Source organism: Sturnira hondurensis, unplaced genomic scaffold (assembly GCF_014824575.4).
Source record: "Sturnira hondurensis isolate 20B ecotype Veracruz unplaced genomic scaffold, ASM1482457v3 Scaffold0025370, whole genome shotgun sequence".
In the NCBI taxonomy this organism is placed as follows: domain Eukaryota; kingdom Metazoa; phylum Chordata; class Mammalia; order Chiroptera; family Phyllostomidae; genus Sturnira; species Sturnira hondurensis.
In genome coordinates this window covers 584,206-656,294 of record NW_028098001.1, presented here as the reverse complement: position 1 = coordinate 656,294, position 72,089 = coordinate 584,206, and the positions used below count along the sequence as shown (strand labels likewise).

At 36.8% G+C, this 72,089-nt stretch overlaps 1 protein-coding gene across 2 annotated transcripts; it reads left to right on the top strand.

Annotated features, from left to right (window-relative positions):
* The first annotated feature begins 19,992 nt into the window (after nt 1-19,992).
* On the top strand, nt 19,993-63,340 carry MANEA (mannosidase endo-alpha). 2 transcript variants are annotated; one of them, XM_037039291.1, is made up of 5 exons: nt 19,993-20,132; nt 28,893-29,474; nt 44,868-44,977; nt 57,745-57,821; nt 58,541-63,340. In XM_037039291.1, exons 2-5 carry the CDS (start codon nt 28,931-28,933, stop codon nt 59,196-59,198), a joined length of 1,389 nt encoding a protein of 462 aa, XP_036895186.1. In that variant the 5' UTR covers nt 19,993-20,132; nt 28,893-28,930; the 3' UTR covers nt 59,199-63,340. The 2 variants fall into 2 exon arrangements, with proteins under 2 accessions (XP_036895186.1, XP_036895184.1); XM_037039289.1 differs by lacking the exon at nt 19,993-20,132 and adding an exon at nt 20,312-20,695.
* The last annotated feature ends 8,749 nt before the right edge of the window (nt 63,341-72,089 follow it).

Sequence of the window (72,089 nt, the reverse complement as noted above, 5' to 3'; positions counted from 1 at the left end):
AATAAGTGGTAGTCCTTTTAGTTCAATTCTGACTAATGTCCATGGGTAGATTTCACCCAGTTTTTAAAATTCTGGTATGTTTTTTAATTAATTTGTTAGAACTTTTCATATAGCCCCATAGTCAAATTACTGAAACAGTATGAATTTTTCTTATATATATAATATATACTTTCTTACATATTTGACCTTAAGCAAAAAATATTATAACCTTTTAATAATATTTTTACCTAAGGTCAGATCTTGACTGCATTTTCTTCTTACTAAGCTGGTTATTCAATTGACCTAATATCATTGATCTTATAATGTATATTTTCCTCAGTGATTAAAAATGTCCTATTTTTCATGTGACCAGAGGAATTTAGGAGTCAGTTTCTTGGGTCTCTATTTATTTCATTGATCTGATTGATCTTTCTCCAAAACACACTATTTTAATTACTATAGCTCTACATTTCTACTTATTCTTTCTCTTAGTTTTTCTAGTTATTTTTTACTGGTTAATTTTCTAACCTGTATTTTTAAATTATTTTATCGAATTGTGAAATGGAACCCTTGGGACTTTGGTTGCAAAAAACATTGAATATGTTTATCTAGCTAGAGAAATCCAGTGCTTTTAAACATTAACTTTTCACATGTAAAAACAGGTATTTATCTATATTTATCTAAGTTTTTATTCATATGTCTCAAATGAATATAGCTTCTTCATATAAGTCCTGAACATTCTTACATTTATTCTGTTTTCAGATTTGATCTTTTCAAATGGGAATAAAAAGAAAGCTCACCATGCTGTTTGCTTCTCCAGATCTGTTTTCACCCTTTTCCACTTTGTGCTGTGCCACAGGACAAGGTTCACTGTGGACAAAATGAGTCAGGTTCCCTTGTATTCTGGCTTTGGGGTGAGGATGGGACATCATCTACTATTTTATAAGCCCAGAGACAATGTCACATGCAAGTTGCAGATAACTAATTTATGTGCTACAATATTTTGGTTCCATTTTCTTCAATCATTTTATTTCCTGGGTCTCATTTGATCATTCTCCTAGAACCTAAGTCTAAGGGTTGTCAGTGTATAAGGTTTTATTACCTATTCAATTGTTTAGCTATCTGTAAAGATGAGAGTGAAGGTTACAATCTCAAACCACAAAAATCAAGCAATTTTATTTAAAAAATTACTTCATCAGGTACCATATTCACCACCTATTACAAGAATGTGTAAAATGAATTGTTCTTTGGTTTTGTTGTGAGATAGCCACATTGGTAAGAATTTTGAAGAGATTAAACACACACACACACACACACACACACACACATTCTGTTGACCTTCTCTTTGCTGCATGCATGCGTATTTTCTCTGCATTTGTACTTTTTCACTTGTAGGCCTTCATTTATAGAATCTGGCCTAAGAGATTTGAATGTACCCTTGCATCCAGGTTTACATATCCCTTCCTCTAATGCAACTCCTTGCTTTTAGTCAACTGGCAGATCTGAGAAGCATGAAAAACAGGGTCCCTCTGGGTACTTTCCTGTCCAGCTACACTTAAATTTCTGAGCTCAGTATTCTCTGGACTTCCTCAGAAGTGAGGCCAACACCACACATCTTTAGCCCAAATCACATGAAAAACTAAGAAACATTAAAGAGAGCATTACATTTTTTTTTTTACTGAGGGAACTTTATTTTTAAGAACATTTAGAGAGCTGTGTTCTACTCCTTTTATTAGACAAACCGTTTCTTTTGACTTTTTTTCTTCATCTCATTTTTTTTATTCTTTACAGTGGAGAGGTAATTTATGGCCCGATATTTGCCCAAACAGCAAATATGATGTTTTCTGTTGCCCAACAGAAAACTATGATGTTTTCACTCTATACCTGAATATATTTTCAGGATTTTTCTAATGTTTTAAACTAGAAAGATAGTTAGCATAAATGTATTAACCCAGTATTCCAAGAAAAATTGGAAGGAGGCTAAGGCAAGGATATGCCTAGTGGGATAAATGATCTGTGCATCATTCCCTGTCTATAATTTACCAGGCTGCTATTTCAGGGACTGGCTTTCTGTGTCTCATCTTCCAATTAGCCCAGTCTTCAGTGTGCGGATACCATGTATCTTACTGACTCTTCTGTATTATTAGCAAACCATGGGGAAGAATCATAGGGCACCAGAGAGAAAAACCACCTACCACCTGTTGGTTTCTTCCTTACACAGGTTACATTCTCAAAGCCTCTCAGTGCGGATAGTTTGGAGTGCTGTGCCATTGCCTTTAACACTTTCTGCTGCAAATTGTGAAGTGCCAGGATCTTCTAGATTTATTTTTCCCTAATGTCACACCATACAATCAGAGATAAATTAATTCGGTTTCAAGTATACTGATTAGTCACGGTGTTAGAGAACAGCCACATGGGGTTCTGCTGCCTGCCACCCATAAATTCCAGAGGCAGGGGTTTGGTGAAAAAGAAAAGGAGTCTTTTATTTAAAAGCTACACAATTTTGGAAGAATAGCTGGCTTTTCCCTCAAAGCCCATTTCCTTTATAACCTTTCCACTCTTTACCAGATGATTCAAAGACGCGCCTGGAATTCTCCTCATATTTAAAATTACCAGCATTTGGGATATGCAGGTGGCTGTGGCATGATTATCCCGGTGGTTTAGCTGGTTCCCCGTCACAGTTTGACTTCAGGCATCTCTCGTGAGCCTGTGTGCGCCAGCTTCCTACCTGCATCCAGGATCCAATCCACAGCGCCCTGACTTTTCCTCTGGCCACTGCTCATTGGCCCAGTGCCTGTGCCCTCCCTCTAAGCGGTGGCTTGCCAATGCATTTGAGTGCCTGGCCAAGCAGGGCTTTTGCAGTGCAGGGACAGTCAACTGCACTGCTGTCACTTCTTGTGTGGGGACCAGGTGGTAGGGCAGGGTGACTAGGGTGCGGGGCCTATTGCCTAGCCAGTAGGTCGCCAGGGCCTTCTAAACCAGGGACTCTCAGGCCTTAACCACAGAGTGTGCTAGCAAGGGGAAAGAAAGAGAGCAAGTCTCCACATGTCCTCCATTTTAAATCGTCCACCCCCTAATCCTGCTTTTTGCAGAAGCAAGTAGGAGGGGCTTCTCCTCTGTCAAAACATTTCAGTAGTCCCGTGCATATTCTGTTCTAATTTCCTTCTGCTGAGTCACACCATGATGCTCTGAGGCGGGGAAAGCAAAAAGCAAGCTGGGCTGGTTCACTGCCAAACTAGCTTGTTTTCTGTTGCCTCAGGCAGTCTCCTCTTACTGCCCAGCCTTTCTTCTCCCAGGAAGGAAGGCTCTTTTGGGTTGCCTTGGGGATACTCCCTGCCCCTCTGTGGTCTAGCCAGATGTCCCTGTTACAATTACCTAACATTATGCATGCTTTTCACCAATGTTAAGTCCCTTTAGATATTTTGCCCATTAATTACTAGGTAATTGGGAATGTTAGGTTGCCAAAGGGACTAGGTAAGTCATTTACTTATTGAGAAGTCATCACTAAGAGCTTATTATTCACAAACATACCCTCATCAACTTTAGTTTGTCTGCAGTTCACAATGGGATTTTACTCATTGATTCAAGTGTTCTCTGCTTTCACCTAAGAATAGGTAAAGGTATACCCAAATGTTTTATCCTTAGTTCTCTCTTTTTCTCTGTATTTTCCATATCCAATTTCATCCAGCCTTGTGGCTTCAATTATTTCTACTTTGTAAATCCCAGGTCTTACTGCCTGATTTTACATTTCTCATAGGCCCTGGCTCAACCATTCAGGTGACTGTCTGCTCCTGCCTTGGATATTATGTTGATGATGCCTTTAAGTCAAAGCTACACGTCCAAAAAATGAGCTCATCACCTTCAACCTTTCCAAATTTGTTTTCTGACTTGTTCATTTATACATTTATTCATTTCTATATTTACTGAATACTTTCTTTTTATCAGGTCCTTTTGCCAGTGTGTGTTCATGAAAATGGTAGACAAGTTCACTCCACTAAGGAAGTTTGCACAGAATTAAGGGGCATGGGTGCACACAAGTCAGCAGGCAAATAGACGGCACAATAACTTTGGGACAGAATGAAGGGATAAAGGGGAATGCCTAATCCAGACTTGGGTATGAGGAAAAGCTTCTTAGAGGAAGGGACATCTGAGCTGAGTGCTAAAAGCTTAAGTGGTAATTTAGCCACAGAAAGATGAGGAGAGAGTGTTCTGGGTAGAAAGATCAGTAAGTATGGAAGTGAGGATGATCCTGGTACATAAGCCAGTCTAGGGAAGATGCCTTGGCCAGTGTGGCTCAGTTGGGTGGGCATTATCCCATAAAGCAAAAGGTTGCTGGTTTGATTCCTGGTCAGGCGCATGTCTAGCTTTGGGATTCAGTTCCCTTTTGGGGCGTGTGCAAGAGGCAACCAACCAATGTTTCTCTCTCACATCAATCTTCCTCTCACTTTCTCCCTCCCTTCTTCTCTCTAAAATTTTTAAAAAGGAAATTAAAAATTTTAAAGTAGTTTATTATAGCTAGAGCACAAAAGGTATAAAATAGTTCTAGACTGAAAAGGTAATCAACAGTCAAATCCTTAAGGTAATGTTGTATTAAAAAGTTAGTACTTTATCCTGAGGCAGAGAGAAGGTACTGGTATGTTATTAGGAAGGGAGTTACATTATCAAATGTAAATTTTAGAAAGTTCATTGGAGGTCAACCTACAGTGTGGAGGTTGCGTTGAAAGGCCAAAGGCGAGGGAAAGATCAGTTAGAATCAAATGACAGGTGATGAAGTCTTTGATCAAAGTAGTGACATCAGAAATAGAAAAAAGCTAAGATTCTTATATTTTGAAAGACTTGGTGATTTCTTTGATTGGGGCCTTAGGAGGGAAAAAAAGATAAACTTTCTGGCTTGAGCACAGGGTTGTGTAAGGATATCTTTTGGGCAAGTCTGACTTAGGTCTTCTGAATATTATCAGTCCCCAAAGTAAAGATATTATTATCCCCTCTGCCTAGTTAATATTACAACATGGGTTTCAGAATTTTTTTAAAAAGAGCATTTAAAAATGCTTTGAAAATTGTAGACTGTAAACAACTAAAATATAAAAATCTATTATATATACGTATTGTTATAACTAATGGCAGGAGTAGTTATGCTATAGCAGGCAGTGAGACAGAAATAAGCAGAGCAAGAATGATAGGCCATACAAAGAAAGACTCCAGGGCAGAAAGCCTTGAGGATCTAGCAATGGTAAAAATGGGAAAACAAGTATTGCAGGATGGGACCTCACCCCAAGGTGACCTTTATTCTGCTAGCATAGCACTGGTCATGCAGTTTAGAGCCTCTGACCTTTCATATTGCTGGTCATGCAGTATGGTCCCTCCCCTGATTTTGTGTACCCTGCTGTGTCATTAGTTATGTGGTAGACCCCCTTGGAGGAGGAACAAGGGGGTCAGAGTAGCCTCATACGACTCCCATTCAAGCCCTTGCATAACCACTCCCCGAAGCATTAAGCCCTCAGGATTATGAGGTTCTCATTCTCATCAAATAATCTTAGGAACAAAGCCTCGGGTTCATTGACCACATAGACAAGTTTTGGTCAAACTAGGGATAATAACATCTGGGCCTCAGTTGTGTTTTATCTCCAAGCCCAGAAAAGTACCAAAACCAAATGAAGCAATAGCATGCCTGACATCAGGACCGGCTGCAGTGACTAATGACCCCCTGCCCTAGAGCTGACCAATCAGTAGAGACCACCACCCTGAAAGGAACACCTAGAAAGCTGATAATTAGTTTATTGAGATCCTCCCCTGAAACTTCCCCTGAAGTCCCCACCTTTAGAGAACAGATAAAACCCCTTAAAAAGAAGAACACAGCTCTCTCTCTCTAGAGCACACTTGTGCCTTCTCTCCTCAGGCAGCTGTCTCTCTTCATAGCACATCTGTGTCTTTTCTCCCCCTTCTTTCCTTCAAGGCAGGTGGACTTGCCCTCCTCCTAAGCTCCAAGGGCCCTTCTTTTGCCTCCGAGGCTTGTTTCCTGAGTCCCTACTGCCCAGCTGGCTCACCACTTCTATGGCTCACTTCTTCTACTTCTATGACCTTCTAAATAAACTTTCACTTAATAGCTGAGTTCTTGGCTCTGAATTCATTCTTAACAAAACTCAGGATCAAGGTCTAACCTCACTGATAACATTTGCTGCCATTCACTGTTATAGATAGCAATGAGTGAGTAGAGCAATGAATCTGCATCAAATTTTGGATTAAGCTTGAACATTCCTCCACAGAAACTATTTGGATGATTAAGAAGGCCGCAGTTATGGGCAACTGGTGACTGGCAGCTTCATCATGACAATGCACCTGCTCATGTATTACATCTTCTACAGAGTTTTTTTAGAAACATCAAATCACCCAGGGGACTCAGGCCCCCTATAGCCCAGATTTGGTGCCCTGCAACTTCTAGCTTTTCCCAAAACAGAAATCACATTTGAAAGGGAAGGGAATTCAGACTGTCAATGAGATTCAGGAAAATACCAAGGGGCAGCCAATGATGACTGGGAAAACTGTGAGATCCCAAGGAGCCTACTTTGAAGGGGACTGAAGTGTCATTGTCCTATGTACAATGTTTCTTGTATCTTGTATCTGCTTCAATAAATGTCTATTTTTCATAGTACATGGTAGGATACTTTCTAAACAAACCTCATATGTAAAAACCAAAACCCCAGTTCCAAAAAATAACCACTATTAAAAGTGTTTGGTATGCTTATTTTTAGAAATTTGTTCTGTGGGCACACATATTTATTTTTGTTGTTACTAATGCTTTCTATGCCTGTCTCTTTTCTTACCTCTGTATTTGTATGTTTGCACATATGCATGCATGTAGCTACATGTACATGTGGATATTGTGGTAGGCAGAATAATAGGCCCCCAAAGATGTCCACACCTTACTCTCCAGAACTTCTGAATATGGTACTTTATGCAACAAAAGGCAATTTGCAGATTCAATTAAGGTTAAGGATTCTGAGGTGGAGCTATTTTCATGAATTATGCACCTGGGCCCAATATAACTTCATGAGTTCTCAAAAGTAAAGGAGGAAGCAGGCGAGTGGGCCAGAGGAATGTGACCTGAGAACATGACCTGCTTCTGCTGGGTCTGGTAAGGATGGAAGCCATAAGCCAAATGATGCCATGGCCTCTAAAAACTGCAAACTGGCCTCTGTTTACTGCCAGCACGAAAACGCAGACCTCGCCCTGGCCTCAGCTGGTTGGTCATTGTCCCAGAAAGCAAAATGTGGCTGGTTCAATTCCCAGTCAGATCAGATGCCTGGGTTGCAGGCCCATCTTTCTGTGGGGACTCACACAAGAGGCAACTAATGGATGTTTCTCTCACATGGCGTTTCTCTCCATCTCTTTCTTTCTCCCTTCCCTTCTCTCTAAAAATAAATAAAATCCTTAAAATACCTTAAAAATACAGACCTCAATCGCGTAACTCTAAGACAATGAATTCTGCTAGCAAACTGAATGAGCGACAAACAGAATCTCCTCTGCAGCCTCTAGAAATGAAGGCAGCCTCCTGGCACCTTGATTTTAGCCAAAGGATACACAAGTCTGACTTCGAAACTACTGAACAGTGAGACAAGCTATTTGTGTTGCTTAAGCCACTAATATTGTGATAATTCCATAGAACAGTAATAGAAAACGAATATAGACATGAATATAGTTCTATAGTTATGCACATAATTTTACTTTATTAAAAATATATGCATGTGTATACCTGAAATGTTATTAATCAATGCTATTCCAATAAATTTAATAGGAAAATACACATGAATGCCTCTTTATGTCATTACAAAGAAAACTCACTTCTGTGCACAGCTTTGTGCATTATAAGTATAATTTTGTAGGAGAAATTGTTAAAGCTAAAATAGCTCACATGAAGAGTAGATGCATTTTATCATATGCAGACAATTACCCTTTAAAAGGTTCTATCAATTAATGTTTCCACTAATAACATATGAGAGTGTCTTTATTCTACATCCTTACCAAAACTGGATATTGCCAGTCATTTTAATGTCATGGCCTTTGCCTTTTCCGGGAATCAAAGTTGCTTTTACAACTATTTAGTACCATTATTTATTCTTTGTCTGAATCTCACATGAATTCTAATGAGACACATCAGAGACCCAGGGATGACTGTAAGAATGCCTTCTTGACCTAGTAGATTTTCTTCGTGTCTGTGATGAATTGGCAGTATAAAATTAATTATTAACTCAGAAAACATTGAAAGGCAGTTTTAAATAAAAAGTCCATACCCCTGAGTCCCAAAGCTTTGTGCTTGGACTCAGCTGATGCTGATGGGGCAGCTAACTGTCTACATTCAATTGGATACTTACCTGTGACAGTTGGTGACTCAACGCCTACACCTGCCCTGATTCCTCTGCCTCTCTCCAGTCTCTCCCTACTGTCAACGTCAGAAACCAAACCTGTAGAGGATTTTCATGACTTTATTTGAGCCAAACTGACAACAGTTGCCAGGAAGCAAGATCTCAATGGGCTCAGAAAATGCTCCAGAGAATGACACTTTTGCAGCTCATTTCATACATTAGGATTAAAAGAAAAGATGTATAGAGGGTTACATGGAGTCTTTTGGTGGTAGATTAGTAGCATGGGAGAAAACAAAGGGGAGAAAGTCTAGTATTAGAAAAAGCAAAATGGAGAGAGACATACTTCTTTCACATTGATGGGCTATGGGATAGTTAATAATTAACATTACAGCACATAGAGATGGTTTGCGAGCAATGAGGGGTGCTGTGGTCTTATGCTCTGGTGCTGGTGCTTGTGACTTCAAGGGGTTGGGAAATAAAATGCCCCTTGATATTGCAAAGGTGTGTTAACCTAGAGGCATAAGAGCAATGGATACAACTCACTCAAGGTAAAGCTCTACCTTTGCTAAAGAAGCTAATAGGCCTGGGATGTGACTACCCACTCTACCTACCCAGTTAGGAACTTGTGATCAGACCATCCTGTGTAGTTACTTTTGGTCACTGAGCTGGTCAGACCTGCCATGTGGACCCCTGCACTTGTCAGGTTTATTGAATAGTCTCTTTTTAGTTCACACTGCAGTTACAACACCTTCCCACCGCAAGTTCAGAAAGTATTAGTTCTTAATAATGTAAAGAAAAACATATGGGGTGCCCTGGGATGTTTTATGAACACATAGCAGCTAATATGCAGTGAGTTATGCTAAAAGTCTCCAATCATGTCTTTCATGAGGAATTTATTTAAAATTATACTTGCTTACCAAATGTGCTCAAATTTCCCCTAGATTATCCTTAGTTTTTTATTATAAAGTATTTTGAATACCCTTTTAAAAATAAGAAATACATGGTACCTATAATCCATTTAAATTTAGTCATATTTGCCTGAGACTTGGGTTTTTTTCCCATTTCCTTGAGTTATTTTTAGTACCTCTTCTAAAACTGTCTATGCCTAAAGGATCCTTGTGGTTTTGTTTGTATTATTGCTTTTGTTGTTTGGCTTTAGTTCTCTATTTTTGACACAGCCTCTCGCTCTCTCTCGCTCTTGCTCTCTCAGCTCTGCTACATATTGAAACCAAACAGTTTGCAATTACACTTTATCTAGCATTTCTATGTGTGGATGAATGGAGCTATCTATGCATGCTGGTTAGTTCACCCAGTTGTATTCACCAGGAGTTTTATTTTGAAACTTAAAGGTTGACATGAAGAACTAGTACTTCTGCTTCGCTCCTGGTCCTGGCATCTCAAGCTGCACTGACAGAAGAATACTTGTCAAAATCGAGTGTATTCTGCACTGAAAACTCAGTCCTTTATTCTGGCTGTGAAGTCACATGGAGAATTTTTTAAAAAGGTAAAAGAAAATCTGAAAAGTAGAAAATCTGAAATAAAAGTATTCATTTATTTGTAGGGCTTTCTTCTAGCAAAGGGGTTATAGTCTTTTCTGTGCTCTGCACAGAGAGCTAGACCAATGTATGGAAAAGCAGGAGACACTCATTTTAGCTTAGTTTGATGAAAATTTGCAGCAATTTGTCCTGACTTTGTGAGTGTCAGTTGCCAGTTTTTGGCTGTTTCAGAGCAAAGTATTGCAAGCATCTGTTTGGAGTGTTGAAGAAATTGTGCTATTAAGAGAATCTGTGTCCACCTAAACTTTACTATCCTTTTACACTGTAAAAGCCTACAAGTTGCTGTAACTCTAACCAAGCCGCAGTTGGTGCAATCAAAGGGGGAGAAAATGAGCCTAAACCAGGTATTTGCAGTCAGTAAGAGTTTTCAGACCAACAGGTTAGTATTGATGAAGGGTTTCATTAAATTCCCCATAGTAGGAGCTTGAGGGAAAAGAAGTCTCATGTCTGAAGGCAAAGATGCCACAGCAAGAGCGAGGAAGACAAGAATTGTCTGTGGAGTTTGAACGTATTTAGGATGGAATCAAAATTGAAAGAGAAATTTTGGAGAAGCCAAACTATTCTATTCCTTGGTGAATACAATCTAAAATTTCCTCACCTTATCTTTTGAATGGAAAAAGATCCTTGATACTCACTTGAAAAATAGCTTGTAAGTCAATATTTTCTTTTGATAGTCCTTTGTATACTTTTACTGAACAAGATGTAAAAAACATAACAATGCTGCAGAATAAAGATATTTCATATCTCACAACAAATTCTAAACCTACAAAAGAAGTTAAAATGTATAAATAAAACTCTATTAATAAGTTTTGGGGAGCATATTATATTTTTGTGTTGAGTCATAAAATAGTATTGAGAGGTAATAGTTAACAGAATATATATATTTTTCTACTGTGAAATCATCAATGATAATTTGAGTTCAGTTTTTATTCTTGCATTTTTTATTTTAAAATATGATTAAACGCCATACTCAATTTATTCTGAAGGAAGCAGGGACAGAAAAATGTCACCACCAGGCCCTGGCTGGCATAGCTCAGTGGATTGAGCACGGGCCTGTGAACCAGACGATCACAGTTTGATTCCCAGTCAGGGCACATGCCTGGGTTGCAGGCTGGTTCNTATTAATAAGTTTTGGGGAGCATATTATATTTTTGTGTTGAGTCATAAAATAGTATTGAGAGGTAATAGTTAACAGAATATATATATTTTTCTACTGTGAAATCATCAATGATAATTTGAGTTCAGTTTTTATTCTTGCATTTTTTATTTTAAAATATGATTAAACGCCATACTCAATTTATTCTGAAGGAAGCAGGGACAGAAAAATGTCACCACCAGGCCCTGGCTGGCATAGCTCAGTGGATTGAGCACGGGCCTGTGAACCAGACGATCACAGTTTGATTCCCAGTCAGGGCACATGCCTGGGTTGCAGGCTGGTTCCTTGCAGGCTAACTACCAGCAGGGGATGCACAAAAGGCAACCATACATTGATGTTTCTCTCCCTCTCTCCTTCCCCTCTAAAGATAAACAAATAAATAAATAAATAAATAAATAAATAAATAGAAAAATGTCACCACCAAGTTATCACCCCAGCCCCCGCCCCCCCCCACCACACACACAAATACACACACACACACAGTGCTTTCTCCCTTATTGAAAAATAAAGAATGAATTTGTGGCCACTAGATACATTCAAACATACTTAAAGATTTGCTTCATGAAAGGCATAGAGCTAGATGGTATAAAAATACAGAGGTGAAAAAGTCTGCCTAAGGGAACACAAATTCTTGTGAAAATACAGACTATACATCTATAAGTGAAGTCACCTAAGTGCTGGTAAGCGGATAACTGATATAAACCACACAGTATATATCTGTATCTGTCTTAGGAGATGGCAAATGTCTAGAAGGCAGATTTCTTATGGATTGATGTATTTGGACAGTAGTTACCACCTAAATATTGTGAATAAATGAATAATCAAATAAAACAAATCATCATAAAACTAACATATTGAGCAATATTAACAAACCAAAGCCAAACAAAAACAATCAAAATGAAATTTGGTAAATGAAAGCCCAGTTTAACTCACTGTATTTAGTGTTAACTCTGTAGACATATTTGAAGGACGATGGTTCTCTCACATCCAAAGAATCTTTTAAGATTTAAAATGTATACATATCATACATAATATATATACATTATACATACATTGTGTGTGTGTATACACACACACATATATATATATACACAGTACATCCATTGTCTTTCTTCTCATACACTATTTTTAAACCAACTTGAGCATCTCATAATAATGTAATTAATGCAATATTTCCTCAATCTCTACTCTTCATTGCTTCATTTATTCGACAGATATTGAACACTATATTGGATCCCCATGGCTACTGTAACCAATGACCATAAACTTGGTAGCTTAAAAAAAAAACACATTCTTTGAAGTTTTGGAGATCAGAAGTGTGAACTCAGTTCGCTGGGCTGAAGTCCAGTTGTTGGCACCATCACTCACCTGTAGAAGGGTTAGGGGAGAATCTGCTTTCTTGACTTTTCCAGCTTCTAAACATGTATTGCTTGCATTCCTTCACTTGTGGTCCGTTCCCCAGTCTTCCCAGGCATCAGTACAGTATTTTGCTTCAGTGGTCACATTACCTTCTAATCTGTCAAATCTCCCTCTGTCTGCCTCTTACAAATAAGGATTCTTGGGATGATAGTTACGGCTCATCCAGAGAATCCTCATCTCAAAATTCTTAATCACATCTGGAAAGTCACTTTTGCCATATAAAGTAGTGTTACAGGTTCAGGGAACTAGAACCTTGATATCTCTAGGAGCCATTATGTAACAGGGGCAGCCAAGAGATTTGTCATGGACTCCAGAACTTGGTGTTCAGGAAATATTAGAAAAATACATATATGTAGGATGTCCTCACCCCCACAAGTCTGAGCTGGGGGATGGGACACACGGAGCAGGGTCATTGAGAGTTGTTTTGCATAGCAACAGTTTTGCCGATAACCTCTAGAATGGTCATTTAACATATCTATAACCTTTAACTGGTTTCATATAAATATGTTAAACAGCTGTGGCCATGCTTTGAGCCAGGGGGATGGGAGTGACTTCAACCCATGATGTAACTGGGAAGCAACTCCCCCTGGTTAAGGTGCCTCCATAAGAGCTTGGAGATGATTGGTTCCACACCACAAGGCCACGCCTGCCCAGACTTACTATGGCAGCCCAGTAAAGCTGCAAACATACAGGAATTCTGGCAGCTGTGGACAATTGTGGAAGGAATTGGGAATGGTGCAGCAGAGGAAGATTGGCGCTGAGATTTAAACCCAGGCACGGCAACCATTCAGGGTCTTTTGGGACTATGCAGCTTGGACAAAGAAGAACCGGGGACCTTTTGAGACCAGGAGCTTGGGCAGAACCCAAGAACCAGAACCATGGATTTATTTTTCTTTTTTGGAGATACGGTACCCCAGACTGGGTAGAAGGGGAAGAAGGAAGAACTGTGCATTTGTGGGTATTGTTAAGGACTTTGGGATTTCAATAAAGACATTAAGTCATTAACCTTAAATTTGTGTAACTCTTTAAATAAATAATCCCTTTACTTTTCACCAATCTCTGACATTGAGAGACGTCTTTTCCTAGCAGCAGGCAAGGTGAACCTAGTATGGGGTAGGAGGACCCCCAGAGCACAGGGGTGGGGCCATTCAGTAATAGTATATTGTCTCCCCCTGACCTGGGTCTATTCTGTAACAATTATTCATCCTACTACAAACACTACTATAGTACATCCTACTATGTGCTAGATGTAGGAAGCAGGAAATCAGACATTCTGTACCTATACTTACAGAGCCTGACATTATAGGGAGTAGAAAAGATGTACAAGGTATAGACCTGCTTTTAATTGGATTCCCTAACAAAGAAATGCTTTAGTAGACAATAAAGCATTGTTTTCTTTCTTTTTTCTTTTAACAAGAAAAGTTGCCAGCTACTTCTTAGAATAAGCAGGCACAGAAAATCACCTTGCAGCAGATACTGTTAAGAAAAATTAACTCTTGTCTTTCTTGTATGAATACAGAATGTGTGGGTTCATCTATCTTGGGAAAAAAAGCCTTTCTTTTTTCTTTTAGTAACTTTGAAAGCTGTTCTTTTCTTTTATAGAAAAGTGGGTGGTATTATGACGGAAGAAAGGTTAGGGCAATTTGGTGAAGGAATCTAAGGTATCCTGCAAAGGAAGAAACCCAAACTGTAATGCTTCAGGAAATGACCTGGTAACATCTGGACTGCAGGTGCTTTAATTGGGGATTGGCTGGTTAGGTTATGAAACTAGTGCTCGATCACAACACACACAACTTCCTTCCTCCAAAACACCAAGAGGCTCTGTGTCACCTGTGTAGAAGTTTCCCCACTCCGGAGGTAAATCTCCCTGCTTGCAGAGCCTTCAACTAAAGCTGTGCCTCTGGCTCACCTGCCCCCACATCTATGAGTGGGGCAGTTTCCCTCTGGAGAAAATGCCCATGCCCAGCTAGTGATGCGCTCGTGTCTAGCAGCACCAGTCTGTGAGAGGAGAACAGTCTGCCACCTGTCTATGGAAAGGAAATGACACTGGAACTCTCCCCACTTCCATCACCCAGCAGTGCCTTGAATCAGAGAATGAAAGGAATTTTTGTGAAAAAAAAAAAGGCCTGTTTAGTTGGTGTCTCAGTCCATTCATGGCTGCTATAACAAAGTACCATAGATCACATGGCTCATAAATTATAAACCTTTAGTTCTCACAGTTCTGGTTAAGGGTGCCAACATGGTCAAGTGAGGGCCTTCTCTGGGTCTTCAATTTCTCATATGAAAGAAAGGAGTGGAGGATCTCTCTGGAGCCTCTTTTATAAGGGCACTAATCCCATTCATGACATTCTCACCTCCCAAATCCTTTCACTTCAGGGGTTTGGTTTCAATATACAGACTTTGGAGGGACACAAACAGTGGACCTTAACAGTTGGGAATCAGCTACACTGAATTTATTCCTGGGTGCGTGTCAATCTTGAAAGAGCCTCTGTCCATGGGTAAAGAAGATACCCTAGCCCCTGTGGCCACTACGAAACCAGGGAATTTGCACAGTTCTGAGTTTGAGGCATTATCTGCCATGGCCAGCTTCTTCTTTGAACTGACTCACACTTCATGAATTTATTTAGGATGAAATTAGATTGGATTCTTCACTGTCAAGATGCAAATAGATACTCAGGAACTCTAGATTCATATAGTAGAATGATTAGAGTATTAAGGGGATGGGTAAGAGTTTAGATCTCTGAATTGTCTGCTGCTGCTAGAAACTTTGGTGTCCTAATGAGGGGACTTCTTGGAATTACAGTCTTTGCATCCCAAACTGTGTCAAGAGATAGCCTAGATACACCTTCATACAGTAATATATAAGAATGGAATGACAAATTTTAAAAATATTTTTTTTATTTATTTTTAGATAGGGGAAGGAAGGGAGAAAGAGAGAGACATATCAGTGTGTGGTTGTCTCTTGAGTGTCCTCTACTGGGGACCTGGCCACAACCCAGGCATGTGCCCTAACTGGGAATGGAACCAGCGACCATTTGGTTTGCAGTCTGGCCCTCAATCCACTGAGCCACACCAGCCAGAGTTTGAATGAAATTAAAGAAGAAATGCTTCCTGCATTTTAGAGTTCTGCCTATGACTATAATTGGGCTTAAAGGAATGGAATCATCAGTATGTAACGCAATAGCCATGGAGAAGGCATACCTGACGTGGACATGGAAGCATGTACTGGATGATTGAACTTTGTGGGGAGGTCTTTCATTTGTTCTCTAACTATTTATCATTCAAAAATTCTTCTTTTAAAGTAATACCATGTATTAGTGGTCCCCACTTTCCAATAAGGAGGCAAAAGAGGCTAACTTCCAATTCAAGAAAGTTAAGGAGATACAGACATGTATAATCTAGGCTTAGCTAATTAAGTTATTATAAACAAAAATTTGAATCCTGAAGAACTGAGGTAAATAATGTGAGCAGAATTGAAAAAAGACCATCCGTGATGGTGTCAGGAACACCAAGACTGTAACACAACACTGAAAGTGGGCCCCAGTCTGCACTGTTCATGAAGCTGTGCTCCCGATTGCCCAGCCCTTCTCGTTCCTGTCCACTGCCATTGTCCACAGTGCCAGCCTTCAGTGTCATGCTGTACTCTATAACCTTTCACGTAAAGTCAGTTTGTGTTTTCGTTTCCAGATGCAGTTGCTGTTGCTTGCAAAAATGAGCTCTGACTACTGCAAGTGGGAAGGAGATAGGAACTGGAAGACGTCTCAAGTGAGTGGAGTGATGAATAGTTATAAAATGACATGATATGTCTAGAAGATCCTAATGGGATCTTCTGGGAGTAGAGAGGGGAAAGACATGAAATGTTCAGAAGACATATAGGCTAGTTCTGCATTCTCTGGCTTAGAATGCAGCCAGAGAATGTCTCAGACATCAGTCTAAGTTTCCGACTCCAGATATAGCGGAGGGGCAGATGTACAATGGCACCTGGTGTCAGACTAAGGGAGTCAGTTGTATGCTACATTTGGAGGAAGCGATTTAAGGTCCTTTATTTTGTCTCCCTATTACTTTTAAAGATGAACAGGCACATGGAATATATTAATGGGGCATTATAGGAGTACCTGGAATGATATGCTTTTTATTGAAATTGCACTGGTCTTTGTACCTATCAATGTCAAATACAGTTTAACCAAAAGAATACTTAGTCCCTCTAGGGCCAGGACCATGAATATACTTTGATGTCCTCTCCCCACCAAATGGTGTTGGGAACTTCCCTGCCTGGTTTCAGAACCTGTAATCCCCATGACTAAGGCTGAGTGAGTGACCTTTGTACCATAAGCCACTAAGGAGACAAAGCTTATCTCCCTGGCAGGGGTGCAACCTTCACCCCCTTTACTTCACCCTGATTGGCCCGGGGTGGATGATTAGTTAGCTAATGATGGGTAAGATTCCTCAAGGGAGGAATGACCTAAGATAGGCATGGTTATGAAGGGGCTCCAGGGAAGCACTTGGGGGGCTATAGAGAAAGGGAGTGATGGACACTCACCCCTGGGCTTTGACATAGTCTGAGTCCTCATTCTGTCTACACGAAGTCTCCTAATAACTTGGCTGCCTTACTTCCCCTGCCTGACTTAAGCCTGAAACAATGTCTGAGGGTGGTACAGCCCTGGGCAGGAACAGGCAGTTCCACAGGGCAATCAAGCCTCAGAAAGAATGCATAAAATCCCGTGAAACTTGCCCTGCTAAGAATGCCCTCAATTTTCTGATAAGGGTCCAAGTGTAAAATGAGATTGTTTCCCAAAGTTTTAAGGCCCTTTAGCTAACAGAGCCTGACTCAGAATAAGCCCTCAGAGTTCTTCGAATGTTATCTATTGTTTGATCATTACTGCCTGACAATGATGAATGAAAACCTTACTTGAGGTAATGCTTTCAGAAAAGCAATAAAAGCCTGTCCAGGCAGGGGTCGGGCTGCTCTTTCTCTCAGAGAGTGGCCATACCATCCCTTTTCTCCACAAGACTTCTATAGTCCATGTGAATTTGTTCCTCTCATCCACAACATACGTGGAGTCTGCATGATATGGTATTAAGGAACTTGATAGCTTATAACTGGCACTGGGAGAAGACATCCATTTAGTATTTGTTTTACCCTTCTGAACATCTAAAGTCCTATGTTAGACCTCTGTTAATCACCATTTATATTGGAAATTGGAAGACCAATATTCTTAAGATGCTCTCATTTCCATGGCAAAGCCTTTATGCTGTTTGTTACATTTCTAAAAACAGGGACACTCCATAGGAAACCAAACTGCAATGAGATAAGCAACATATATTTCAAGATCTTGGATTGGAACCAAGTATCTTGGTCAGGTCTATGCATCTCCTTCTCTTTCTCTACCCTGTTCACTGCTGAGGTAAGTCCTGTTCGTTGCCTATCCAATATCCATTCTTTCCTTCTTTCTTAGTAATAGAGCTCTGATTTAATTGGGGCCATGGGATTCATGAGCAGAGGTGAAAGGCCACATTTCTAAGAGTCCCTTGCAGCTGGATATGGCTAAATGACTCAATCGCATTCAATCGCATGAAATAATAAATTGTTGAATGGCACTTCCCAGAAAACTCCCTAGCCCTTTCCTGGCCCTTTCCAACATTTCCTCTCATCACCTTCCTTCTACTTGCTGACTGGAATTCGGACAAGATGTCTAGAGCATAACAGCCATCGTTAACTACAAGAGAAAGTGAGGATGAAAGCCAGCATATTTTGTTAGGATGGAAGCCAGTGACAAAGATGGTGGAGCAAAAAATAAATACATACATACATACATAAAGTGAAAAATAAAAGAAAAAGAGGAATGTTGATCTATTATAACTGTGGAGTTATAATAGATCCACTGAGATCTATAATAGATCATAGATCTATTGATCCCCAAAATTCTTTTTACATAAGAGAGGAACAAAGCTTTGTCTTATTTACACAATTATTGAATATTCTATTTTATATAATTAAAGCTAATCCTAATTGGCATATTTCCTTGCACACCATATATTTTGTATGTGTCTGAGGCTCATTAAAATGGATAAAAGGAAAAGAATGGCTATAGGTATAAAAGTCTGCATAAGCCTGGGAAATAAAGAGAAATGGATTCTGTTGTTCCAATAGCGAGACAACATAAACTGCAAGGATTTTATGGGGTGTAGACTATTATAATAATAAGTGGTAATTAGGAGAAACCAAAGGCTACCACTGGGTTAATGCATTAGGATACAATTTGATAAGCGAGAAAGAAGTATTTAAACTTTTAAAATACATGATTATATATAAATTAATTTTCAAAAGCAAACAAGTCCATTAAAAATGAGACAAAATTGAGAACAGGCATTTCACAGAAACACAAATGGCCACTAAGCATACATAAAGATGTACAACCCCATTAGCAAGAAGAGAAATGCAAATTAAAAGAGGCGATTTACAGTCAGAAGTGTTGAATGTAACCATCACAGGAATTACAATGATGTGCCAGCTTAATGATGTGAAATGGATTTTTGTATAGGTAAATCTCAAAAACCTCAATGTGCAGTGAAAAATGAGGGGTATGATTCATTATATAAAATACAACACCAGAATATAACTATATTTTAATGGAATCATATATATATAACTATTTTACAAAAAAAGCAAGGAAATGACTCATACAAAATTCAGATAATGTTATTTCTGAGTGGGGGGGGACATACTTTAAGAAAGGCCTTCTTACAACGTTTCAAAAATACTGGTATTTTTCTGCATCTTCAGCTCTGTAGTGTACCTGGATATTCTTTTTATTATTGTTCTTTAAAATATGCAAATATGGGATGTGTTTATATATGCATATTTCACAATTAAAAGTTTTAAAAAATTCAGTCAGTTTTTAAGGAGAGCAAATTGAGTAATCACCAAGTTCTATATTGTGACTCAAGATTTCCTTGTTACTATGTAACCAAACAAAATAGAGAATTCTCTTGGCTTCTGAGGCTGATGTAAGATGGAATCTTCAGCTGTAACCTCTATTTTAAACGTTCTTGTTCTGCACACCTGCCTCCCTGTATTCAATTATTTCTATAAGTATTTCAGTATGAAGGTGATTTTATATAATACTTTGCAAATTAAATGTCATCTTTGATTTTCCAAGTAAAGTTTCCATTAAAAAAAGGCAATGCTATTCTTTAAAAAGTTTGAAAACAACCAGTGTACTCGAGTTAAATGCAAATTTTGAACACCTTTTATCAAAATCAGCTGTCCATTACTAGCGAGAACTTCCCAGTGGAACTTTAGCGGACCAGTTTCTAAGAACCGCAAGTCATCACCTACCACTGAAGAGGATGGAACGCCAGCCTAACTGTACTCCGCCCCTTTTGCCCACTAGTTCAGGAAGCAAAGAAAAGGTCTTCAGTCCCTCAACCACTCCCCCAGCCCCCACCCTCCCCGAGGACCCTGGCTTTCAGCCAGGGAACCAGAGCCCCGCCCACTAGTAAGCCCCACCCCCCCGGCCGGAATGCAGTGCGAGAGGCTTTTAGGAGGAGGGGCTAGCTGTGCTCGCTGCAGGGAGGCCATGGGTCCTTTTTCTCTATCCCCGTTCTGTAGGTGAGCCTTAGCAGAAGAGTGTTTGCTGGTGGCCGGATTCCCACGCATTGGTGAGTTACCCGGGGTAGTTGGCGGGGGTGGGGGCAGACGCGGCTGAAGCCGGCGAAGGGCCCTCTGCCGGAGCTAGCGCGCTGGTCTGCCAGCCAATCTGCTCTCTGCTCCCCGCTCCCCGCCCACGGCCTTTGACCCTGCGCTCCCCGGCCAGCCCTCAGAGGTGGCGAGATGCGGTCCTCCGTGCTTTGGGCCACTCGGTCTCCACACTCTTACCCCGTATTTTTGTCAGGGCTAGTTTTATTGCCTTCCACCTTACTTTATTCCAACCGCCACTTTGGAACGGAACCTCCTTCCCTCGCCTCGGTTTTCCCCACCTACCCCCAGCAAACAAATTCTGGCCGTGACTGAAGCCTTTCAACACCTAGTTCCTTTATCCTCACACCTGCAGCCTGGTCTTGAGCCTGTGGGGAGAGTGGAAGGTCCTAGGCCTGCCCGGCTTAGGGTGCAGCGGGAAGGTCGTGGTCGCCTTTCTCCCGGTGCCTTTAGGGGTCGGCAGAGAAGAGCAAGGATGGCGAGGCCCCACCGAGATGGTGTTTCCATTCACCTGTTAACATGTTTGGTATTGTCATCATGGGCTTATCTTTTGCTAAGTCTCAAGATGCAACTATGCTGGACTAGTGTCTGTCCATTTTCTGGAGGAGCAAATTGAAGTTCAAGCAGTTAGGATTGTTTTGGTTTCATTATTGCAAGACCCTACAGATAGCTGTTAAGGGAAAATGTAGAAGTGCTTAAATAAAGGGAGGACAATGTTATATGAACTTAAGACAAATGGGCCTGAAATGGGTTGTATTTAGACAATAGTCTGAAAGAAAAATAACAAAATAAAGTTTAAAGATTGTTAATACATTGCAAATCATTTTCATGATTATGTATTACTCCATATTAAACTATATGTAAACCCTGAAAAAGTAGTGGAGTGCAGTGAATCATGAGACTTTCAGGGTTCCCCATAAAACATTACTCATGTGATGAATATTAAGTATATGATCAGAAAGCTATTTTGAGATAAATTTGGTCTACAGTTTGTGAGTAGGTTACGTATAGTCACTGTTTACTAGTCCATCACCTACCACTGAAGGACCATATTCCAATGAAATTAGGACCACGTGTCACTAGTTTTCATCTGTGTCACAAAAATTGCAGTGTTCTATTCTGTTAACTTGATCCCTGTGATGTGTTGTTGAAAGGTGGAATGGAATGAGAGCAAAAGCTTTTAGTTCCAGAGCCAGTTGTGCCTTGCTTCTTGCTAGTTGTTTAACCTCAGGTTATTTACGGATTGCTAGCTATTTGGATAAAGTTATCAGTTGCTCTGTACCTTAGTTCCATTATCTGTAAAGTGGCATTAAAAAGAATTTCTGCTTCATAGGTTGTGAAGATTAAAATGGAAGGATGAAAACTTTTGTTAACCAAAAGGTAGAAGTGTTTACTTAAAACTGACCTGGGCAGGAAGCCTTGCTACAGAAACTGATTTTGAAAGTTCCAGATGTGTCTTCTAGTGTTAGTTTATCTACAATGGCTTCTTGGAAAATAAAATTAGAAGAAAACAATACTAAAAAAAACGCACTAGATGTCTGTATAATTTAATAATGAATAATTAAAAAGTGAAGTCCTTTTGGCTTTTCTCAGTAATAGAATAACAGCAAATATTTTATTTTTTTAAAATTTTGTTTTATTTATTTATTTATCTTTAGAGGGGAAGGGAAGGAGAGAGGGAGAGAAATATCAATGTATGGTTGCCTCTCGTGGGTCCCCCACTGGGAACTGGCCTGCAACCCAGGCATGTGCCCTGACTGGGAATTGAACCGCGATCCTTTGGTTCACAGGCCTGCGCTCAATCCACTGAGCTATGCCAGCCAGGGCAACAGCAAATATTTTTAAATTTATTTAATAATTTCTTTATTGTATTTTTAAATTACTATTTAGTCCCTTTATACCACCCCCCCTTGCAATCACTACATGGTTGTCCATGTCCATGAGCCCTTTTTCCTTTTTGCTCAGTCACATACTTTTTGAAATAATAGTTGATATCATACTGCTTTTGTGTCTCTTGGAACTCATTGGACCTGCATATCAAACACTAGCATTTCAAAGATTAAAAGCACAAACACAAGTAGAAATCATAAAACTTCAAAAGAACCTATTAGGCAATGTAAACTGCATTTTGAAAATAACAGTTTTCAGTAGCTGATACCTGGAGTAAGTTCCTGCTATGAGAAGCTATACATCTACAATTAACTTGCTTTTTTTTCTTCTCTCAAGTCATTTTTGAAACTTCTTTCTTTTGTTGAGGCAAATAAGTACTGGGTTGGCCAAAAAGTTTGTGTAGTTTTTTCTGTAAGGTGGCTCTAGTAGTGCTTAATTGTCTTCAGTGTCATTTGAAACAATTTTATTAGGTTGTAGCATGACAGCTTTAGTATCAACAGGCACTTAAAAAAACTTACCAAAATTGCTAAATTTTTGTGCAGCCATTTTAATAGTGACGATGGGAGAAAATACACATTTTGGTATATTATGCTTTATTATTTCAAGAAAGGTAAAAATGCAACTGAAACAAAAAATGATTTGCACTGTGCATGGAGAAGGTGCTGTGACTGATAGAACATGTTAAAAGGGGTTTGTGAAGTGTCTTGGTACTGTTGACATGTGGCCAAATAATCCTTTGCTGTGGGGCTGTCTTACGCATTGGAAGATGTTTAGCAGCTCCCCTGGCCCCTACCCACCAGAAGCCAATAGTGGGAGACAGCCAGCATACTCAAAATATCCAAATGAATAAAGTTACAGGTGAAAATGAAAAATGTCTCTCTTATTTCATGGAAAAAAATCTAAACAGACTTCTTGGCAAACCCAGTAGCTCCTCTACTCCTGTCATGTGAAATCATGATACCTATTAGACATTTAGGGTCACTGTGGTTTTGCTGTGGTGGACATGAAAATTTTTATTAAAATAGGTTTTTTAAATTGTTGGATCTATATGTCTATAAATCTTCCTATATAATAAGTTTATTATACACTATAAACATGTTAAGTATATGTATAGTCAGTAGAATCTGTCTGTACAGATACTGCCCAAATATGGGGTCTGGCAGAAGTAATGTCTACTTGAGTGTGGTTGCTAGGGTAATAATACGGGTGTAATAATTTATAGTTTTAATTTGAATACTTCACCTAAAATGTCACATAGTGTGCTTGAATGGGATATTGTTATGTTACAGAATTACATGTTTATCATTTTGTAATAAAAGGGAGCATTATTTGTGCCTGACACTGCATCTACTAATGTCAAAACAAAAGGGACAGAAATTAAATTGTTTAAGCTGAACACTTAATGGTCACTGACTATGTATAAGATATATTGGGCTCTACTAGACTGTAAAGGTAAGGGCTCCATTTCTGGACCTTAAGGGACAATGTAGTGGGGGATATAGTACATGTAAATAAATAGCACGGTGCCATATAAAAGAATGGGATGCCTATTGAAAAAGTAGGTAATGCTATATAGAGTATATGAGAAAGTGAGTGATTTTTGGAACCATTAGAGGTATCAAGGAGAAGAGGCAACTTTTCAGCTTTGTCTTAAATGATCAACAGTAGTATTTTAAAAGTTAGTCATGTAGAGAATAGGCATTTAGAAAGAATAAACCATGTTTGGGATGTCAGTTTTTTGCCAGACACCCACCTTTGATAGTACTCATTGTCATTATAAATGTTTGCTCATATTTATTCAGTGTTCACACTAAGCCAGAATGAGTCTTAAGAGTTTTATAATATTAACTTATTTTATCCTCACAAAAATCCTGTGAAGGAGGTAATAACTCATTGACAGATGAGTAAAAAAAAAGCAGGGGAAGGTCAGGACACCTGTCCAGGTGAAATAGCTAAAAAAAAAAAAAAAAAAGAGCACAGCTGTAATTTGAACTCGGGCACTTGAACTGCAGAGCCCGTACTTTTAATCAAAACAACCTGCTTGCTGCCTTATGCTTGAGAGGACTTACTGTTGTTTGAGACATGGAGGTTGGGAAAGAACCAGTGGATCAGCTATAACGATGTGACTTTTTTTTTTTAGGTTAAGTGAATTCAGTAATGTTAAAAAAAAAAAAAGGTGGGGGGGGACAAGTTTTAGAAATTACATTGATAGGCAAGAAGGAAAAAGATGTCAACTTCCATAAATGGATTTTTTGGTGTGTTTTATGTTCACCTGTAGATCCGAGAAGTGTATATAACAAGTTTCAGAATGTTTTCTGTATTTCTTTACTTTTTATTTATTTTTAAACCCAGTCAGTACTTACCAGTTGATTATAGCAGGACCTTTTACACCTTCTTTCACATACACTGCAAGTCCTCACTTACATTCTCAATAGGTTTTGTGACCTGAAGCAGAGCAACTTATAACAAAACGCATTTTACACACATAGACTAATTTATATAAACAAGACTTAAATTCCTGCAGCTCATCAGCATTATAACAAAATGACATTTAGCAAAAACAAAGTTATTGGAGGACCTGCTATCTTTGGCAACAAAAAACAATCACAGTCAAATCTCATGCAAAGTAATTACAGGAAAAAAGTTAACATGCATGTAAACACTGAATACATGCCAGAGCTGTGATCACATAGTTGACAAGTATAATATTTGATGTTATATTTAATAATATTAATATTTAATAACAGATATTTAATAATATTTAACCTAATATTTAAGTTGAAGTAAAAATAATGAGGTATGAATAAATAAGTAAATTATAAATATGAAAACTCAGAAATGAGGTAATATTAATCAGAAAATAATTGTAATTGACAGAAAAATTGCTTCATAATTTTTTATACATGAAAACTAGAAGAACTCAAGAGTTAATTTCTTATGAAAAATACAGGGTAAAGAGAAACTTAGAAATCAAAATAAAATGCAGAGGTGAAAAAAGTACAGTTATTAAAGTTCTGCAAAAATTTAATGAAAGTAGTAGGACTTTGTAGAAGAAAAGCAAAGCAGTGAAACAAATTTAAATTGAAAATTTGCTCACAGTTAAAAAGTGGATGTCAGTAGGTTAGCGAGTTTGTTAATGGGAAGACAAAAGAGTTTCTTTATGATTGTTTCTGTTTTGGCTATGAATTATAAGGCATGGCTATTTGAAGACAATAAAAGAAGTTGCTGGTGTAGTAGCAGGTTTGATGAAAAGTGAGAAGAAATGAAATCTTTTTAGCAAAGTGGAAATACTGGGGTATAGTAATAGGATTGTTAAGTAGTCTGGAGTGTTGGTTTGAAACTTACAGTTATGAATTAAAAATAAAAAGTCAACATGGTTGTGTGTTTTTCTCCAGTATCTTTCAGTGATTCTAGATCAAGATGGAGATAGACATTTTTTTTGAGGTTTTCCCATTTAAGTATTAAGAAAGGAGAAAAGTAAAGGGAGTCAGGGGTATTTGCAAGTGAGTGATTGCAGTGCTGGACCATGGGATATAAGTGGCGTCACCAGAGACAAAACATGAAGAAAAAGAGAAATAGCAAAGCAGTGGCAGTCAGTGAGTTGGACATTTCAAATAGGCTGAGGAATTGCCAGAATGAGAATACTAGTTAGAGTGGATCTAAGCATAGAGGTCATATTTAGATAGGGGGAAAAATGAAATAAGAGATTTTGTCAATGTAAATGAAAATGACACTTGAGTGTGTGAAATGGGGTGGAAGAACAGATCTTTAGGAGTGAGGCAGTCCAGGCCTGGGAGGTAAACTACTGGGTGGATCATCTGTGTTGGGAGTCACTAAAGACAGTAATAGACGTTGGGTAGGAAGGCAGGCAGAGAGCTGCTAAAGTCATCAGTAAATAGGAGATTGTTAGATTCAGAAAATGATAAAGTTTAGTGACTTGACTGTCTTTTTTAAATAGGTGCTTCATCCTTCTAATCTAAACTAATTATGCCAGTATTTTGTTTACCCAAATAAGCACTGTCCTCTCCCTTAGGTACCGTGTGGTTCCAACGCGCCACTGCAGCTTTGCTCCCACCTCACCATCTTGGTCTCTGTGCTGCAGCCAAAATGTGCTTTATTGTTTCATGTCCAGTATTTGGAACATTCTCTGACTCTATTCTCTGTTTCCTATCTTTTCCACTAGCCAATGCATATTATATTCATATTATATTCATGATTTTACTATTTTTCTTGAAGAGTTTTCTTTAACTCCTTAGTTCATATGACATTTCATTTCTTTATGTGCCTCCACTTCTCTCTGGACACTGTTCTTTTGAGTCATCTTCATGTCTTGCCTTTCCTCATGGACTCTAAGTACCTTGAACATAAAAGTTGTGTTTTATTAATCACCTTTGTATACTACTTTTTTTACATAATGTATTTGCTCAGTTGAGAATGAGTTAGACATCTTTTTGTTTTCTAGAGGATTTTTTTGATAACCAAATGAAATAAATTTTTGATTGTTCCTGGAAGAACAATAAGGAATCTACTCTTATCTTAAAGTCAACTATCTCTCCTTTTGTTTTAGCTTAAATTGTTTATTATTGATTTATTTCATGACATACTTTAATGAGTTCAGCTTGGTATGGTCACAGTGTATTCATGTAATAACAGTATTAAAATATAATAAAAATTTGATGGGGGGGTCCCTAAATTAGACTATTAGGAACAACAGAAAGTATTGCTTTGATACCTTATTTTCAAAGTTTAGGAAGGAAATTATTTGACATGAAAGCATTTTTATCCAATTAGTGAATTAATATAAATTATGAAACAAAATCCAGACTCACCTACCTATTTCTTTGGTAAAAGTCCATTTCCATGACTTCTTATAAGAGAGAAGGAACTGATGTGATGTAGTGGGTGGAGGGGGAGAGGTGGGGCACCCGGTACAGTGTCAGAGAAGGTTTAGTAATCAGTGTTGTTTTCTATGTGTCATGTACTTTGAGTTCTATATAACTGTACAGATTTATAGTACATGTAAATACATGTAAGGTGTATAAGATTAACATGCATATTATATTCATATCTATGTATAAATATATATAGTATATGGATATACTGTATCTACTTAACTAAAATTTTGAAACTGGGCAAAACAATATTATTGGTTAGGATGCTTATGTTTTGGAATAACTATTTAAAAAGGTGAGGGAATGGTTAACAGAAAAGTCAGGTGGTTTCCCTTAAGTAAGGAGAAGGGGTAGGGCTAATGATTATCAGAGGGCATGAAGGGTAGAGATGGGCTTTTAAAAGCTGGCAATTGTATTTTTGAACATTTCTGTCGAATTTTAGCCCAGAAAGAAATAATGCTTGCTCATCTTAGTATTTCTTGCATATACACATAGTAGAGGCATCAGTTTGTAGAAAAGTTGTTGTGTGTGACAGAAATCTTGTTCTACAGATTAAATTTTACTCATCTGTCTTTTCTATCATGCTTATTTTAACTTAATACTTTAGAATAACACCAGCATGATGTATAGTAGAAAATCCTATTTTATAAATACAGTTGGTGTGAACTTCTCACCAGGTACCTTTTGGATAAAAATCTGTACATGAGAAGACTCAAATATTTTATTTATGTGTACACCTGCATGACAATGTATGTCTGGGGGGGTACCCACAAAACCCACTGGAGTACATCTATTAAGACTTTTCCACTGCTCAAAACACTTTTTGAACTCATGGATTTTGATGCTTTTTAGTGCTTCTGCTGTTTTTTGTTTCACCCCTTCCCCATCAGCAAAATGTTCCTCTTTGAGGACTTTTTTTCTCCAGGAAAACAAAAAAGAAGTCATTTGGGGTGAGACCACGTGGATAAGGGGGATGGGGAATGAGGTCATGCTGTTTTTGGTCAGAAACTGGTGAACGCAGTGCACTGTGGCCAGTGTTCTCCTAAGTCACCCAGCGTGACATGGTTAAACTCATTGAAAGAGTCTCCCCCCAAAAAAAACAGCAACAACTGAGGCTGAACACAGCCTCTCACAACACCAACAATGATACAGATGGGTTCCTAGAACACTCACCTAGTGGGGGAAGCCTGTGTTACTAAAGAGGCCCACCCTCCAGAAGATAATTTGGGTTTTTTGGGAGTCTCCCCTTGCGTACACCTGCCTATACATACATGTATATACACATCCTTAATAAAACAAAAATTTTACAGTGTATAAAACATGTATAAAACAAAAATACATGTGAAACCTTAGAAGTTGTAAGTTAATTTTATAACATCCATTCAATGTAACTTTCATACTTCTAAAGCAATATTTTTAAAATTAGGAATTTCTACATGGTGATCATTCAAAAATTTTTGTCTCATTTTATTCCATTTAAAAATGTCATTTAAAATGTGTGATTAATTTCTTCCTGTGAAATAATTATTTTAGTTAAAAATCAGTTTTTGAAAATGTCATAAGTATTTTCTTTCTAAAACTATGAACCTTTAACTTTATATTTAGAAAATTTTAGTACCTATACATAGAAAGTTTTTTTTAATATTCAGGGTACACAAAATTTCTCCAAGTAATGAAAAATATATTTGTTTTGTTAAATAAAGTTTCCAAAATGTTTATCTGACAAAAAGTAATTGTTGTATTTCCAGATAAATACTTCTATTTAGTCTAGCCATATATAGATTCTTTTGTAGATGTCAATATTTGATATAATCAATATACTAGTACACTGTAAAATTTTTTCAGTGTAATGAACTTTATGAACTTGAGTATTCATTTTTGAATACATTGGAAAATATCATTAATACCATGTACTAATTACTGTTTTTCAATAAATTACAGCTAAACATTTACCATTTTGGAGTTTAAAGTATGTCATCATGGCAAAGTTTCGAAGAAGGACTTGCATCATTTTGTCACTTTTTATTCTATTTATTTTTTCTGTGATGATGGGTTTAAAAATGCTGAGACCAAATAAAGCTTCTTTTGGAGTTCCTTTTGGACTTGACCTTCTTCCAGAAGTTCATCAACGACCTCCTAGCTTGGGGAAAAATTTTGATTCCCAAATGAGTGACAAAATCAACAGTGAAACAAATATCAAGAATTTAAAAAAAGCTGAAATCACTGTGAAACCTTCCAAAGCCTCTGAACCTTCCGGGGAAGAACTGCCACCTCTGAATTATTATTTACATGTATTTTATTACAGTTGGTATGGGAATCCACAATTTGATGGTAAATACATACACTGGAACCATTCAGTTCTGAAGCACTGGGATCCTAGAATAAACAAGAATAATCCACAAGGGAAACACAGTCCCCCAGATGACATTGGCTCCAGCTTTTACCCAGAGTTAGGGACTTACAGCTCTCGGGATCCTGCTGTCATCGAGACTCACATGAAGCAAATATACTCGGCTTCAATTGGTAATTATTTTGTGTATGTGTGTTTGGGGGAGGGTTGTGCATGTGAAATATATAATTTTAATATTCACATTAATTATAAATGTAAACATAAACTCCAAATTAAACTGTATATATGTTCTTAAACATACAGGAAATCACCTTTTAACACTACTTTAAAGCATGTTTAATTTTAAAATTTTGTGGGACTTCTGGATATATTGTTTTATTGATTTCTAATTTATTACTTTTTTGAATCTTATTAAATCTTGATTTACCTAAGAGACAGTAAATTCTCCCATTTTAAGTGTACAGCTCAATGAAGTTTTTCAAAAATACATATTTGATGAAATACCACCCAGTCGTGAAGTAAAATACTCTATGGCCCACCAAGTTTTGTCATGCTTCCCTTATTCAGCCCTACTCTTTACTCCAGGAGACTGAATCTCATTTCTGTCACTGTAGAGAAGTTATAAATATTCTGTTACTGCATAAAAATTGAATTATTCAGCATTTGTATGTGTGTGTGTGTGTGTGTATGTGGTCTTTTGCCAAACCTGCTATTTTGAAATTTATACATGTTAACGATATCATTAATTCATTCTTCATTATTGTTGAATAGTATTATGTTGTAATAATTCTAACAATTTTTTTCTGCATTCATCTTGGTGGACACTTGAGCTGTTTAAAATTTTAGGCATACAGAAATAATTTGCTCCTGTTTTTGTGATTTTTTTTTTTAAAACCATGCTTGTTTATATTTAGGGCTGGTTGATTTCAAATGTGTTTTCATTTTGCGCTTTGTTTTCTATTTATCCCCTCAGTTCTGTTCCTTTCCCCCCTCTCTCAGCTTTCTCTTTTATTGAATATATTTATTCCATTTTATATTTTCTTCTGGCTTATTACATATATTCATTTTATTTATCTTATGATTGCTCTAAAGTTTACAATATGCACATTTAATTTAATGGATGAGAAATTGCTGGCATTTTTTATTCCTATCCCCTCCTTTTCTTCAACATTTCTTCCCCTCAACTTCTGGCACTAAAGTTATACCTACTCAGATAGAGTCATATTACCCCACTAGTAAATACATGAAAAAAATGTTATTGGGTGCCTGAAAATTCTTCAGGTCATTAAAATACCTTTTATAAAAACCTCCCTGTTTTGGTTCCATTTGCCTTGTAAGGGTCCCTACCACGAGGGCCATTCAGAAGAAATTGGGTGTTGTCACATTTTTCTAGTTCTACAAAAGGCACAAACTTATCAAGCTGATAAGTTTATAAAAATATGTAAGACTTTTTCATGAACAAAACAATACAGAATTTTGTGAATCTACATTATAACTGCAAAATGGCTTGTTTTTCTTTGGAATATTTTTTCCCAACTATTTAAAACAAATTGAAGTTTCTAGTGTATACTTACAGCTCTGGTTTCTATTTTCTATGACATAAAATATGGCAGAATTGGATTGGTAAACTCAGGTAACATTAACTGATGCATGTATATGTTATCTATATCTATTTACAATTTACTTTTGGGAGTAAAACTTTTCAAATGACTTTTTTCTATTTTCTACTAAGAATTTGCATTACATTCAGTTCTTTATTTCAAGGTTGACTTGTTTGTGGCTATGAAAGCTATTCTTGATTGACATAAAAAATGGATATTCATGCTAAGATTTAGTTTTCTTAATGGGAACTGAACTGTGTACAATGAGGGTTTTTTCCCCTTTGATCAGAGGTATAACTGTGTGTGTTACAGTATTATATATACATATTGCATGTCTTTGGAAAAATGTCTCTTTAGTTCCTCTACCCTCCCCCCTTTAAAGAAAATTTTCATATTAATCCCTTATTCATTACATGGTTTGCAAATAATTTCTCCTAAACTGTAGATGCTTTTTTATTTTGGTAATTTTTGCTTTTTTAGTGTAGAAGCTTTTAACTTTGATGTAGTCCCAGTTGTTGAATTTTTCTTTTACTATTTGTGCTTTGGGTGTTGTATCAAAAAAAATCATCACCAAGACCAGTATCAGGGATTTTTATGCCTATGTTTTCTTTGGGAGTTTTATGGTTTCAGGGTTTATGTTTAAGTCTTTGATTCATTTTGAGGTGATTTTTGTGAGGGAGCTAAGATAGGGGTACTTTTTTCCAGCATGTGTTTATCCAGTTGAAGAGCCTATCCTTTCTCCATTGGGTGTTTATCCGCATTGGATGTTAGTCTGATGTGTATGTTTGGATTTAATTCTGGGCTCTCTATTCTAGTCCATTGGTCTGTGCCTATTTTTATGCTAGTACCATACTGTTTTAATTACTATAGCTTCACAGTATTGTTTGAATATGGGAAGTATGATGCTTCCAGTTTTAATTTTATTTTTTCCTCATTTTACCTTTGAATATTGGGGGGGTCTCTTGTGGTTTCATGCAATTTTGAACATTACTTTTTAATACTGTGAAAAATACTGTTGGATTTTGATAAGGATTGCTGAATTTATAGATGGCTTTGACACGGACATTTTAACAATATTAACTTTCAATCCATGACATCAGATATCTTTCCATTTGTTTTTGTCTTCTTTTCTTTCAGCAGTGATATAGTTTTCATTTTATTGATCTTTTGCTTTCTTGATTAAATTTATTCCTAGGTATTTTGTTGTTTTTGATCCTGTTCTGAGTGGGATAGTTTTTCATGTTTTATTTTCTGTAGAAAAATGCAGCTGCTTTCCGTGTATTGACGTTATATCCCACAACTTTGCTATATTCACTGATGAGATCCAACTGTTTTCTGAGTCTTTGGGATTTTCAGTGTATAGGATTATATCATCTGCAAATAGTGATCATTTACTTCTTCCTCTCATGTTTGGAGTATTTTTCTTTGACTTGCTTCATTGTCCTAGGTGGGACTCCCAGACCATGCACACTTGTGTTATTCCTAATTTTAGAGGAAAAGCTTCCAGTTGTTCTTCATTGGGTGTGATGTTAGCTGAGGGTTTGTCATATATTGCCTTTTGAATATTCAGGTTATATTCTTTCTGTACCCAGCCTATTGAGGGATGTTTTATTCTGAAAGAATGTTGTATTTTTCAAATGCTTTTTCTGTATCTTTTGAAGATGATGTGATTTTTATATTTCATTTTATTAATGTGGTTTATTACATTTATTGAATTACATGTGTTGAACCATCCATGAATACCGGGGATAAACTCCACTTGACTATGATGTATAATCCTTTTGGTAAGTTCCGAAATCAATTTGCTAATATCTTGTTGAGAATTTTCACAATTATATTCATCGGGATTATTGGTCTGTAGTTTTCTTTGTTCTTATCTGGCCTTGATCAAGGTAATGCCTGCTTCCTGGAATGGATTTAAAAGTGTTTCCACCTGTGAAATCATCTGGTCCTGAGGATTTCTGTTGTTGGAGGTTTTGGTTATGATTCAGTCTTCTTACATCTTATTGGTGTGTTCAGACTTTCGATGTCCTGTCCTTGGTTCAGTGTTGGGAGGTTATATGATCCTAGGAAACTGTCTATTTTTTCTAGGTTATTATCTTATTTATTTCTGTAGTGTTAGTTTTAAATTCTTCTCTCACATTTCTGATTTTGAGTCTTCTCTCTTATTTACTTAGTAGTCAGGCTAAAGGTTCATGAATTTTATTTATCTTTATGAAAATCCAGCTCTTAGTTTCATCAGTATTTTCTATTACTTTCCTGGTCTTTATTTCATTTACTTTTTTCCTGATCTTTACTATTCCTTCCTTTGGCTAGGTTTGGGCTGTTTGTTCCTCTTCTCTAATTCCTGTAGGTGTAAAAGTAGGTTGTTATCATGCTATCTTTCTTATTTTTTAATATATGCATTTTATCACTATATACTAGTCTCAGAATCGATTTTGTACATCTTGTGGGTTTTGGTATATTCTGTTTCCATTTTTATTCATTTTGATATTTTTTTGATTCCTGTTTTGATTTCCCCATTGTTCCATGGGTTGCTCAGGAATTTGTTTAGTTTCCATATATTTATGTATTTTTCAGCTACTTTGATTGATACAAGTGTAGCTACCCTTCATGGATTATCTTTATATTCTGTCATTTTGAATGTTTGTATGTCCTTAAAGCTGAGGTGGATCTATTGTTGACAGAATATGGTTGGGTCTTGTTTTACACATCTAGCCACCCTGTGCTTTTTGATTCGTGAATCCAGTCCTTTTACATTTAGAGTAATAATGATATGTAAAGATTTGGTACTATTATCTTCTTAATTGCTTTCTGGTTTGGTTTGGTTTGGTTTCCCCTCTCTTTCTGCCTGTCTTGTAAATTGTTTTTTCCATGGTGGTACGTCTTATTCCCTCTTTGATTTTTTGGAGTCTGCTGTAGATTTTTAATTTAATTGTGGTTAGCCCGTGCTGACATAAAATGTCTTACATAATATGGCTAAAGCATAAAGCAGTCCATTTTTGGCTTATAGCAACTTGACTTTGATCACATATAAAGGCTCTGCCTTTTTGCTCTTCTCTTTTATATTATTCATATCCAATTTACCTCTTTTGTTGAATGTTTAGTAACAACTTATAGTAGTCACAGTTAATTTTCTTACTGTTTTCTGTTGACTTTTATATCCTAATTTAAGCAGTTAATGCAACATTCTAATGTAGAATTACAATTTTCTAAGTCTGACTGTATATTTTTCACTTTTACCAGTATATTGTATACTTTAGTAAGTTTTCATGTGCCTGATTAGCCTGCTTTCATTTTAGCTTAATGAACACCTTTCAGCATTTTGTGCAAGGCAGGTCTGGTGGTGAACTCCTTCGGATTTTGTTTTGGCTGAAAAACCTTTACTTCCCCTTCACATCTGAAGGGTAAGTTTGCTGGGTAAAGTGTTCTTGGCTGGCCCTTTTCATTTTTCCTCTCTCTGAATGTGTTGTTATTCTGCTATCTCCTGGCTTGTAGAGTTTCTGCTGAGAAATCTGTCAGTAGCCTAATGGGGGTTCCTTTGTAGGTTGTATTCTTTTTTCTCCTGTGGCTGTCTTAAAATTCTTTGTCATCAATTTGTGACAGTTCAATATGTTTTGGAGAAAATCTTTTTACATAGGATGATCTGTTTTGTAGACTTACATGTTCAAGTCTTTTCTCAGCTTTTGGAAGTTATCAGCCATTGTTTTGAAAATAAACTCTCTGCCCCCTTTACTTCTTCTTTTGGAATTCTAATTTTTCTGATGGTTATCTTTTTGATAGATACACATAGCTCACATAGGGTTTTGTTCACTCTTTTTAAATCTAAATTTTTTTTTGCTATTTCAAAATTTTTATCTTCTGTTCTTTACTGCATACTTTATTAAATTTATTGAATTTTCAGCTCCAGAATTTTTGGTTCTTGTTTATAATTTTCTTCTGTTTGGTCATGACCTCATTTTGTTTACATATTTTATTCCTGATTTCATTGAACTTTCTGAATTTTCTGGTTAGTTGTTGAGTTTCTTTGTAACAACTATTTTGAATTCTTAATCAGGTTGCAATATTCCGTGCCTTTGATCTCAGTTGTTGGAGAATACAGTGTTCTTTTTGCGATGCAATATATGCTTGATTTTTTCATATTCCTTGTAGTTATGTGTTGGTACCTTCACATTTTAAGTAGTATACATATCCTTAACTTTTTGCTTACTGCCTTCAGCAGATGATGTATTATTGTCTTAATTTTTTTTGAGAAGGCTGGACTTCTGTAGGTTCCCTCTCATGAGTGAGTGCCTGCCTCAGTCAGCACTTAACTCTATTTTCGCCAGACAGTGGTGTGAGGGGTCTAGGCAGTTTTGCTGGTGTTGCTGGTTCTGAAGGGAGTTTTGTGTTTTTATTTATCGGGTCCCGTGGAGTAACGTGCTCACCCAATAGGTGATTTGTTTGTGTATAGATTAATCAATTAATTCATTGATTAAACAGGGGTTATAAAGGAGGGATGTCTTATGCTTCCCTGTTACTGATGTCACTTCCTATTATACTTATCAGGTGAAGAATACTTTGATGGGAAAATACTGAACATAAAACACTAGTTTTGTTCATGGAGTTGGTTGAGTGCACATTGACTTGTTTAGCATTCATATTTTCCTTTGATATAAATTGTCTTCATTCTTAAATTGAATCACTGCATGAAATAATTATGCTGTTATATTATAGAATACAGGTTGGTTATTATTTTGCTTTTAAAATTAGAGAGAGGTATTATGTATATAAATCCTAATGATACAGCCTTTTTCCTAGAAAAGAATGATGAAATTAAAATTAAGTATTAACTCTAACTAATAATAATGTATCAGATAGCAAATGGAAACCACTGACAGAATTGTATTCATTTTAAATATTTTAAGGATCACATATATGTTCTATCCCTAATATTGATATCTTACAGTTTTGAAGATAACAAATAGGTACCTTTTTTTAAAATAAAATTTTCTAAAAGCATAGTAGAATATTGAGAATAATGGTCCCCCAAATATACACATTCTAATCCTCAGAATCTCTGAGTATGATTTCTTACATGGCCAAAGAAATTAAGGGTGCAGATGCAATTTAAGATTGCAAACCAGACTTTGAGATGGGATTATCCTGGGTTATTTGGGTGGGGCAACTCTAAGCAAGTGAGTTTTCGAAAGTAGAAGAGGGAAAAGAAAGAGTCAGTGATACACTATCTGAAAAGGTCTGGGCTTGTTCCTGCATTGGAAAATGGGGCCAGAGGGTCATGAGCCAAAGAATGTGGGATCCTCAGCCTGTTCAAATCACAGTCTCCCTCAGAACCTCAAGAAAGTAATGTAGAAAAGTTCAACACTTTGATTTTTAGCTTAGAGGGACCCCTGTTAAAGCCACCCTACCAAACAATTGATGTAAGATAATAAATTCACAATATTTTAAGCTACAAAATGTGTGATAATTTGTAATGACAGCAATAGAAAACTAATACACATAGCAAAACAATTCACTCTTTGTCTTTAAAATTATCTTACTTCTTCTTGAGTTTAGCACTAAATAATGAGTTTTACCATGTTCCAACCTTGTGCTAGATTCTGCAGACATAAATAAGTCACATCTCCCAGTCTTTGTTTTGATCTTTGTTGCTTCAAAAGCACTAGATGGAAATCAGCATCACAGTATTTTTCTGAAGGCAGAAAATATGCTTTCATACAGCCACAATTCTCATTTCTGCAACTCTTGCCTTTAAAATTTGTACATAAAAGTATGGGAAATAGAATTTATGATGAATTAGATTTTTGATGTTAAAAAGCACCTATTAACATCTCACAAAATTTCATAAATTTATCTTTTACTATGTTTGTATAAACATAAATTTAAATTTATATCTATAATTATAGATTGGTGACAGTTTCATATTGCTGGTGATACCTGAGTCTAGCTCTAGTGATTGCTTTGTCTCTTGGGAGTGTGTTGGGTTTTCATGTTTGTTTGTTTTTGTATGCTTCAATTTTTTTTCCATGAAAGCATGTCATCTTTTATGGGACTGTAGACACTGAGCTAAATAGTTTCTATCTCTGGAAAGTGGGCATGCCCCCTTTCTGCTAAGCCTGCAGTGTGGGCGTAGACAGTTGTTGTAGCTTCATTTGTTGACAAGATGGGCCGCTCTCCATTGAGTTGTTTTCCACTTTTCAAAAATCGGATTACTGTATTTTTACTTGGGTTTATCTCAGGAACGTATTCTAACCTGTTGACTTACGTCACCAATACCACTCTGCCTTGATTTCTATGGCTTTGTAATGGGTCTTGAAGTCAGGTAGGATGATTCCTTTTTGTTCTTTTTCAAAATTGCTTAGCTATAATCATTTCTTTGCCTACCCATATCAATTAGTCCAAATCTTCAAAATATCCTGGTAGAATTTTGAATAGAATTGTCTCAAATATATAGATCAATATGGGGGAAGTTACAATTTTAAAAATAATGAGTTGAATTAGCAATGTTGAACGATAACAAAGCAGCATTTCATTTCATGAATACGATGTATCACCATTTATGTAGGGTTTTGATTTTTTTTAACTTTTAAAAAGATTTTTGTAATTTGCAGTGTACAAATCCTGCACATATTTTGTTGCATTGATTTCTGAGTATTTCTTTTTCAGTGGGGCACTATTATAAATGATACTATTTCTTAAATTTTTATTTGTTTTCCATAGTAGTACATAGAAATACAAATTTTGTATCTTGTGATTTTGATAAGCTCACTTATTAACTCTAGGACCATTTTTGTGGATTCTTTGTTCATATAGAGATTGAATGCAAATAGAGATATTTCTTTCTTTTCAATTTCTATACCTTGAACTTTCAGTGTTTTGGGGGTAATATTATGAGCAGAAATCCTCAATTTATTTCTGAGCTAATGGTAAAGAAGTCTTTTATTATACCAGTATTATGTTAGCTGTAGAGTTTTTATAAATGTCACTTTTCAAGTCAGAGAAGTTTACTTCTGTTACTATTACTGAGAGTTCTATGATGTTGAATCTTACCCAGTACTTTTTTCCTGTATTTATTGACATGATCTTTTCTTTTTTTGTTGTTTTTTTCTTAATTTTTTTTGCATTTGGGTAAAATATGCATAACATAAAATTTACCATTTTGACCACATTTAAGTGTACATTCAATGATGGTAAATATATGCATTCATCACCATCATCCATCTCCATAGCTTTTCACCTTGCAGAACTGAATCTCTGCCTATTGAACAATAGTACTCTATTTCTGTCTCCCTTCGGCTCCTGGCAACCATCTTTCTACTTTCTGTCCATTATTTTGTCTCTAGGTACCTCATAGAAGTAGACTCACACTTGTATTCGTCTTTTCCTGACTGCTTTATTTCACTTAGTATAATGCAGGTCTATCTGTGTTGTAGCATATTGCAGAATTTCATTCTTTTTAAAGATTGAATAATATTCCATTGCATGTATGCACATTTTGTTATGAATGCTTGGGTTATTTCCGCATTTTAGCTGTTGTGAATAATGCTGCTATAAATATGGGTGTACAGATATATCTTTGATACCCTTTCAGTTCTTTTCATTATATGCCCAGAAGTGGAATTTCTGGATCATGTGGTAACTCTGGTTTTCATTTTCTGAGGATCTGCCATATTCTTTTTCACAGTGTCTATATTATTTTACATTTCTACCAAAAAAGCACAAGGATTCCAGTCTCTCCACATCCTTGCCACCAATTGTTCTTTTTGGGGCAGGGTATGGGGAGTAACTATCCTAATGGATATGGGGTGGTGGTGGTATCTCCTAGTTTTCTTCGGCATTTCCTTAATTATGAGTGATGTTGAACATGTTTTCATGTGCTTATTGGACATCTGTATATATATTTTATGACATTTTCATTTAAGTCCTTTGTTCATGTTTAACCGGGCGGTTTGCATTTTTGTTGTTGAGTTGTAGGGGTTCTCTCTGTATTCTGGGTATTAATCCCTTATTAGATATTTTTTTAAAGATTTTATTTATTCATTTACCTTTAGAGGGGAAGGGGAGAGGGAGAGAAACATCAATGTATGGTTGCCTTTTGTGCGTCCCCTGCTGGGAGTTGGCCTGCAGGGAACCGGCCTGCAACCCAGGCATGTGCCCTGACTGGGAATGGAACCTCGATCCTCTGGTTCACAGGCCCGCGCTCAATTTACTGAGCTACGCCAGCCAGGGCCCTTATTGGATATTTGACTTACAAATATTTTGTTGCAAATCAAGTATCCAATAAGTGTGTTGCATTTTTATTTTGTTGATAATGTTTTCTCATGCACAAAGTGCTTACATTTTTGTGGAGTTTTGTTTATGTGTTACCTGTGCCTTTGGTGTCACATCCAAATTGCCAAACCCAGTGTCATGAAGCTTTTCCCCCAGTGTTTCTCCTAGCAGTTTTATTGTTTTAGGTCTTGCATTTAGATCTATGATCCATTTTGGGGTTGATTTTTGTATGTGTTAGCAAGGGGCTGACCTTCATTCCTTTGCATGTGGATATCCAGATTTCGCAGCACCATTTGTTGAAAAGACTATGCTTGCCCCATTGAATGGAGTTGGTAACTTTGTCAAAACGATTTGAACATACAAGCAAGGGTTTATTTCTGGTCTCTAGAATCTGTTCCATGGGTCTGTATGTCTGTCTTTATACCAAAGCCACACTGCGCTGATTACTGTTCTTTGTAGTGAGTGTGAGTTTTCCAGTTTTGTTCTCATTTTTCAGGATGGTTTTGGCTGTTCAGAGTCACTCGAAATTCCATATGAATTTCAGGATGGATACTTTTATTTATGCAGAAACACTGGGATTTTGGTAGGGACCACACTGGTCACTTGGAGTACTGCTGACGTTGTATGAGTGCTATGTGCTAGCCTGTTCTGCCAGTGGAGCTCCTCACATTTTCACCAGATTCTTGCAGACCATGGGCATGGGCGTGTTCGCACGTGTGTGTCCTCTTTCATTGCTTTCAGCCTTGTCTGTAGTTCTCCTTGGTTCATTTAATTACCAAGTAATTTATTTTTTAAAATTTTACTGTATTGGAATTATATTTTTATTTTATTTTCAATTCATTCATTGTTAGTGTATAGAAATGCATCTGATTTTTGTTTGTTGACTTTGTGTCCTGTCCTTTGCTGAATTTACTGGTACTTAGTACTTTTAGCATTTTTAAATGGAGTCCTTAGTTTTCTACATTTAAGGTCATGTCATTTGCAAATAAATCCTTTTATGCCTTCTTCTCCTGTTTGGATTCATTCATTCATTCATTCATTCATTCATTCACTTTTTTCCCTGATTACTCTGGCTACCATTCCAATACCGTGTTCAATGGAAGTGGCAAAAGCAGGCATTCTGAAGCCTTCTTGATCTGAGGGGAAAGGCTTGCAGTCTTTTTACTGTTGAGTGTGCTGTTCTCTGCAGATTTTTATATATAGCTTATATTGTATTTTCTTTTTAGTCCTAATTTTTTTGGCTTTTTAATCATGAAGGAGTGTTGAATTTTCTGAGGCTTTTTCTGCATCCATTGAGATGATTTTTTCCCTTCATTCTGTTAATGTGATGTATGACATTAATAGAGTTCCAGGTGTTGCACCATGCTTATTACAGTCTGGGAATAAGCCCCGTTTAGTTGTGGTGTATAATTTTTTAATGTGCTGCTGAATTTGATTTGATAATACTTTGTTGGGAATTTTAGTATCAGTGTTTATAAAGAGAGTGGTGTGTGTTTTGTAGTAGTTTCTTTTTGGACTTGGGCATTAAGGGAATGGTAGCTCACAGAGTGAGTTAGGAAGTGTTCCCCCCGCTCCTTCAAGTTTTTTAGAAGAATTTGAGACATTTTGGTTCAATTCTTCTTCAAGTGTTTGGTAGAATTTACTTGTAAAGCCATTGGGTTTGGGGTTTTTGTTTGTCAGGAAATTTTTGATTACTGACTTAAAGAGTTGTTTGTATTATTTCTTCATTATGCTTTTAAAGTATATGGAGTCTGTATAGATATTATCTCTTTCATTCCTGCTTTCGATAATGTTTCTTTCTCCCTCTCTCTCTCTCTCTCTCTCTCGGCTATATTTCCCATAGTTCACTAATATTCATGCTTTCAGTGAACCAACATTTGGTTTCGTTGATTTTCTGGAAGAAGAACAAACATGCATTCTGATCCCGTTGGACGGAAACCTTATAAATGTCAGTTCAAGTTCTTTATAGCATTGTTCAGTGGTTCTCTATCCTTGCCAGTTTTCTACAATACTTTTTAAATCAATTACTGATAAAGCAGTGTTGAAGTCTTTTGGCATAACCGTGGGTACCAGGTAGGTGGGTAAGTTTTGGGGGAGTCAGAAGTTATACTTGAATTTTTGACTGCACAGGGATAGGTGCCTCCTAGCCCTTAAGTTGTTCTAGAGCCAATCAAATTACATATGTAGTATGAGGATCTCACCGCAATATAGTCCCAATTTCTCTCTCCCATACTTTTTGCTACTGTCATCCTAATTCTTCTATTAGAGAAATATATTGTTGCTCTAGGTTGGAGATTGGCAAGTATTTTCTGTAAAGGATCAGCTAATAAATACCTCGGTACTTGTTAATTTGTTCTGGAACTCGTTGAGTGCTGAAACCATCGAGTGGAGAACAAACGATGAATGATGAAGCATTTTCTCTTATGGGGCAGTGTCATGACTGATAACAAGTTCTAGCAAGCGTGATGAGTCCCAAGCAAACACTGAAGGCTGAGATTTTTTTTTTCTCATCAAAATGCAATGAGCACAGGGTTTGATGAGGTCTGAAGTCTGTGAGTACTGGGGTATGACTGTAATTTTGTTTTTAGAGGCCACATGTTCTCTTTACCACCACTTAACTCTGGCATTGCCGTGTGAAGGTGGTTATAAGCCATATGCAAACAAAGGTATAAAAGACTTGTCTTGCTGAGGGAAAGACTTGGCTTGTGAACGAACCATAGTTGGCTGACTATAGCTTTAAATATTTATCTATTAAAGCAATTAAAAGTAAAAAAACAAAAACAAACTAATGTTACCTTCACTTATTACATTTCCAATGTTCCCCATTTTTTTATAGAAGACCTCAGTGTGTCTGGTATCAATCTTGTTCAGCCTCAGAATTTCCCTTTAATAGTCATGTAGTACAGATCCACTTGCAATGAATTCTTTCAGTATTGTGTTTGTATTGGATATTTTGAATGTTATATCTTTGGCAGAGTTGTCAGTGAGCAGGTTTGGGGCGGGTTGTTTGTTTTCTTTTGGAATTTTAGAAATGTTACTTCATCTTATTCTGCCTTTCATGGTTTTGAGGAGAAGTATGCTGTACTTTTTAAAAAATTCTTTTGCATGTTAATTTTTTGTATATATTTGTCCTTGACTTCAAGATTTTTTTATTTTTAGTAGTTTAAATACATTATGGGTTTTTTGTGTTTATCCTTAATATTCTCTTAGATTTGTTGCTTGTGTCTGTCTTCAACTTTTCAAAGTTATTAGCAATTATTTCTTCAATGATAACCTTCTGCGTCCGAGTTTCCAATTATAAGTGTGTGACAACTATGATGCAAGAGATATTGGCTGTGTTGTTTTGTGTGTGGGGGTGGGTTTTTACCCTAATCTTTTTCATCATTATATTTCATTTCAGTAACTTCTCATATGACTTGCCAGAAGTTACCTGACTCCTCACCTCTGTTGAGTCAGTCCATGAGTCCATTGAAGGCATTCTTCATCTCTAAAATGTGTTTTTCATTTCCAGCATTTCTATTTGATTCTTATAGCTTTTATCTCTGCAGTTTTTCACCTGGTTTTACATATTGGCTCTTTCCTGTTAGACCCTTTGTCGTTGTAATCATAGTGATTTTACGCTCCCTGTTTAATGACTTGAACATTTGTTTCATGCCTGCATCTGGTTCTATTGATTGCTTTCTTTTGGCAGTGAGTGGTTTTTCTTGTTTTTTATGTGCCTTGTAATTTTTCATGTCATTCTGTATCCTGCTAATAGTGTTTATGTCTAGAAATGGGCTTGCCTTTCTCTCTGATAAATCTTTAGTTTGAAAGAATGTTTGAGATATTTTAAAGAAGCATTAAGTTTCCCATATGTAACAGAAGTTATCACAAGCTCTGTGGAGTTAAAGATATCTAAATTCATTTCCTATTTTACTATCTTCTTCTTAATCATTTTATGTAATTATTCTTGGGGCATCTTACTCTGTGTGATGCATTCTTTCATTTATACTTCTTTAAAACAGACTTTTACATTATGAACTGAATTTATTCCCATTTTACACATATAAAAACTTAAGTAAAATGATATATTATAAAGGTGAACCCCTGTCAAGTGACATAATTGGGACTTGATTCTCCAGGTCCATCTAATTTCATATCTTGCTTTCTTAACTATTATCCTGCTTCAATGCATTATTTAACTTAATAGGGAAAAATTGAGTATCGATTATATTGAAGGTCCCGTGATATGCAGGAATGACACGGTCAGTATGACATGCTGTGCATTTAACACACTCATACTCTAAGAATGGATATCAAAGAGTATCACTTTTCATTAAGAACTGGAATGGTAGAAATACGTAGTAATAGGTCTTATTTACCAGTGATACTTGGTTGATGCATTTTAGAGGAATCTTTCTGGTTACTGTGCAGGATTCATTACCATTGTAAATGGTCCAGCCATTTTCAGGTTAGAACCATCATTGGCTTGGTTCCTAGGATGTTCTTTTTGTAGACCTCATGAGTGACAATCATTAGCATTGTACGGCAGGTCCTCAATAACGTGTTTTGTTCTGCCTGGTATCTTTTCGTTATAATATTGATGAGATGCCATGGTGTTGCCAGTGGAAATAGGATTCTTCCATAGAGTCACAATCAAAGCATTTTGGGATTCACTTATAGGAGGATATGAGCAATAGAGGTAAGATTTATTGGAACAGAAATAAAAGACTGCCTCCAGGTGCCAGTGCCTCTTGGTTGAGACACCAAAACCAGGTGGCTCAGCTCCATCTTGCTGTAGCAGAAGTGCAGGACCTGGTGGGCACTCACCAGGAGGGTCAGCATCCAGAACTGTAATGCCATCACATCACTCAGGGCTCCGGTAGTCCAGCATAGTCTCTGCTCCCAGCTGTACTCTGGCCTGGTCTGCCCCCCACTTTAGCTCCAGTGGCTGCCACAAGAAGAGAGAACAGGCGAATGAACAAGCCCTGAGCCTTTGTTAAGCTTTGATTATATTACCCAGGGCTTGGGAAGGGGTAAGCTTTCTTTCTTTTTTTTTTTTAAGATTTTGTTTATTCATTTTTAGAGAGAAGGAGAAGAAGAGGGAGAAAAACATCAATGTGTGGTTACCTCTCGCCTACCCCCTACTGGGGACCTGGCCCGCAAACCAGGCATGTGCCCTAACTAGGAATTGAACCAGCAACCCCTTGCTTCACAGGCTGGCACTCAATCCATTGAGCCACATTAGCCAGGGCAGCTTTTTTTCAAACTAACCAATCTTGTTTCTAATTCTCTGTGGGCTGTGCTGGGCCTTCCCTCTATGTGTAAGAAATGTATCATACTAATGCAAGATGTCAACAATAGAAACTGTATGTGGGGTGGAGAGGGATTGGGTAGAAGGAGAGTATACAGGAACTCTGTCCTTTCTGTGCCCTTTTTCTATAAACCTAGAACTTGTTCTAGGAAGTGAGAATCTATTAATTAAAAGTTACTGATGCCTGTTAAAGAGTTCATAAAATTGGCTATACAAAATATCTAACAACCATAGGTAGTATCTAGCTAATGTAACAACAGTGTTAAGTGAAGATTTTTCTTTTTTATTAAATGTTTAATTCTTATTCTGTTTCTCCTCATACCTTTTTCAAAAAAAGAATACTTGTAGTTGTTCCTGTTTCTGTATTCATCTTTTTTATTGTTTTTGGTCTTTTCTGTTAGGTGTACTAGCTCTGTCTTGGTACCCACCCGGGTCACATGATGAGAATGGAGTACCTACTGATGACTTGGTACCAACTATTTTGGATAAAGCTCATAAATATAATCTAAAGGTATTTTATTTTATATATTTTACTTTTTATTGAGATATAATTGTATGTCATATTATATTAGTTTCAGGTGTTCAATATAATTGATAGGTATGTATCAATTATTATATATCAACTATATATTATATATCACACATCAACTATATATTATATATATCAACTATATGTATAGTGAAACAATCATCTCAGTAAGTCTAGTTTATATCCATCACCATACAGAATAATAATTTTTTGTCTCCTGATGAGAATTTATAAAATCTGTTCTCTTAGCAACTGTACAGTGCTAAGAGTATTAATTAATAGTCACCATGTTGTACTTTACATCCCAGGACTTACTAATTTTATGACTAAAGTTTGTACCTTTTACCATCTTTACACATTCTATTCCACCCCCACCTAAGGTTCTGTATATATTTTGGATAGTAACCCCTTTACCAGATATATTGTATGATTTGCAAATATGTTCTCCGATTTGGTAGGTTGCCTTTTGATGGTTTCCTTTGCTGTGCAGAAGCTTTTTAGGTTGTTGTAGTTCCGTTTTATTTTCTTTTTCTCAAGATATATTTAAATTTATTTTCTGGTTATTTCTCTAACCAGAGAAGTTGTACTACCAGTTGTTTGTACAATAGTGTGTTGTTTAATCTCCACATACTAATATTTGTGAGTTTTCCAGTATCCTTCTTGTAGTTAATGGCTAGTTTTATACCATTGTAGTCCAAAAAGATGCTTAACACGATTTCACTCTTAAAATTTTGGGGACATGTTTTGTGTCCTGGAGAATGTTCCATGTGTACTTGAGAAGAATGTGTATTTGGATTCTTTTGGATAGAGTGTACTATATACGTCTGCTAATTGCATCTAGTATAATGAATCATTTAAGATCCATTTCATCAATTGATGAAAGTGGGGGATTAAAGTCTCCTACAGTTATGTTGGTTCTGCCTATTTTACCTTTTAAGTTGGTTAATGTTTGCTTTTTATATTTAGATGTCCCTATATTGGTTGGATAAATATTTAGAAGTGTTAATCCTCTTACTGGATTTACACCTTTATATGTTGACCTTCTTTGTCTCTGATTACAGACTTTTCTTAATGTTTATTTTATCTAATATAACTACTCATGCTTTCTGTTGGTTTCTATTTGCATGGAATGTCATTTTTTGTATCCTCTCATTTTCAGACCGTGTGTGTCCTTAATCTGAAGTGAGACTTTTGTAGTTAACATATAGATAGGTCTTTTATTTTTTAATTCATTCATTCATTTAATTTTTTTAGAGGGAGCAGAATTTACACTATTTACACTTAAAGTAGTTATGGATAGGCATGGACTTTTGCTGATATAATTGTGTTACAGCTTTTTGTAATTTCTTGTTCTTTTTTTGCTCTCTTCCCTTATGATTTGATGATTTTCTATAGTAGTTGGCTTATATTCCTTCCTCTGGATTTTTTGTGTATCTACTATAGGTTTTTACTTTTTGGTTATCTTGAGGCTTCCATAAAACAACTTATATTTGTAAGAGTGTGTTTTGTTGATAACAAATTAAATTTGAATGGACTCTAAAGTTGTGTATTTTATGCCCTCTTTTACATCTTTTTACCTTATTTCCAGTGACAAATTATTGTAATTACTTTTACTGGTTGTCCTTTAATGCTAGCTTTATAAGTGATTAAATCATCACCTTTACATTGTTAGATTTTTCTGAATTTTAATATACAGGGTCTGGCAGAAGTAACACCTGCCTGAGTGTGGTTGGTAGGGTGATAATATGGGTGTAATAATTTATAGTTTTAATGTGTACCTTTCACCTAAATTGTCATATGGTGTGTTTAAGTATGCTATTGTTATGTTATAGAATTACATGCTTATGATTTTGTAATAAAAGATTTTGTAAGAAAAACGGGTGTTATTTGTGCTGAACCCTGTATATTTACTTATACCAGTGAGACTTATACTTTTATGTTTTCCTATTACAAATTAACAGCCTTTTGTTTAAGCTAAGGTAGTCCCTTTAGCATTTCTATTCATGAACTTGTCTAGAAAGTTTTTATGGAAAAATCATTATTTCACATTTAGTTCTGAACAATAACTTTGCTGGGTAGAGTATTCTAGGTTGGAAGTTTTCTTTTAAAGGTGCTTTATATATATCTTGCCACTTCTGTTGACATAATAGGGGTTCCTTTGTTTATAACATACTGTTTTTTTCTCTTGCTTCTTTTAAGATTCTGTCCTTTAACTTTTGACTATTATAACTTACCTTGTTGTGGGTCTCTTTCAGTAAATTTTATTTGGAACTCTGGGTTTTCTAGATCTGGATGCCTATTCCCTTCCCATACTAGAGAATTTTTCAGATATGTTTTCTGCCCCTTTTACCCAGGGATCCCTATATTGCAAATGTTGGGCCTTTTTGATGTTGTCCCACAAGTCCTTAACTTATCTTGTCTCTTCTTTATTCCTTGTTTTAACTTTGTGCTGCTCTGACTGGATGAGTACCATTGCCCTGTCTTTGAGTTCATTAATTCCTTCTCCTATTTTTTCTAGCTTGTTTCCAAATTCTTTCTCTATTGTATATTTTAGTACAGTTATTTTATTCTTCAATTCCATCATTTGTGTTAAGTACTTTCTTACATTTTCTGTTTGTTGAAATTCTCACTTTGTCTGAATTCTGTTTGTCTGTGAGTTGTTCTCCTGATCTTGGTGAGCATCCTTATTATAGATATTTTGAACTATTAATCATGTGGGAAACTTTACTTGTTTTCTATTGCTACATTGCAAAATACCCCTAAACTTGGCAGTTTAAAACAACACACATTTATCATATACAATTTTTTTTCAAGATTTTATCTGTATATTTTTAGACAGAGGGGAAGGGAGAGAGAATGAGAGGAAGAGAAATATCAATGTGTGGTTGCCTCTCACATGCCCCCTACTGGGGACCTGGCTTACAACCCAGGCATGTACCCTGACTAGGAATCAAACCGTGAACCCTTTGGTTCAAGGCCAATGATCAGTCCACTGAGCCGCACCAGCCAGGGCTATCATACACAATTTCTAAAGGTCAGGAATCTGGAAGTGGCTTAGATAGGTAGGTGTACTTCAGGATCTTTCATGAGATTACAGTCAAGCCGTTGGCAGGTGCTATAGTCATCCAACTTTCTCATGTGGTGGTTGACAGGCCTGGGTTTCTTTCAACTGTTGAAATGGGAGTTTTAGTTCTTTACCATGTAAGCCTCTCTTTAGGACTACCTGTGCTTTCTGGATTCTTCAAAGTGAATGATGAGTCTTTTTTTGAGCTAATCTTAGAATTAATACCACTTCTATTCTATTGTATTGGTTTATCCACTGATAAACCAATGCTGTCACAGTGCAGGCATCAACTGTACATGTCATGAATATCTGAAAACGGGGAGCATTGGTAGTCATTTTGAATACTGGCTACTACAGAACTTGCAAATTGATTCTATAGTGATAGCACAGTCTGGTTCAAAAACTAAATGATAACACAAGAAATATACAGGCTGATCTCACTGATGAAAATACATGCAATATTCCAAAAGAAAAATTAGATTAATTGTTCAGTACAGTTGTTGTTCACCAGTGAATCTGTCTGGTCTTAGACTTTTCTTTGTTGAAGTTTTTGATTACTAACTCATTCTCCTTACCTAATAATCATTCTGTTCAGATTTTCTATTTTTTTCATATTCAATCTTGGAAGATTATGTGTAGGAATATATCCATTTTTTCCAGTTGGTGCAATGTGCTGAAGTATAAATACTAATAATCTCTTTTGATCCTTTGTATTTCTGTAGTTCAGTTGTAACATTTCTTTCATTTTTGAGTTTACTTATAGGAACCATCTTTTTATTTCTAGCTAAAGGTTTGTCAGTATTTTCAAGAAACCTTTTCTTAGTTTTATTGATCTTTGCTGTTGCTTTTTATTTCTATTTCTTTAATTTCTGCTTTGATCTTTGTCTTTTCCTTCCTGCTGGTTACTGTGAGCTTCATTCATTCTTCTTTGAGGTTGTTTATTTGCAACTTTACTTGTTTCTTGAGGTATACGTTTATCACTGTCAACTCTTAGTATCTCTCATAACTTTTTTTTTTGCTGCATCCATAAGTTTTTGTGTGTTATAGTTTCCTTTTCATTTCTTTTCGGGGTACTTTTGGTGTTTCTTTTGTCAACCTCATTGGAACAATTGTTCAGTAGCATGTTTTCAATTTTCATATATTTGTGAATTTTTAAACTTTTTTTCTTGTGATTGATTTCTACTTTCATACCATGTGATCTAAAATTTTCTACTTGCTTTGATTTCAGTCTTTTAAATTTAATTAAGAGTTTTGTTTTGACCACCTAACATACGATCTATCCTGGAGAATGTTCCATGTTCACTTGAGAATAATATATATTCTCTTGTGATTAGATGGAAACTTCTGCATGTATCTGTTATGCCTGTGTGACCTAATGTTGGTTCAGGCTGTTGTTTCCTTACTGATTTTCTGTCTGGATAATTTATCCCTTGATGCAAATGGGGTGTTAATGTCTGACACTATTATTGTACTGCTCTGTTTGATCTCTGTGGTTTGTCAACATTTACTTTATAGTAGGTGCTGTTATGTTGTAAATATTTACAAATGTTATATTGCTCCCATTGAATTGACCACTTTTTCATTATGCAACTCTTTTTTTTGCCTCTTACTACAATCTTTGTTTTAAAAGTTTACTTTCGTATGATATAATTATAGCTGCCCCAGTTTGTTCTGGTTTCATATGTATAAAATATATTTTGCCATTCCTTCACTTTTAGATTGTTACTGTTTTTATATCTGAATGTAAATTGGCCTTGTTTTTTTTTTTACCGATTTAACCTGTCTTTTGATGGGAGATTTTCTATTTACATGACAAGTAGTTGTTTCTAGGTATCTACTTACTGCCATTTTGTTTGCTTCCAACTATTTTGTGATGTCTTCATTCCTTTCTTCTTCTCTTGTTTCTTCCTGTATGATTTGATAACTTTTTTTAGGGGTATGATTAGATTATTTCCCCATTACCTATTGTGTGTCTACTAAAGGTATTTCTTTGGGTTTACTATGTGGCTTACATAAACAACTTATATTTGTTATAACAGCCTATTTTAGGATTGTAAAATAAATTTGAACTAATTCTAAAACTGTATGTTTTTACTCTCCCCAGTCACAGTTTATATTTTGGTTGTCATATTTTACATCTTTTATCCTGTGTACTCTTAACTAGTTATTTTAGTTATTTTTATAACCTTTGCCATTAATCTTCTTACCAGCAGTATAAATGATTGATCAGTTACCTTTACTATGTATTTAGCTTTTCCAGGGATATTTACATTTTCAAATATATTCTTGTTACAATTTATAGCCCTTTCTTTTTAGTTGAAGAAAGTCTCTGCATTTCTCCTAAGGCTGGTTTTGTGGTGATGAACACCTTCATCTTTTGCTTGTCTTTATTTCTCCTTCAGTTCTGAATATCTTTGCTAGCAGGGTATTCTTGGTTGGAATTTTTTTTTCTTTCAGCACTTTGACTGTTGTGTCACTCTCTTCCACCCAGCAAAGTTTTTGCTGAAAAAAGTCTCCTGTTTGTCTTGTGGGGATTCCCTTGTCTATATAACAGGGTTTTTTTTTTTCTGTTTGTTTGTTTTTACTTATGCTGCTTTTAAGTTTCTCTTTTTTCACTTTTGACATTTAATTGTAATACATCTTTCTCTGGGTCTTTTGGGTTCATTTAATTTGGAATTCTCTAGCCTTTTTTAAAATCTGGAAATGTTTCCTTCCTCGGATTAGGGAAGTTTTTAGTTATTTCTTTAAATAAGTTTTGTTTCACTTTTTTTTAATTCTTATTTCTTGCTACCATTTTTGGGTGAGATTTTCTATCCTGTCTTCAAGTTCACTGATTCTGTCTTCTATTTCATCTAGTCTTCTGTTGAACCCTCTAGTACATTTCTCAGTTTACTTACTGTATTCTTTAGCTCTCTAAATTCTGTTTGGTACTTCCTTTTATTTTTTATCACTTTATTGAAGTTCTTACCGGTTCACGCATCATTCTTTCAAGCCTTGTAAACAACATTTTGATCACTAATTTGAACTCTTTATCACATAAGTTACCTATCTCTATTTTATTACCTGATGTTTTATCTTCTTCTTTCATTGGGAGCATATTTCTGTATTTCATTATTTTGTTTGGCCCTGTGTTTGTATCTATGTGTAAGATGAAACAGCTACCAGCTACCTAGTCTTGAATGTTTGAATGTTTGACTTTGTATATGAGTTTGACCTACTGTGCTGTAGCTCTTCATTGTCTCTAAGCCCCCCTTTTTAAATTGTACAGGCAATCTGCTTTTAATAACCACTGTAGTTCAGGGTATGCCAAGACCAGTTAATTTCCCATAGGAGAGAGTCTCAGCACTAGATTCGGGCTATTTTTAAGGCAGACCCTTGGGCAGCATCTTTTGAAGAATGCAAATGTATGCAGTATTGTGGAAGCAAAAGTGTACGCCCCCATCAGCCACCCAAGCCTGGCTACTTAGAGGTGTTGCCTGAGTGGCAGTCATGAAAACTAGATCTCCAAGTGTAAGCTCCTTTCTGGGAGGTACCAGTGAGCTGTACTGAGGCAGAAGGAGAGCACAATGATGGCATTCTCTGGCCTACAGTCCCTGAGAGCATTTCTCAGGCCCCCTAGATCTGTGCCAGGCTTGCTCCAGGTCAAGCAAGGTTGCCTTTCTCACAGGAAGGCTGGGGATGTGTTACAGTCTTCTGTCTCTCCAGTGCCTGGTGATGGTAGCCAGACTAGACCTGTCTGTTATGTTCCCTTTGTACCCAGCAACACAAGCCAAACCTGCCCCTCAGGCCAAAGCTTCTGGACAAGCAACTAGGCCTCTTTCTCAGAAACACTGGGGATGTGCCTCGTTCATCTGTCCGTTACAGTGTCCTGGGACTGGCGGTCTAATGAGAACTGCCTCTCTAGTTGCTACAGGCCCATGGGACCCAAGAACACAACCTCTCTGGCCTCCAGGGCAAGGTGATCAAGAGGTGTCTGTCCCCTGGGGGGTAGCCACAGAAAACAGGTCACCAGACGTGTGTAGAAGATCCCGTCCAGGAGATACTGTCACTTTGGGGCACTACTGTGTGAAAGCGCAAAGGTGGCACTCCCTGGCTGGGTCCACGTGCAAAGACAGTACCCACCTGAAAAGGAAGAAAGCAGAAAGAATAGAAAAGATAGCATCCACCAGCCTTAGCAAGAGGGCACGTAGGAAGATGGTGCCTGCCAGCCTCCTTTCCCCAAGAGTGTCCCAGCAGGACTCTGTTTCACAGAGCAGTGCTGTAAAATTAGCAAATGAGTCTCTTTCATATAAAGTCTGGGTACTTTTACAAGGATTGCTTCTGTATTGGGCCACCAGGGCAGGTGAGTCTGAGCATAAGCCCTTTTGAGGGCTCTTTCTCAGTTCACCACAGTTCCTTGGGTTTCCTGGGCATAGGCCCCTTTGGTCATTAGAGATAGATGTTTCGGGGGCTTGTCTCTCAGATGCTGTTTTTTAAAATTAGGTTGCCCACTGTGGGATATGAACCCTTTGCTCTTCAGGAAGAAGCTCCAGGTTTCGAATTTCCTTCTAATTGTGGGTCACTGTGCCATGTGGGAGGAGTTTAAAGTGAGATTATGTTTTGGCCATTCCTACCTGCTTCAGTGTGGGTTCCCTCTTGTTTGATGTGAAAGAGTTGCATCGGCAGTTTTTACATTTTTTCCCCTCTAGAGGAAATTGTTCCATATATAGCTATAGATTTGGTATGGCCATTGGAAGAGGCAAGTTCAGGATCTTCCTATGTCTTTGACCTTTTTTTTTTTTTAGTAGAATGTCTGTGTGTGTGTGTGTGTGTGTGTATAGGTATATGCATATAGTCAATAGAGATATATTTATTCCAACAAAATTATAAAGGAAATATACAAATAATATTTGCTCACTGAGAAACCACTTTGTAAAAAATTAAATGTGATCTGCATAAATACAGTCAATACTAAAGATCTGTTGATACTTAATTGAGAAAAAAACTAGGGGAAACACAAAAATACTTTTAAAATACAATACCATTGTCACAGCACATGAAAACATTTTCTTAAAAAGTGAACAGGTTCTACTTAGAGATTTCATTTTTCTACCCTTTTTAAATCTCTATTTTGAAATCTGATATTTTCTGCAGTTTTCAGTTTTATGAAATATTTTCCATCCCTTCACACTGAATTTATGTCTGTCCTTAAATCTGAAGTACATCTCTTGTTTTCACTGAGCTGTCACTAGCTCAACTCTGCATCTCCTGAGAGTGCTCTCTGTCTGCTGAAGCTCGCTCTTACAGTGGCACTTGGCAGCCCATACAAGGAGCTGCCATAGGTGTGGGTTTAGCACTGAGTGCATGGGGCTGCCTGCAGCTGCAGTAGCGTACTCCCAGGCTGGTATTCTGAGTAATTCCAGTTTGGACTTCCTGCTAAACACAATCCTTTTAACACCTTTTGAAATTCTTACCTGCCTGTTTCCCAATATCCCCTCCCTCCAGTTATAGAACTTTCACCGTAGTATTCCAAGTGCTAGTAGAGAGAATGGATTCCTCTAGTGGCATCCCATCTAGCTGTGATAACTGAGCATTCACTGCCTTCCTTTTTCCCCATGGGATAGATCACCTTTATCACATAAATCAGCTCGTTTCAGTGTTTTCTTGGGCAGAGGTGTGGTGCTGGGAGGGTTTCCCCAACAGCCTCCACTGGGCCCAGACTTGTGTTTTTCTTCCCCCCCCCCTCCAGTGATGTGCTGGAGTCCCCCTTTGGGAAGACTAGACTTCTTTAAGTTTTCTCTCTAATATGTGAGTTCCTGTCCAGGTTCGTACTCACCCAGTTTTTGCCCAGCAGTGGCAAGTGGTGACCGGGCAGTTTGGCTCTTCCTCTGTTTTCCTGGCCCATCTAGAGATCTGTCTGTCTCTTTCAGGCTGCACTGGTGAGCAGGACTCCTCTCTGCTTTCTTGAGGTCAGATACTAGTTTNCTCCCCCCCCCCTCCAGTGATGTGCTGGAGTCCCCCTTTGGGAAGACTAGACTTCTTTAAGTTTTCTCTCTAATACGTGAGTTCCTGTCCAGGTTCGTACTCACCCAGTTTTTGCCCAGCAGTGGCAAGAGGTGACCGGGCAGTTTGGCTCTTCCTCTGTTTTCCTGGCCCATCTAGAGATCTGTCTGTCTCTTTCAGGCTGCACTGGTGAGCAGGACTCCTCTCTGCTTTCTTGAGGTCAGATACTAGTTTAGTGCTTTTACTCCTGTGTGAATGTCCCATCCTTCGATTAAAAAGGGGGATATAAATATCAGGAAAGTTGTATGCTTCCATGTTGTTGAAGTCAGTCTTCAGGATCACTTTCACATTAGAAAGTGCACTTTTGCTGCAGAATAGACACTGGCAAGGCCAAAACTAGAAGCAAGAAATAAGGGAATATCTATATGAATCTTATTCCTTGACTTAGAGATAAGGCAGGCATCTGATTTTATATGTACAGTTGACTCTTAAAGAACCTTTCGATTACATGGATCCATTTTCACACGGCTATTTGTGGATAAACACCTGTACCGTTTTGTATCCACAGCTGTGAATCCACAGATGCAGAGGGCCAGCTGTATGCATTGATCTCTGTCATTTTATGTAGAACACTTGAACATCTACAAACTTGGTGTCTGTGGGGTGTCCTGGAACCAGTCCCCCATTGGGCCCCAAAGGACAGCTAAGTTTTGGGGAAGTCAAAAGATGCATAGATGTTTGAAAGCACCAGAGGGTCAGCACCCTTAACCCTCATGTTGTTCAACTCTCAATGATAGTATTCTGTCATCATTAAAAACTCTTTTAGTATTGGTCTGATATATTTTGGCAAATGGAAGAGAGAAATGGTGGCTAGATCACATCATTACTTAAGTATACAAGTAATTTTACTACAATTAAAATTTTTTAAATATATGAGTGAAAATTTTAAATGTTGTGTACTAATCTTGGCTTTTTAATTACTGTACATATATTGACCTGAATTTTACAAAAGCAGAATGCCATTTATAGTTTGCAACATTAAAAACAAACTCATTTTGACACATTTGCTTCGCTATGGTGTCATTTTTATATAAAATGGAAACAAACTTGAAAAATAATTTGCATCTAAAAAGAATTATTCAAGATAATATGAGTATAAAAATTGCAATAAAAAATAAACTACCTAGCAATAAACTAAACACAGGAGGTGAAAGACCTGCACACTGCAAACTGCAAACCATTGTTGAGAGAAATTGGAGAAGCCCACAAAGATGGACAGATACTCTGTTCATGGATTGGAAGAATTGACATTGTTAAAATGTTCGTGTTACTTAAAGCAATCTACAGATTCAATGCACTCCCTATCAAAATCCCAATGGCATTTTTCACAGAAATAGAACAAAATATCCTAAAATTTTATGGAACCACAAAGATCCTGAATAGCCAAAGCAATCCTCAGAAAGAAGAACAAAGTTGGAGGTATCACATGCTCCAGTTTTCAAACTATACTACAAAGCTATAGTAACTTAAACAGTATGGTACTGGCCGAAAAACAAAAACAGACCTACAGACCAATGGGAAAGAGTTAAGAGCCCAGATGTGAACCCACACGTATAAGGACAGCCAATCTGCTACAAAGGAGCCAAGAACATACAATGGGGAAAGTCTTTTCTAAAAGTGGTGCTGGGAAAACTGGACAACCATGTGCAAAATAGTGAAACTAGACCACTATCTTCCACTATACACAAAATTTACCTCAAAATGGAGTAAAGACTTGAATGTAAGATGCGAAACAATAAGATACATAGAAGAAAAATCAGTAATAAACTTAGTGGACATTAGTCTTAGTGGCGTTTTTATGAATTTGACTCCAAAGGCGCAAAGGAAACTAAAACAAATAGGACTGCTTCAAGCTAAAAGGATTTTATGCTGCAAAGGAAACCATCAAGAAAGTATTAAGACAACCAACTGAATGGGAGAAGATTTATGCATATATTTCCAATAAGGGATTAATATCTAAAGAAATTCATATCACCACCATGAACAAAATTTGATTAAAAAATGGGCAGAGCACCAGAATAGACATGTTTCCAGGGAAAACATACAGATGGCAACAGGCACGTGAAAAGACGTTCAACTTTACTAATTATTACAGAAATGCAAATCAAGACTGCACTGAGATGTCACCTAACACAGGTAGAATAGCTCTTATTAAAAAGACAAGAAATAAACATTGGAGAGGATGTGGAGAAATGGGAACCCTATACATAAGTTGTTGGTCACTATGGCAAACAGTATGAAGGTTCNGATGGCAACAGGCACGTGAAAAGACGTTCAACTTTACTAATTACAGAAATGCAAATCAAGACTGCACTGAGATGTCACCTAACACAGGTAGAATAGCTCTTATTAAAAAGACAAGAAATAAACATTGGAGAGGATGTGGAGAAATGGGAACCCTATACATAAGTTGTTGGTCATTATGGTAACATAAGTTGTTGGTCACTATGGCAAACAGTATGAAGGTTCCTCAAAAAATGAATAGAATTACCAAATGATCCAACAATTTGTCTTTTGGGTATTCATCTGAAGAATATGAAAATACTAATTTGCAGATATATATATGCACCCCTGTGTTTGTTACTGCATATCTCAGTAGCTAAGATATGGAAACAGGTGTCCATTGACAGTTGAGTGGATAAAGGAGATGTGGTACATTTACACAATGGAATACTCCTTAGCCATAAAAAGACGAAATATTGCCATTTGCAACAAGACTGGATCTCCAGAGTATGATGCTAAGTGAAAAGTCAGATGGAGAGAAAGGTGTAGAATATGATTTCAGTCATGTAGAATATAAAACAATATAAAAATAAAACAAAAACTCATTGATACAACAGATTGATGGTTACCAGAAGGGAAGGGCAAAATGGGTAAGGGGAATCAAATGAATGGGGAAATTGGAAACTAGACTTTTTGTGGGGAACACAAAATGGATATTGAATTACAATGCTGAACACCTGAAATTTTGGTAGTATTATTAAACACTATATTTTACCTCAGTGTAAAAAGGTGGAATATTCTGTGCACAATATTTAAAAAATATTTCTAGTTACTGCTTTCTACTATTATAACAGAGAAATATAAACCATGTCAATAATAACAAGCATTCTGAAAGTTATTGCCCTTTATAGTACTAGTGGATATTGATAGTACAAATTAAACATAACATTATTTTGTAAAATGCTATTTTAGTTGTATGGAAGAATTTGTTATTTAAAGGCATTTGACATTGACTCCATGTATACTTGATCACATCTGAAAAATGAATCCAGATTTTTCTAGACCATGTTTTCATTTTTATGACCAAAAAAGAGAGAGATGTGTTTGAATATAGAAATATCCATATTTATTCTGTAGAGGAATACAGGAAGAAGTAGCTCACAGTGGCTGAACGTTCGAGCTGTGAGCTTAGATGACCCACACTGCCTCCTGCTGGCTGCGTGTGACAAGTTGCAGCACCTGTTCCAACTCGAATTGTGTCCTTTCGAAAGTGAGGATAGTACCAGTAACCACCTTATGGCATCGTCAGAATTAACTGACATAAAATGTATAAAACAATTAGCATATTGTTTAATAGAGAAAGTTCTTAGTGTTGTTACTATTAAAAATCTCTAACAACATATCAATGTTTTTGTTTTAGGTCACTTTTCACATCGAACCATACAGCAATCGAGATGATCAAAACATGTATGAAAATGTCAAATATATTATAGACAAGTGAGTTTCTTCTGTGTCTATAAACTAATTTTGTAATGAATATTGCAGTCATTTTGAGAAACATTTCTGAAGTTCCTTACAGTTTCTTTTCTGTATGAATAAAGACTGTCTTTATTACTTTACTTTGTTTACTAGGCTATTTATGTTTTCCTTATACCAACAATTTAAATTGTATTATTTTTAAAGTTTTATGATGATACAGTTCTGTCTTTTTAAAAGCAGGCTCAGATAATAAAATGTGAACTGCTTTTATAGTCATGGGCCCACATCTAGTGTTTTATTTATATTTAGTCTGATTACAAGCAATCTATTAATACAACTTCATTTTGTTCAAGGGTGTGACTGGTAACAGTCTATGGCAGTGGCCATACTCTCACAGAGAACCTTGTCAGCAGCAGTGGGCTGTTTACCACTGATAGGAAAAAAGCAGTTTGTATCGTCCTGTGGAAAGTGGGCCTTTCAAGGTGTTAGTCAGCATTTGTACCTCAATAGAAGATCGTTGATTTCTTGTTTGGTAACATCTTAGTATACCCACTATCTCATTTCCTCATGTACAAAATTGAAATGCATTTTTAATAATTACACTTATACAACTGACTCCCCAGGGAAGGTGAACAGTGTGTATAAACTATGGTTACCTTCATTTTTAGTACATAATTACTGTCTATGGTAAGTGAATTGTTAGCATTCATTCGCTCTTACCTATGTTTATATTCTAGGTATGGGAATCATCCGGCCTTTTACAGGTACAAGACTAAGACCGGCAATTCTCTTCCTATGTTTTACATTTATGACTCCTATCTTACAAAGCCTGAACAGTGGGCCAATCTGCTAACCATCTCAGGGCCTTGGAGCATTCGCAATTCTCCTTACGATGCGTTGTTTATTGCACTTCTGGTAGAAGACAAACATAAATATGATATCCTTCAAAGTGGTTTTAATGGAATTTATACATATTTTGCCACAAATGGTTTTACTTATGGCTCGTCATATGAGAACTGGGGCAGGTTAAAATTATTTTGTGATCACTTCCAACTAATATTTATCCCGAGTGTGGGCCCGGGGTACATAGATACCAGCATCCGTCCATGGAACACCCAGAACACGCGGAACCGAGTCAACGGGAAGTATTATGAAACGGCCCTGAGTGCTGCACTCCAAGCCCACCCCAGTGTGATTTCCATCACTTCTTTTAACGAGTGGCACGAAGGAACTCAGATTGAAAAAGCTGTTCCCAAAAGAACCAGTAACACAGTGTACCTGGACTACTGGCCTTATAAACCAAGTCATTATCTAGAACTAACCCGCAAGTGGTCTGAAAAATACAGTAAGGAAAGAACAACTTATGCATTAGAAAACCAGCTGCCTGTTTCTTAATGCACTAACATTTAATAATTATAGACATCACCTCATTTCAATAAATATCTTTGGTTTTGTGTTATGGAAAGAAAACTGTCAAAATCAGTTTGCATTGTTACCATTATCTTTTATGAAAATGATTTGTACTTTTTCACAGGTAATAATGTTCTTGCCACCGCTCACCATGTTGCACTGAGAAAATACCTGAGAGAAAAACATTCCCTGTGCCGTCATCTGCTGATGTTCTGACCAACCTTGAAATCCTGCTTTCATAGCAATTTACTTTTTATTCACAATGGATACCTGCTTGTTGTATAGAGTAGTTAGCACACAGCTAAACCCTACTGTATTCCGGCCCAAAGACATAGAATTGTGCATTTTCTATATATAATGAAGAAAAAAAGACCTGAAAGATAATGTACGTGTTTCATCTCTCAGTTTTTTCAGTGATTCAGTCAACTTCATTGTATTAGGGTTTGGATTCTGGATAACTTTAATAATAATTCTTAAGAGAAATAAAATCATATATTTAAACCTCACTGTGGACCATACTGGGAGAGGAAGGCCTGCTTTCTGCAGTCCAGGAAACCCTCATTTGCAGACTTCCCGTTACCCATAGCATCGAAGATGGGTTGGATCTCTAATGTGTCTGCTGTACAGTGCTGAATCCCAGGTTTTAGACCCAGAGAAAGTTCTTTTATAAAACTTAATGACAGCATCTTATTTAAGAAACATATAGTTGTTTTGAAATTACTATGAAAATATAATGCCCAAAATGTTACCATTTTTAGAGTATGTTGTCAGTCTTTAACTTGTCCTATTTAACCATGTTATTCAGTTTAATCAGAGACCAACTGTTAGATAAGAAAAAAGTCAATACTATTTTTGGATTGCTTTCATTTAATATTTTAAGCTGTTTATACCAAAAGTACATTATTTACCTAGCTTTTTAAATAGGCTTTTAGGGACACAGAAATGAAAATTCCTTTATGTCTTAAATTTTTTCCTAAAGTTTTGACATTTGATTAACACTTAATGATAGAAATAATATTCTATTTAAAAGATAACATATTTAGTTATTATATATAATAATATTCCAGTTTTAATCATTATACTTGTATGGTTCCAATTAGGTTAAATATTTGTGGGTAGTTATTTGTCATATTGTGACAGGTTAATCACCTGTATGCTAGCTAAGAATGAATCTCTTTAAAAACTAGAGCATAGAATACATTATATTATTCAGTTAATATTTTTAACTAGAACTATAGTAAAAAATCTAATATATATGTTATTATGTGAATATTATTTCTTATTTATTAGAGAGAAGCAATAGGGTAATAGTAAACCATAATACATATCTTCAGAGTATTAACACATTCTGAAACAAATTGGCCATGGAATTTATTATAAAATAGCCTATCAGAGGATAAAATTTATTTTTAAGCTGTGGTTTTGAAGTAAAATAACATGTTTACAACTTAAGAATTTGCCATTTCTCAGAGAATGATCAGGCCTCAGGAAATTAGTACAATAGTAATAATCTATTTTCTGTAGGAAATTACAAGGGAAAAAAATCACTGTACTGATTGATATTACCAAGCATCTTCATAGGAACACTCAAACCTGTGGATTTTTAAAAAATATCTAGCTAGCCACTATGTATCATTGGAGGGATAACTCTAAATATGTCATACCTAATAATAATTTATAATATACCATGTTTTGTTAAAGTTTACGTAGAGAAATATCTACTATGGGGGAATTTTTATCATTGCTTATGTTGTATATTTGAACCCAGTATGATAAGCAATTAGTTTTATGAAGTGGTTCTAAGATTAAGGGAGAGTATATAAGAACAAGGTCAGCAAATCCTCAGCACACACGCACCACCCCTTCCGGCTCTGCCCCTGCTGCAGAAACAGAAACCCCACTACACCACTGTTTGCCCCTGACCCCCCGTGGGGTTCCCAGCACATCACCCCAGCAGCCGCTAACAGTCAGATTTCAAAGTGACGTAAAACAGATTTTGTCTTCGTTGCAGAAGGTTATCTTCAAGGGAACGATGTTTAGAGTTTGATCACATAATGGTTTATAATTTATAATTATATGCATATTATATTCCTTTCATCCTTTAAACGGGTTATCAGGAAGAATTATCTCTAATAGTTTTGCTATTTATTCTTGGGGAGGAATGCTTTCAGATGCTTCCTCAGGTATTATAGTTGCTTTTACCATTTGACTAGAAATAGTTTGATCACAAGTAAATTAGACCAAAGAATGATTTCCTAATTTTAAAACTATAGGTTTTCATTCAATAAATTAAAATAACTGTTAAAAAGGAAGGCAGTATAATATATGCAATTCATGGATCATAATGAATTATTTTACAGTTTAAGGAGTCCAGCTGTATGAACGGTGTAGAGACCAAATCTTTCCTTCTTTGCTCCCTTTAAGGTATAGTGCTGTCAAACTGGTTGTTAATAATGTTTATGTCAGTTATATGTTAACTTTTTTTGTTTTAGGAATGTATACTAAAAAATGACTTTTTGTTATATGGAGTAGTGAACTTTCATCTAATAAAAGCATACATGAAATATATTGTACTTAGATACGAAAATCTATTCCTTTCTATTTATGAAATGTTTTATTTCATTTCTTGTCAACAGGTAAAAGTATTCAGTCCCACTCTGTATAATTTCTCTATTTGAGACATGCAGCAGTTACAGAGTAGGTGTCTTCAATTGCACATACTGTTTAAACATGTGAATCTGAGTTGCACACACACACAAGCCTTTCCTTTTTTTAATCTGGGAGGCGTCGTGCTATTTTATCCTTTAGGCATAACCCTGTATGAGCTCTAACATCCTCTAGGAGATTGATCTTTCTCCAAAACAGCAAAAGTAACAAGCCACCTGAAAAACTTCCTAAGTTCATAACCTTGTGCTTTTTCAAAGTACTCAGTTACTCAGTTGAAATCCTATGACTGCTCTTTAAACTCTGTAGTGCTGGTGGAAACGGTGCTTGAAAATCTGCATCTTAATTTGGAACTAAGGTCAACACTCTCATGTCCTACAGTACAGAACTATATACTCCATTTACAACTAGCAAATTTCAGTTATTTTTGTAAGTATCTACAATTTCAAAATAAAAAATTGATGTAGCCACAAGCAAAAGTTTTTTAGCTCATATTCCTGTTTTTAAAAATGTACTTCGAATTAAACTTTATACTGACTTTGTTATATAACCACATAAAAGCGAAATATTATTGTATGCTTAATATAAAGTTATTAAATTTGAAAATTCAGGGACTACTTTGGCTTAATTACTGAGACTAATTATTCTTAGTCAAATGAAAAAGAAAAGGTTGTGCCATTCTATTGCAGCTATCAGCAAAGGGAGGAGCAATTCTCAGTATGACTGGCTTCTGTTATTATATAATTACTATTTAAATGATGGCATCAAAAGATAGAATAATTGAGACTTTAATAAGCAGTTAGTCATAGATCTAAAAACTTACTGAACTCAAAACACAGTGTTGCTTTTTCTCTTGAATGTTCTAGACTTCATTTAAAAGCCTCAAATAGATTGAACTTCAGGTTTCTCAATTTACATACAAAATTAACAATAAATATAAACATAAAGATAAAAAGCATTTTAGAAGCTACTACATTGAAGTAACTATTTCATGGCACAAAGCAATGATGTGCCATGTGAGATAATTCTACATATAATTCAACCTGTGGTATATGATTATATTATCATGTTTTTGTGGTTTTGTTTTTAACTTTTTGAAAGAATAGGATAGAAATCTGACCAAAGATGATTTTAAACATCTCAAAGTGCTAAACTTCAGCTACTCATAACATTTAAATAAATACATTAATTATAATTGTCTGCATAAATGTATTTTTGACTCAGTTCTACAAAACTTATCAAACCACTTATCATTATGTTAACTTGATAATTGTATCTAATGTAATGTGGTTTTGACCATGATCTTGAAAATATCAAATCCAAATTAAAAAAAAATAGAAGATATTCCATTGTAAAGCATGTAGCCAACCTTAGAATTTATATGTTTGAACACAGCCGCCTAGGAGTAGCTTGCCACCCCTGGCTTGTTTTCACGTGCTAAATTAATACTCATTGAAAACTGCTGTTCTATATTTTGTTTTTTAGTTACCCAGACTTATATTAGCCATGTTGCAGACCATTAAAATGGAACAATTTAATCTCTGACTCCATGTAAAAAGTCAACTGCAAATCTGATTACTATCTTCTTGACAATTTATTCTGTTGCCATATTTATTTAGTTAAAGTGAGTTCTTGAAAATTATGCTCTTCACTTTTTAGGCATTTTGTAAGAAAATATTTAATGACAATGATATGAACAGGAATTGAGCACCAGTTCTATTTTTCTTCATATGAGAATTATGTATTTGGACTTCATTTAATCCCCAAATAAAATGTTTTGATGATATATGTTATTTCCTCATTTCATTTCTTAGTTTGAGTCATTCTTAAATAGAGTCAGGTAATGTTTGTTCGTATTAAAATATGTATACCCTGACTAATTTCAGAAAGGACATGAAATACTTTTCCGCAAAAATACTTACAAAATTAATACATAAATAATGAATGATAGAGTTAAAAATTGCACATACAGCACTAGTACATATGATTGACTACACACTTGGTATTGAGCCTCTGAGTAGTGAACATTACTGTGGTTCCTCAGTACTTGTTACTAATCCACTCTGGAACTCATGACAAGTACCAAAACCAACAAGTACGGAACGATGAGGCATTTTCTCTTGTGGGGCAGCATCGTGACTCATACAAGTCCAGCAAATGCTGTGAGTCCCAAGAAAGCACCGAGTCCTGGAACTTTTTTTTTCTTGTCAAAAAGTGACAATTTCAGGGTTTGACGCTTTTTGAAGCTGACAAGTACCAAGATAGGACTGTAAATTGTCATTATTGCCAGAAAAGAAGCACCTTTTTTCCTATATGAGGCACACTTTAGTTTGTTGATACACCTTAAAATAAATTTCTCAAATAGACATTATACCTAGCATCAAAATGCAAAACCTATAGGAACCATAAGGTAATGTAAATAACAGCATGAGGTTCAAGGCTGTATTAGATGAAGTCCTAGAGAAGGTGACAACTCGCACCCAAGAGGGCTGGCTGCTCGTCGGCTCCTGTCTGTTGCCCTTTGCAGCTGACATGAGGATGCATTTATGCCTGTGCATGTACGGAAGTTTTTCTAATGTGACGTGCTGGCAAATAACGTAAAGCTTTAAAAAACATCTGCTGATGAGATTTATGTCATGGGTCACTAATCTGTGACCGCTCATACAAAGAATATAACACTTTTAATAAAAATATTCTCAACATTTTACAATACTTGAGGATTTTGTGTGACTAGTCATTGTGATGATTATCAGATAAATTCCAAGTATATTACAATAAAAGACAAGTCAGTGAAAGGGACTTGATGAGGATTCTGATTCTGTGATGATTTTTCTCAGGTCTTATCTGATGCAAGATCCGAAATTAAAGCACCCCAGTAAGTGAGTTGGGTTCATATCCGTTGGACAGTTCTGTTATTCCTCCCAATTTGGTTTTTAAATAGTGATTTGAATTAATTTATGTTCACTGAGGGACTGGGATGCTCTTGTTCTGTTGCTTATAAGATTTGAGTCCATTTTTGAAGCGTGGCAAGTAAGCAGGAAAACAAAACCTGTAAGAAACTGGGTTTAATCATAGCTCTTTACTGCAACCTATTGATACTTTCAGTCCTTTTGCTGCCTGTCTGACATTGAACCTTTTTATCTTTCTTGCTCAACTTGCCTACCTTTTTTATCCACTTTGTTTCAAAAAGGATACCAGTGATTTGTTGGAATATAGAAGGGGATGATACACTGTCAGAGAAGAGTAGAGGGTGGATGAAGGAGTAGAGTTACTGAGCCCAGTGTTAAATGCAAACTGAGTATTAGGGTAAATAAACTGCCCTACTGGCAGTCACAAGTTTAACTTTTAATTTTGGGGTAAATGATATATAAATGACATCTAATCACCTATATGTTGTGTAATGTCTATAGTACAAGATACAAATAAATTTCTCAAGAAAAAATACAGCTGCCTTGGTAGTAGGAGAATTCCTTTAGAGGATTCTCATAAAGAGGACACAACAATATTATGAATGGTATCTTTATCAGCACCTTCCTTCTAATGTATCAAGAACAAAGTTCCTGAGGTTCTAAGATCTTTCTGTTACATGATTCCAGTATCATGCATGCCAAAGCACAATTCGTTCATACAAATGGCTAAAATTAGAAAGACTAACATTGCTAAAACTCTTCTTTTCTGGGGGTAGTGTAAAGTATTTCACCTTTCAAAAACCATTTGACAATTTCTTACATATTTAAGCCAGTCTTTACAATAGGACCAACAATTCCACGTCCACCGGTATGACAGCTCATCTTCCTTAGTCTCTTCTTCCCTGTCTCAATTCCTGGCGTGATCATTTCGACTGCACCACCAGAAACCTGGGGTTCTTTCTTATCACACCGTCAGGCCCCAAATGCCATGGAATGTCAAGTGCCGGTTCCTCCTTCCCCTAGTTACTACATCTACTCTACCTGTACTCTGTCTATATCCAAGACATTAACATTTTTCACTTGACTTATTTTCTCAACTAATTTATATATCTGGAGTATTAACTATTTTAAATCATTCTCTACAATCAGAGTCAACTGCATTCTCCCAATTACCTACAAAATAAAGCACAAATTTCTTCATAAGGCATATATCTCATTATGGTCCTATGCCTACATTGATAATCTCATCTGTTTTTCTAATTAAACTTTATTTTACAATATTTCAGGGGGATCACCAAACACAACTTACAACACATGCAGATTGTGTGTGTGTGTGTGAGAGAGAGAGAGAGAGAGAGAGAGAGAGCTATCTTGCATTATTCCTCATTTCATTTACTCCTACTGAAAGAAGGAAGAGAGTAGGACCAAAAAGCAAAGGAAGAAAAGCTTTCTAATAAGGAATGTATATCAAACACCTTAGTAAGTATTGTATGTTTTTTATGCTAAAAATTCATCAATATTCTGACACAGCCTTTATTTCTTTTGCAGTTAGAAAAACTATATCCATAAGGAAGTTAGCAATGCCCCACAGCTGGGTGAAGTTAGACCTGAACAAACTGTCATTTTATTACAGGGTCCACTTGTCTAGAAGTATTTCCCTACACCCAGCCGGTTCCCTACACTCACACTGATTAGGTACGCTGAGAACACTTCCGGCCCTTGCTATTCATTGTTGAGATAAACTTTTATGCATGAATGTCTTTTTCTCTGCTATAAGTACCTTCAGAGTAGCACATATCTTTGGTTTTACTCTTTAAAGAACATTAAATATACACAGGAAAAAATAGACAAGCAGATTTTTAAAAACATTGTCATGGACCCAACACTAAATTTAATGAAATGTAGCATTTCTTGTATCTCAGAAGCCAATTAGTGACTGTGTCTTTCCCACCTTTATGTCCCCAGTGCCTAGCACAGAGTAGGTGTGAATTAAATGCTTGTTGAATTGAACATAGGTTCATACGAAGAACCGCATACACAAAAGAATGTGTTACACAGAGGTTCCTTTACATAAATATTAATGTTATTGCATTACTCCTGGGCTACTTACAAAAAGATGGTAGATGTGTTCCATGATTTTTTGGTTGTAGCCAAATAATACAGGAATTATATATATGTATTGAATGTTTTAGTAAATATAAAAGATTGTATATATATAATTATATATATTTTATATTTTTATATATAAATTATTTTATATATTTATAATATATATATTATATATAATTTTTATATTTACTAACTAAAACATTCAAAATAAAATTGTAGTTCCATTTCATAAGTTGTTTTTTGGTCAATGAGCCTTTCACACACAGTCAATTTGAGCAAACTCTGTATAGCAAACAAAGAAAAACCAAACTATCATTACCTAAAAGTAAGGCTGTTGGTGTTGATTTAACCTATTAGTGGCAGAAATTCTACAATAATCCCAGTTAAACAGACTTTTAATCAGTCATTTACTCTAACAAGTATAATGTTTGAGATAGTCATAGCTTCAGAGCTATTTGCATAATCTCTTTGCTCTTCCTGTTAAATATTTTGCTAAATTTAATACTGCTATTAAAACAGAACATGCATGAGAAATTTTTAAAAGCTCAATATTGACATGTTTTTCAAATAATATTAAGATTTAGAAAACCATGTGCTAAATATCTCATTTCTCCATTATTCATAATTCCTCATAGATCAATAAATCTTAAAGGCAGTAGAATCAATTCTTTCTTACTACTTATGACCAACTCCCACAAATGCCTTTCAGAATATTTCGTAGTTGATTTAAATATGAGAATTGGGCTAGATATGCAATTATCCTAGGAAATCACACACTGGAGGAGCCCTACACATTTTTTAAAAAAATTATTTTTGTACTCTATTGAGGACATACTTATTGATTTTAAAGAGAGAGGAAAGGGAGGAGAGAGAGGGAGAAACACTGATATGAGAGAGAAACATCAGTCAGTTGCTTTCTGCATGTGCTCCAACAGGGGACCGAACGTATAGCCTAGGCATGTGCTTTGACCAGGAATTGAACCCACGATCTTTCCATTTATGGGATGACACTCCAACCAACTGAGCCACACTGGCCAGGGCTGAAGCCCTACAAATCTTGAAAAGATTGTTTAAGCATCAAAGGGTACACTCCTTCTTAGATATATTTCATTCATTTTCCCATTTTCTCAAACCTCCACTTCTTTCTCCTCTGTCTAGACAACTTGTGATCTTCCTACTAAGAAAGTACAAGTGACTAAAGATGATGTTCAGTGAGCCTTCGCCTTACATAATCTCTGCCCCTAAAGCGTGGGCAGGAGCTATAATTTAACAGATTATGACAAAGGTGAAGGGACTTTGAGATTGTAATGGAGATCCCTAATCAGTTGACTAAATTAACCCAAAGGTAGGTACTCATTATCCTCGGGGAGCTGACTTAATTAGGTAGTAAGCCCTTTAAAAGAACTCCAGACATTAGAGACAAAAAGACATCAGAGACACACTTGCAGGCTTGGAAAAGCAAACTACCATGAGTCCATAGCTTGAAAGAAATTCACCCCCCTAACAAATGAGCCAGGGAGAGGATTCTGAGCTTCCTGTGTCCTCAGCACTAGCTGACACCTTAATTACAGCCCCTTGAGAACCTCTGCAGAGAATCTACTTATCTCTACTTAAGTCAGGACAGGTATCCTGACTCATGGAAACGGAAATAATAAAATATGTTGTTTTAACCTGCTACATTTGTGATAATTTGTCACACAGCAATAGAAAACTAATGTGCAATCAGAAGAAAATGTGCATAAGCTCCCATGACCACACTCTCTCTGTCGAATGCATCATCTGTGCTTGTAACTGTCAGCCCTTCTTTCAACTAGGAATAAAGGGCCCTTTGTTCCTAAGGCCCTTGTTTTCATCTAAGGCCAATCTCTCCCCCTGGGCTCTGAATCCAATTTCCTCTTGTCTGCTCAAAGGCATTACTCTGACCACGCTTCCCTCTCACTCCCGCACCATTAAGTCTCCCTTCTTCTAATGGATCATTCCCATCAACAAACAAAATGTTCTCTCTGACTTCAAAAACCATGCTCCTTCTGCAGTATTCTTTCTTTAAAGAAACAAAAACAAAACAAAATGCGACAACAAAGAAAAACAACCCCAGTGTGTACGTGAGATATAAGAATCAGATACACTCAACTAGAGAGGCATTCTACAGAATACCTACCCAGTACTCTGTAAAACTGTCAAGGTCATGGAACACAAAGACACTGAGAAACCATCATGGTCCAGAGGAGACTATGGAGACACGACAGCCACATGCAAACAGCGTCTGGGACTGGGTCCTGAACAATTAAAGGACACTGGGGGAGTGACTGCTGAAGTCGGAATCAAGTCTGACGTAACTGATGTTAGTTTCATAGTGTTGACAAACAGCACGCTGTCCCTCACCTTCTTCAGGTTTTTGCTTAAATGTCATCTTCCCAGGTAGGTCTCTGCTAACCAGTCTGTTTTGTTTTTGATCGCACCTCCTACTCCCATGTAACACACAGTGTGCCTACTTTTGGATGATGAACTAGAATGAATGCACTATTTCCATGCCTAAAGAGTTCACAATTTAAAAGCAAAAAAAACCCCAAAAACTCATTTCTTTACCTGATACCTGTTTTTTCCTAACTATCCAGTGTCCCTTAACTCTGATAAAAGTCTGTCCTTTCTATTTGAGGACCCACCGTCTTCCCTACTCCATGTGGGCCTGGTGGAATTATCCATCCCTGTTGGACTTAGGATGCAGACTCCCACTGCTCCAGGGCGAGGGTGTAAACTACGCTCAGCTGAGCTCTGAAAACGATAAGCTTGTGTTACAGAAAGACGGGGCGGGGGGGGGGCAGTTATTGGCCCACCCAGGGACACCAAAAACTTACAGAACAGGGCCAAAGGGGGGTACAATATACCATTACTGAGAGTACTCCCAGTATGGTTGCATTGTCTGCCACCAGAGGAAAGATGTCTCTCAATGCCAGAAACTTGTGAAAAGGAAAGGAAATGTTTATTTAAAGCTATACAGACTTAAAGTAGTGACCTAATGTCTTCGTTAAAATATCAAAGTCCTTTAGGATACACACACACACACACACACACACACACACACACACACAGTGCTTCCTTCTCCCTCTGCCCTAATTTGGGGTACCGTATCTCCAAAAAAGTAGATTCAGGCTTCTGACACCATCAGCTGTGTTGGTGGCCAGGATCAAGCTGCGTGGTTCTCCTCTGCAAAGCTGTGGGGGTCTGCACTCTGGCAAAACCACGTGGTTCTCCTTGGCAAAGCTGCGAGGGGGTCTCCATTCTGCCAAAATTGCATGGTTCCCCCTTTAATGGCTGCCGCATCTGGGTTTAAATCCCCAAGCCAGTCCTCTACAGCCCCATTTCCGACTCCTCCCACAATCAGCTACACTTGCCAGCACTCTCACATCCTTACAGCTTTACTGGGCTGCGTAGTGGATCCGGGCAGACATGGCCCCGTGGCTCAGAGCCAATCATCTCCAAGCTCTCACTCAGGCGCTGTACCCAGGGGGAGTTGCCTCCCATTACATCTTGGGTGGAAGTCACTCCTACCCCTTGGCTCAGAGCATGGCCACAGCTATTTAACATATCTATGCAGCCAGTTAAAGGTTATAGATATGTTAACTGACCAAGCCAGAAGATAGCTTCAAGAAACTGTTGCTATGCAAAACAGCTCTCCTTGTTCCTGCTCCATGTGTCCCTCCCCCCACCTCACACCTGTGAGGAGGGGTAAGGGCATCCTATGTATCTCTCTAATATTCCCTGGACACGTGGAGTTTTGTACCCCTTTCCAAATCCCTATTTGGGGCCCTCCTCTTCGCTGTATCCTGTTACACTTGGAGCACTTGGTTGATTTGTTTTGTCCCGGGTGGAAGGCTTCTGTCTGAGAAGAAAGCCAACACAGAGAGGGAAGCAAGAGTGAGAGGTGGAGACGCCAAGTCAGGATGGCGTTTTGAACTCTCCAGTTCGCCCCTGAACTGTGCCGCTCCGTTCCCTTAGCCAGGGAACCTCCCTTGTTCATGAAGTTAAGTTACTTTGGTTTATGTCATGGAATTGAAAGAGTTGTAAGTCTCAGAACAGAGATGGATTTGGAGAAAGTGTGAGGAGGAGAGAGTCAATCCTCTGAAGGGCTCAGGAAACAACCACAGAGGAGTCATTCTATAGTTTTAGAGTCCAAGTACCTGACATAAAGGCAAACAAGGGAAATATTTCACTGAATGTCTAAGTTCTCGCTATGTGCCAAGTGCTATCTTAAATACATTGCATGGATTTTGAAATAGATTTAATTAGCTTCCTAATGGAANTCTCAGAACAGAGATGGATTTGGAGAAAGTGTGAGGAGGAGAGAGTCAATCCTCTGAAGGGCTCAGGAAACAACCACAGAGGAGTCATTCTATAGTTTTAGAGTCCAAGTACCTGACATAAAGGCAAACAAGGGAAATATTTCACTGAATGTCTAAGGTCTCGCTATGTGCCAAGTGCTATCTTAAATACATTGCATGGATTTTGAAATAGATTTAATTAGCTTCCTAATTGAAGGAAACAGCAATTCATAACCTGCCCACATTTATATCTAATCATTGAATCTTCATCAGCCAAATTCCACAGTATGCTCTTGTGTAAAACAGATTTTATGATATGTAATTTCTGAAAGGTTTGGCATGTTCTGGGAACTCATTAAATCCACAAGAACTTTGCTGTAGATCAGAGTTTCTGTAAGGGGTTATACTTAGAGGCCTGAAACTGTCTGAGTTCCAATTGTGGGTGAGCAATACACTAAAGACCAATGGATAAAACAGAAATGTGGCTTAAGGGAAGAAGGGAACAATGAGGAAGTGTCAGCCAGGTCTGCCACCTGTGGGCTGCCGACACTGAGCAGAGCCACTGTGGCTGCCCGTGTACATCATGAGCACCTTCCTACGGGAGTCGAGCATTGTGGTGTGGCTGGGTGTGGCTGAAACTCCGAGTCCGGTGGCGCTGGTGACAGCTGCTGGGATGGGTCCGGCTGAGGAGTTCTTTCTAGAAGTGCCACTCGTCAGGCACAGAAACAAATGTTTGAGATGCTTTAGTGTGATGCTTTTCAAATGCTTTTTTTCTGAGTAGTAACAGGGTCTTTCTGGAAAATAGTGGCAAGTTACCTGAGAAAAAGTGACAAGTGTATCTGAGGGTGTATGAATAATCCTATAAGCTGACCATT

Bases quoted from the DNA above. Each gene is read 5' to 3' on its own strand.
- MANEA (XM_037039289.1), top strand. The intron at 29,475-44,867 runs GTAATTATTTTG...CTTTTCTGTTAG, and splicing joins AATATACTCGGCTTCAATTG to GTGTACTAGCTCTGTCTTGG. The intron at 44,978-57,744 runs GTATTTTATTTT...TTTTTGTTTTAG, and splicing joins CTCATAAATATAATCTAAAG to GTCACTTTTCACATCGAACC.